The 52,506-nt window shown below is 38.4% G+C and overlaps 1 protein-coding gene across 2 annotated transcripts; it reads right to left on the bottom strand.

The window, feature by feature from the left end:
• Nucleotides 1-20,071: 20,071 nt before the first annotated feature.
• EDN3 (endothelin 3) lies at nucleotides 20,072-34,708 on the bottom strand. Of its 2 annotated transcripts, XM_050907055.1 has the most exons (5): nucleotides 34,449-34,708; nucleotides 33,772-34,012; nucleotides 21,635-21,799; nucleotides 21,013-21,109; nucleotides 20,072-20,135 (listed from the first exon to the last, which is right to left on the bottom strand). In XM_050907055.1, the coding sequence occupies exons 1-5, from the start codon at nucleotides 34,498-34,500 to the stop codon at nucleotides 20,130-20,132; spliced, it is 561 nt and encodes a 186-aa protein (XP_050763012.1). In that variant the 5' UTR covers nucleotides 34,501-34,708; the 3' UTR covers nucleotides 20,072-20,129. The 2 variants fall into 2 exon arrangements, with proteins under 2 accessions (XP_050763012.1, XP_050763011.1); XM_050907054.1 differs by lacking the exon at nucleotides 20,072-20,135 and having other exon boundaries at nucleotides 20,895-21,109.
• Nucleotides 34,709-52,506: the final 17,798 nt, after the last annotated feature.

The raw sequence follows: 52,506 nt of genomic DNA, 5'->3' as shown, positions 1-52,506 counted from the left end.
AATTAGTTTTAAATCCATTAGCTTGGTAACAGCAGTTTTAGACACAATAGTGTGTAACACCATGGAAGCTAATTCACTCTTCAAAAAAGTAGTTTTATCTGTCTGTGTGTGTATGCAAGGTAAACTGGCTGACATGAAGTTGCTGTGGCTAAACCACTTTCAGTACTTGAGCTAGTTAACTTTAAATTAATTTTAAGGTTAATTCATCCATCCTTAGGCTGAAGAGCAGACAGCATTGTAAGCAAACTGTAAGTACAGACCTTAGAGAAAACCAGAGATAAAATACTGAATAATTACATGTCTACTTGCCAAGTAAAGAGAGTCTGCCCCACTGCTGGGTATTGAAAGTGATCATTACCATACATCAGCCATCTGGGGCTGGGGTCGTCTCTGGATTTTCTTTGTGTGTTTGCTTATCTTGTTTTAGTTTCTGAAATATTTAATTTGTTTTATTTCTATAAAATTACTTGTGGTGATCCTTGGCCTTGCTCATAAATATGCTATGGTAGCTCCTTGCTGCACTTGAGCCCTCCATGGGTGCTTAGCAGATGCTATGATGTTCTCCTGGGAAATCTCTGTGGGCAGAACAAAGAGATGACATGAGGCTTTCTCAAGACCTTCACTCAGTTCCAGCTCTCTGTACTGTGGAATATTCTGTAGAGCCAGAGGTGATGAGAGTCCTTCCAGATGGATGACTGACTCAGGTTCCAGTGCAGCTAATATGTTTTTAATTTTCAATAAAACTTAGCAACAGAGAAAGACACTGCATGGTATGAGAAGAAATTGCCATCACTGTAACTGGAGTTTTTTCTTTAAACAACTATTGAAGTGCCTGTGACTTTAAGATCTTCATGTGCAGTTTCTTTTTTTTCCTCAAAAGGTACATGATGATGCTTCTGAAAATAAGCAACCTTCCAGTGGCTTTAGAGCAAAAAAAGATTTACAAATATCTCCTTCAGCAGATTATGTTTATCAGCTTTCCAATCTCTTTTCAAGATGAAAGGTGAAACAGTCTGACTTGAAACAAAGAAGTAAACCCTATCTTGTCTTTGAACTCTTTGCCAAGGAAGTAATGGGCTTATGGGGTTTACCTGTGCAATGCTGAGTTTTGCTGAGAACAGCAGCTTTTAATAAAGCATACAAAAATATTTGAAACTTAGATATATTTTGGTATGGGAGGAGGGAAAGGATTTTTGTTTGAACAAACTGTAATTCTGAAATGCTTATAAGTATTCATCTAATAATTCTGTTAGTATCCCAGAGCTGTTTTCTACATAGCCGTGTACCTTTATGTACTTCAATTTCAACTGAGCCTTGTATGCTAGAAGTCATTGCTTATATTTTGAAAACTAAAATAATTGTAATAGCCCTAAAATATGGCTTTAATTTCTTCAAAGAGGCCATACTTGCATTTTAAATTCTTCTTTCTGGGCAACTTCAATCTTTCAGCATTCATTTTCCAAATACACAGGCTGGTGCATAACTTCATATGTGAAGCTATTCCTATTGATTTCAACAGGACTATTCATATGAAGAAAGTATGTACATGGATGTTTGTAGGATCAAAGCACTATGAAAAACAAAACAGGAAGATAAATGTCATTACAACCAAGATCATCCAGCAGTTCTGTGCTGATGTATTTCTATGCATTAACATTATTAATGCATAGAAAGAAGATTTACTAAAAATATATCTTTGGAAAAGATAGGAGCTGTCCCAGAAAATTTGAAAGCGTCATATAATAGGGACTTATGCTAAGAAAGCCAGATTATTTTGGGAGCAGAAGTAGATCACAAAGATTATGAGAAGCACAAAAATCTAAGTTCTTACTGAGGAAGCTTCATAAGCAGTGAAAAATTCTGCTAGGTCTCATACTGAAGGAGAAACGTAGGGAAGTATTTGAAGTAGATTACTAATATTGGGACAGGCATTCATATAGCCAGGATCCATAAGGTGAAATTGCTTACCTAAATTATGAAGATGGAGCTTCCTTGTCCCCCCTCCCTTTTTCCTTCTCTTTTCCTATCTCTCTTCCAAAACTAGTATTTAAAAACACACAGTACTTAACTTTTAAGAAAACTTCTATACATACTATAGCAAACTGCATATGTCCATCATACAGAAAGCCCTAAATAGTTACCTTTTGGGTTCTGCTGTGCTTAAACAATCAGATGACCAAAGAGCATGCAAAATTAAAATGACACAGCCAGAAACCTATGTGTGCTCTACCACACAAGGCTCTTCTAAGGGGAAAAATGAGCCTCCACACATGGCATTTAGGATACTTAAACCATACTGAAAGCTGCTCTCTCCTGCTCTTCAGTGAGGTGCTGTTCTTTATTCTTGCAGATGTTCTGCAAACACATCATTATAATACAGAGCAGATACTGACCCGTTATTTCAGGTGTTCCATTAGGCACCCTGTTTCTCCATTGCAGTCCCCTACAGTCACACTGGGATCACCCTGCAGCTGATGTGAACCAGAAGTCCAGGCAAAGGCTTTTTCAATCCTGGCAATTCGAATTAGTTCTTCAATTTACAATCAAATCTGCTTACAACAGGTAATTTTAGTAATGTATGGCTCATTGCTAAGCCATCTTTCTTTTTGTGGAAGACTATTGAGATTTCTCAAAAATTCTAGTATTGTAAAAGTTCCTAGACTAAGCTGCTTTGTGATTAACAAACCTACTGTGATTAGCCAAAGTCTGAAATCTTTGTTCCCTTTCCATTTATGAACTTACAGGCTTCATGCAAGAGGGAAGCACAACAATATGGATTTCTTCAGTTTCCCTAATATAGTTCAGAAATCTTGTGAATGAAAAACTGTTTGTAATCTCATGGGGTGTGACAAGCATTATAACATGATGGCCACATTAGTTTTTCAGTCCCAGAAGCAACACAGCACAGAGTGAAGCTGTACCAAAAAGAGTATTTCTTAAAGCATCATCGTGATTCTGTTGTCTTCATCCTCCTAAGACTCATCTTTCTTGCTCACTTGCTTATTAGCATCCAGGTTCATGAGAGGAGAGAAGCCTTGAAATAATATTTGACATGAATAACATTTGTTGTAATTTAAGACCATTCTAGTTGCCAACATGGGAAACAATTACTACCTTTCTTTTTGCAGTAGCTTAAACATAGCTGAGGACAGTTTCCATGTGTGTCCCTCCCCTGATTTTCTATTCTTTACACTAAATTAGCTTTCCTCTGCCTGCGGACAGTTTATGAAATAATTGTGTAGCCAATATTTTTTTAAAACGGGTATGCGCATATTCATATGCATGCAAGCAAGCAAAACAGAGAGGAACAAACAGTATTAAACTTAAATTCATTAAAGGTTAGTCTAATTTTTATTTGATTGAAATTGGAGACCAGTATGGGAACATTGCACAATAAATCCAAGAAATTCTGCATAAGGATTAGCTGTGATTCTTGGACTGGAAAATGCGGAAAAGCATGGGCAGAACGCCTCCAAATTTTCACTCTGATCTCACAAGCATGTTTGCAAAGATGTTTGACTATCTTTATTGTTCTTCTGGGCTCTTCCTTTACTTGGTGAACATTCTTTTTAGACACAGTACTGCAGAAGAGGAAGGATTACTTCATGCATCTTTCAAGCAATACTATTATCCAAACCTATCAATACTATTGTTGTTTTGATGCAAGTGTGATGTTGTCTATCCCAGGTTCAGTTTGTGACCAGGTACAGTCCTAGACTCTTCTTTGTAGCAGGCCAACATGCCCAATTATTTCCCACCTTATGAGGTGGTAGCAACACAAAGAACTGTAGAAATCCCTTCTATCCCTTTTACAGTGCTTTCATGTCCCCAGGGGAAAATTCACCCCCTTTTGGGGAAGCAGGATTTGTGGTAAAGTGAAGACTGATGGTTCATTTTGACACGTTTTGATCAAAGCAGTTATAAAGTACTTTTTTGCTTTGATGCATCTTGTTCTGAGTGAAATGCATTCATGCAGATAAGCCGTAGGGCATGCAGGATTTGGCCTTAGTGAGGATTTGAATGAACGCTGGGTAAAGTCGGGAAAGATACTGTTATTTTTCGATAAGTTTTGACTTAAGTCTCAGTGGAAGCTTATATTCTAGGCATCCCTACACATCTGAATTTTAGTGCTCCTTCATTTCTGTCAATGCAGCTGAAGGCTGTTTGCATGCAGAAAGCTGCCAGACGGCCGAGGAGGTGGTTATAGCCTGAATTCACCACTTGTGAGATCACATTTAGGGGCTTGAGTGGGATCCAAGCTCAAGAAAGATAGTGATGAACTCCTACAGAGGGCCAGCTATGGCTTGGGGACCTAAAGTACTTGACATACAAGCAGAGCCTCAGAGAGCTGGGTTTGTTCAGCCTGGAGCTGAGGCTGCAGGGGCTGTCTTAATGACCTCATGGGTGGTTATGCAGAAACGATACTATGGTGGTTCTTGGAGGCACACAGATGACCAGCAACAGACACAGGTTACAGCAGGGAAAATTCTGACTAGACAGAAGGAGAAAATTCTTCCAAGTGAGGGTGTTCAGTCACTGGAATAGAGCCTGAGAGAAGTTGTGGAAGATTGGAGGTTTTCAAAATTCAACTGGCCAAGGTCCTGAACAACCTGATCTAAACTTGAAACTTTCTCTAACTTTGAAGTTAGCCATGAAATTGGACCAGATGATCTTCAGAGGTTTCCTCTAAAATATATATATTTTTTATAACTCTAACGTGAGCAATGCATGATAAAACATCTTTAGAAAGATTTTCCTTCTACTGATCTGGTTCACCATGTGGTCCCACATGGTGGGGTGTGCTTATGGCTGGATAAGCACAGCTGTAGGGGCAGTCAACTGTCACACGAAAAATCAGGTCAGGATGGAAAGGGAGAAAAGTAGTAGTCAAAGGAAGCCTCCTAGATAGGCTCTGATGCTGGACACATCAAAAGTGGGAGTGTGTCACCAGGCACTCCTGGCATTTGTCCTTGACTTTTGTTTTATGGCAAGAGCACCACCACACCACTAACAGTTCATGGATCACTTTCTTAATAGACACCATATGGGAACAAAAGATCAGACAAAGATCATCCTGTGCAGTACTAATTGCTTAAATCTGGATAGCATCTAGGGACTGAGAGCTCTACACAGAAAGTCATGAATGGTATGATAGATCAGTGCCATGTACAGAGGCCAGGTTGATCACCATCAAAAGTCCATGTCCCAGCTTTGGTACAAAAAACTCAAAATCTTAATCTTGGCTTCTGATAAATGTTTCCTTGTCATGATTCTATCAATCACATCAGTACCTACATCTTTAATTAAAAGTGCAGCAATGTGTAATCCTATAGCTCTGTATTTGAAAGACAGACAGAAAGAGAAAAAATATTGCAGTAATCACATTTGAGAAGGGAAGAAAGCACATATGGGATGCACATGTAGGTAAGTATGTGGGGAGGCTTATTGAGATTCTTGCAGAAATAAGGAAATAACTGAAAAAAACTGTTGTAACTACTAAAAGCTAGCAATTCCCAATATGAATCTTAATTATTTTTTTTTAGAAAGGTAATAAATCAAAGAGTGCATGTTCACTCTTTAGGTCATTCCTGGACTTTAATAAACTAGGGTTCAATGCAGGACATGTGGAGGAGTCTTCTAAGTGATAATAGGACTCACTAAAAAACCTATACTGACTCAAAATCATAATTTCTAAACTATTATGTTCCAGATGTCTTTACTGGTATGCCCATGAACAGTCTACAATAAACCGATGCTGGGATGTTGTCTGCCTGTGCTTTTGTCTGTTATGGTAAAAAATGTTTACATCTGGACAAAAGTCTGCTCTACTGCTGTACCTTATGGAGGAAAGCAGAATTTCTCCTAGTTTGTGTCCTTACTTGGGCAAACTTACTTGAGATGAATAAAAAAAGAAGTCACATTGATGTCAGATCCTCATAGAGATGAAATACTGAAGTGATTAAAGTTGTCGCAGCTAAATGCAGCGAGGTGAAAGCCATCTTCAGGAGTCCATTTCATAAAAAATGAGTCCATTATAAAAAAAAACAAAACCTTTTTCCTTAATTGAAACAGTTTATAGTCATTCTTAAGTGTATGATTAACACTTTTTTGGTCTTCCTTTTCTCCATTTTTCTCATCCCTCTGTCATTTTCACAGTTAAAGAAAGGCCAAAAAGAGCGAGTGACTCAGAAGAGCAGATGAAGTAGCCATTTCCTGAGGATTTTTCAAAAAAAACCCCCACAGAATACTGGCAGTGGCAGGCCTGGGAGCATTACACTTTGGAGTGGAATAGCTACTTTATTGCGCTAGAACACTGAGATAAAACTGCTGTGGACTTGGTAGCTCTTCCTATCATCTGTGATTTTGGGGCTTGATGCTGTCCCTAAAATTAGCATTATGGAGAGTGATGCTTCCAGTAACTAAGCCTTTGCAGAAGTACAGCTGAAAAATGCAACTAAATGGTTATTTATCCCCATGTGCTAGCAAAGGTAGATCATTTCTTATTCCTCCTCCAAGCCAGAATGGAAGAGAATGAGTAGGTAGAAACAGGAATGACAGAAAGTCAGAGTATGATAAGTATATATTCCTCTCTGTTACTGCTTCTGCTTATAGTCTTTTATACATGCACAGTGCAGTCATGGGGCTAATATAGTAACTGTCCACTGGCAATGAGCCTAAAGTAACTGCTACTTTTAAGAGAGGTTTTCAAAGGTACACATGAAGGTTGGTTGGCTGAAAGAGAAGGTAATGTCACTAGTAAGTTACAGGATCCAAACACAATTTTGCTTTTAGCTTTAGTAGTTTTGTTTCTGGTAGCCCATGCTGTGGACTATTTGGTTAGGCTCATCCCTCTGATGTGCATCTACATATCTTTCCTCCTAGTCTGTCTTGTTTATTAGATAGTAAACACCAAAGATTTTCTCAGAATGTGTGTTTGTGTTGGGAACAGTCTGAATGCTCTTGTAAGCATAATTATGTACAGAATGATGTGCCCTTTTCCCCTTTCACATTTCCACGTCATTAACTAAGCTATCTTTTTTTTTTTTTTTAACATAAAACTGGAATAGAAATGCTGGCTTCCTTTCATGTTCCTAAAAAAAACTTGTGAAAAAAATACTATATAAAAACATATTTTGTATTCTTCTAGCTTCCTAGATAGAGGAAGAGGAGAAAACTGAAGAATTTGGGATTTGGTAATCTATTTTTTTGGGAAACGCATAATTTCCAGATCTTGTCAGGTTATGGATTTTTTTTTTTCCCCTAATTTTATTTGGATTCCTATTATGGCTAGTAATTCCCAAGTCTGGACTGAACCTGAACATAAATTTTGGTACTCAGTGTGTAAGGGGTGTAAGCATTTCAACTACTTCATTTTAGAAGAATTCTTCCAGAAGGGTCAGTTCACTCCTACTGAATGAGAGAGATGTACTTATTTTATCAAGAGTGCTTTTAAACACAGGTCCTCGCTTCCAGTCAAGGTTGCTCAGGGAATTAGTTTATTAGTGATGTCTAAAATCTTACTATGTTCAGTGAAAACACTAGAAGGTTCTGTGTCTGGCCTTAGAAATTACGTCATTGTTATTGAAGATTTAGGGAACTACTTATGGTAGATATAGATTGATATTTCCTGTATTTGGAAAGATTATTCCATGGATCACCAACAAGGAAAAATTGCCTAAACAACATGAATACAAGGTATTGATGACACTGACTGCACTGACAGCTGTTCTCATTGTCCCTCGTGCCATCACAGCACCTTCCTTTCTCCTGTAGTCTTTAAACTCTTATTTCTTGAATGTATTCGCCCTCAGAACTTCTTGGGATGTACAAAGTTGACGTCACCAGGCTTAGACTGAAGGTTTTCAGAAGCAAAGCATATGTGCATGTTTTTCCAGTTAATACTACAGAGTTGTTTTTATATATAAATATATTTTTAATCAGTTTTCTACTATTTTTGCCAAGGTACCACAATTAACTATGTTGGTAGAATTTACAATTGTTAATCATTTAAATCAGTAACTACTTCCATCCCATTAGTGCATTGCTTTGATCACTGTGGATAAACAAATACTTATTTTATTCCTGTTTTAGCACAACATAATCGAGTACTGTATTTCAATTCAAAATCTGGACAAGGGTTATATGAAAATTGTTAAGGAGAGCTTTTAACTTCCTTACATAAGCAAAAGTTTGAATTTAACTCACTCTTGTTATTCAAGTATCACTCCATATATGGGCATTGTTTTGTTTGTTTTTTTTAATGAGAGATGGTCTTTCTGATTTACTTTTTGTTGCTTAGGAATTGTCTTATGATTTGGAAATTGATTTAAATAAGCCATCAAGAATCAACCAAAATTGCTAAAAACAATGTCTGAACAGGGATATATACCAGTACAACTTCACTAGGTAACACCAGTTCAAAAACTATCAATGTACGTAGCCTTGAATTGCATAAACAACTGGGAATCACCTGCAGAGTCTGTGGCTGAGGAGGAAAATGAATTCTAGTCTCATGAAGCACAGGTCCAGTGATTTGACCACTTCTCTTCTCTCAAGTTTCTTAAGGTAGAAATGTACCTCTTGCAGTTCATACTTACCTTTTTGTGACAGCAGCACAATGTAAGAATTATAGATAATCTGTTTGAGTTCAGTGCAATTTTGGAATTTCAGAGCCAAGCTCCAGTGACTAAAGATTATTCAGAACAAATGAGTAGTATTTAGGAAATCAGAAAAGGACTTAAACAACTGACCTTAAATCTGAATTCCAAAATCCTTAATTATTGTGTCAGGGATTTCATTGCAGCTGTGAAAATTATATTCAACTTCAGACCCCTCCAAACTACACAACAGGAATCTGTGCTACTGCAAGAGCTGAGTGGGATAAAATAATTAAGTTTTGGTTATCCTTCTCAACATCTTCTGCAATATTAATGTGAAATAGAGCTCCCTTTCTGTTTACTATTAAGTTTTCTTTCTAAAGCTTCTGTCCAAGACTGATTAGTGTTTTGCTAACGTTCGCTCTTTCTTCTGACCTCCTGTGTAATCCCAGTCCATGTGGAAGTGCTGTAGGTACAGTGCCACGCTAGTTGCATGTCTAAGAAACATGGCAGGCATAATGTTCTGCTCTGGAAGCTAACAAAACTGTTCAGGACAGCTACTTCCCTTTGTCCACTGCTTTTGCAGATGAGTAATTACATGCTATTGTTTATTCTTCTGAAAACGCACTTCTCGAGAGCAGCATTTTTGCCATGCTTTGGTAGTATTTCTGGAGTATGCCCTCTTCTAACTGCATTCAAGAGAGGCTATATAAATACAGAAGTATTTGCAAAGTGAACTTGAATTCTGCAAGATATTACATAATCAAAAAATAGAAAGATGGATCTGATCCCTAGAACGCTGGGATAGCCTCACAGATTGAGAGGTGAACAGCTTTATGGGGGAAGGGTTTTATTTCCAGTTGGTGAATTTGGGAAAGGCATTGCCCATTTTACAGCCTCAGTTTGTTGCTGGTGAAACAGAAATGATGATACTGACTTCTGTGAATTGCTTTGAGAGCTGTGGATAAATTATGGCATATAAGAATGAGAGAGTACTGTTCTCCTAGCCTGTGTGGTAGAATCTCTGCAGTCCTCAAGGAAGCTGAATAGGTTCACTTCTGGCAATGTTTCAAAAGTAAACAGCCATTTCTGCTTTCCTCTGTGTATCTTTGTCTGCTAGAAAAGATATTTAAGTACTGGAGTAGTGTCATTGTTTCCAGTATGATTAGCACTGAGTATTTTGAGGGTAAGGTGTACTACAAAAAGTAATGAACGAAGCCTTAAGGGTTGGATAGACTATACAACTGTAATTTAAGATAATTGCCCTGAATAGAAAAATGGAATACAGTCATCATCTTTGTCCTGTTCTAGAGACTAATCTCAAATGGACTGAAAACTGTATGTTGACAAAAACATTTTAATTAAATATTGAACATAAACGTAATTTTAGTATTTAACATCCCCTTCCCACTCTTCAAATTTGCATTTAAAACTTCAAGAATTACTGCAAAAGTTGGATTTTCAAAAAAAGTCACAAATTTTAAATTAATTTCCTTAGATGAGAAAGATATAGATGTGGAAGGCAGTGCAGCTTTGTTATATAAGATTTTTTTTTTTTTTGGTTATATAAAATCAAGGCTTAAAAGTACTGAGAAGCTAATGTTATCAGACAGCTACAGACCATGACCTGCCTATCTTGGGTATTATAGTCTTAAATCTAACTGAATTTATTGTCTTCAGTGCTTTTTCATCTCCCCTCACCCCCCCCACCCCCCTGCAAAAAATGTAACAGAATGTGTGAAGTGGTATACAACAATATGTGACAGTAACTCGCACAAGCATTTGGTAGTTGTTCAGATACTTTTGGACTAACCTCTAAATCAATTAAGTCCAGATCAGATCATTCATGACCACATATCATTCCCATATGAGGCCTTCTCCATGAGTACGATAAATCTCCATAATCAAAATCAGTACTGCCACTAGCCTGCAGTGGTGGTGCCAGAGGAAAGCAACAATGGAGTACAGAAATTAAACTATATTCACATGAATTGTTCTCTCAAATGAAACACTTTGGAACAGCAAAGACACCCTGCAACATTTCTGCTATTGCTGCCATGTAGAGGAATTTTTGTTGTCAATGAGGCATCTCGCACAGGAACTTCATTTAACCGTGGTGGGGGACTTTGCCTGTCTTGCAATAAGGAAAACGCCAGAGTGTAGATGCTTCACCTGTAGGAAGGTGTAGAGTGAGAATGCTAAGACGTAGATGGTCAAACAGTGAAAGTGGCATGTCATATTTATGGGCAATTACAAGAGTGAAGTCTCTGGGTAACTGCCGCTTCAATAGCGTTACAGAAAAAACATCTGTCTTGGATTTTTTTTGACAGTGTCTCTCAACCATAAACTTGCTCCTTTATGTTGACTGAGCTGCCATTTTCCATGCGTTGTGGTTTAATCCCAGGCAGCAACTAAGCACCACGCAGCCGCTCGCTTGCTCCCCCCACCCAGTGGGATGGGGGAGAGAATTGAAAAAAAAGTAAAACTCGTGGGTTGAGATAAAGACAGTTTAATAGGACAGAAAGGAAGAAAATAATAATAATAATAATAAAATGACAATAATAATAAAAGAATTAGAATATACAAAACAAGTGATGCACAGTGCAATTGCTCACCACTTGCCAACTGATGCCCAGTCAGTTCCTGAGCAGCGATCCCCCGCTCCCGGCCAACTCCCCCCCAGTTTATATACTGGGCATGACATTATATGGTATGGAATATCCCTTTGGCCAGTTTGGGTCAGCTGTCCTGGCTGTGTCCCCTGCCAGCTTCTTGTGCCCCTCCAGCCTTCTTGCTGGCTGGGCATGAGAAGCTGAGAAGTCCTTGACTTAGTATGAACACTGTTTAGCAACAACTAAAAACATCAGTGTGTTATCAGCATTATTCTCATACTAAATCCAAAACATAACACTATGCTAGCTACTAGGAAGAAAATTAACTCTATCCCAGCCGAAACCAGGACACCATGGAATTGTAACTGAAATAAAAAAATATTTGATTATAATTTTGAGATGCACTTATTATTTTTAGGTGGGAAGGACTGCGTAAAAAGATATTTAGTTAGGTAATATGTTATACTTTTAATTTGGCACTATTCTGAAATTCCAAGCATTTTAGCTTACTTCCTATAGAAAGCAAACTTTTGCCTTTTAGGTAAATGCTGTGAGTGTTTGAACCTTTCAAACTTTCTGCTGCTTACAATCACTTTTGACAGATGGCTGGATGAGTTAATAATCTTAGATATACTTAAATGCCTAGAAGTATAAGCAGGTCATCAGGCAACAGAAAGTTCATTCACAAGTTTGTCCTTAATGATCCATCCACCAATGTTTGTAATCATTCAAGGCAGCCTGCCTGTTTCTACCCAAATCCTCTGAAGAACCAGGGTTTTTTAGGGGGAAAAAGCACAGAAGCGTATAGATATGTGAGGAATTAACAGAAAAATTGTGTGCAATTCAATTTAAAAGTTTATTTTTAAAAAATGCAAATCCATAAGATGTTAGGCTTCTTTTGATCTGTTTTCATAGAATTAATGGTTTAGTGTTCCTGTTGCTGTAATACATAAACTTTGAGTGATGTCACTTAGGATCTCCTCCCCACCTTAATTATACGTAAGGCGTTTTTTTAGTGATGTTTAGCCTGTATTTGAACAAGGTCTCTCTTTGCCTGTATAGAAGTGGGCATGATGCAGCAGTGGACAGTTAGCAGAATTTTTTTGTCTGTATAGTATAGAAAAGAATGTTTTGTGTTTGAGAAACTGGAACAATAACTGGTTTGCAATACCATTCATAAGATGCTGGTAACAGAAAACATGAATAAATAATATGAATAATGTCTTTCTAATGGGTCTACGTCTGCAACAGTTGATTATTTAATAGTACATTTCAAGTGCTAACAACATATCAAGTGAGGTTCCTCAGTAAGGTAATTGTTTAATCATGAGGGATTGAGCTAATATGCATGCTGTATAAAATATGAAGCAGTGTGAGGGGGATGGTAAGGATCTTTGAGGTAGAAACAAGATTTTAAGAAGAGCCTTTGGTGGATGCACACAGATTAGTAAATATGTATGTTTGACAGAGAAATGAAAAATTTCCAGAGGAATTTTTCAAGAAAATGATGTTGTGATGTTTTTTACAACACAAAATGTTCCTGTGGCTTTTAAAGTGAAAACCAAGCTTGATAAACACGTTAAGGCTGTTTTCCATAAATGAAATCTGGCAACAGTGGAATCTGCAGTAGGAGAAACAGATGAAGCACAAAAAGTAGTGAGAGAACTATTTTGTGTACACACAGAAGAACACTTGAAAAATAAAAGTTGACTAACTTAGGGACTTTTGGATGGCTAAGGCTCCAATTTGTACTGTTACAACCCCACTATAAAAATGCTATTAAAGAGACTGTTTAAAAAAAAAAAAGTCATACTTTATTCAGGCCAGATGAGAAAAAACACACTTAGCAAAAATGTTGGCAGTTGTGCAAAAAAAAAAAAAAAAGTTGTTGAAAGATAGTACTGAACTTACTCTTGCTGTAGCAGAGGCAACAGATGCTGGAGGCCTCTCTGTTCCAGATACTGTAGCTGTGCTGTGTTCTTTCTTTACCAACATTTCTTGAAAATTAGGAAAGGGGACTTTAGAACTTCTGTTTCTTCCAATAGACAGTGTTTGTTTTGAAATTGGTATTTTTCGCACAGTGAGGCAGGCACGGTAGAATTAGTTTGGAAACAGGCACTGCCTTTTGAAAAAAAATTACTGATGGTGCTGCATATGTGGAAATAAAGGCTTTGAGAACTATTTATGAAGACAATGCATGTGACTGGCAAAACATGTTTACTCAGTTTGCTCTGTGATATTTGGGAGAATGCATTTGCAACACCAATGAAATAAATAATCATTGCAGTAAAATGCCCTCCCCTGGAATCCTTTGCTTGGGTGGCATAGTTCTGTATGTCATGACAGAGGGCCCAGTGCCCACATTGTCATCTTCTCTAGTAAACACATGGTGGAACAGCTTGCCTGATGCTACATTGCACGCTGCCCTTAAGAATATGTGCAAGATCATACACAAAGCTGTACCTCAGGGGCTGGATGCAGGCAATTAGGATGTGCATTTTAATATTACTGGTACTAGTAACAGATGTTGCAATATTGAGACATTTCTGAGCACGTTGGCATAGTGAATGCTATGTACATTAGTTTACTTTCTGGGACTGTTTTTCCCCATGATTATTGCATGGAATATACATTGCCAGTGAGTTGCTAATCAAATACCTCATGCCCCTTGCTTAGTTTTCTTTAGGTTTCTACCTAATACTACAGGTCCTCAATTTAGATAATGGTAATAACATGTCAGCTTTCCTTTAAAAATGTTTCTAACCCTTCTGGTTGAAAGCATGCAAGGGGACTGGATCCAACCAGCCAAAGCAATACTAACATTGTTTCAGGACAGCCAATATATACCTGAATGCACAGGCAGCCATAACCAAAGGAAACAGCTATTCAAACCTTCTATATGCCTTAGTTTGCTCTGAATCACCACCAGAACCAAACACTTAGTTTCATGTGTGCATGCTACTTTATGTACAGTATGGTAGTGTTTTGTAGACTCTTTTTTTTTTTTTCTGGTAAGCAACAGGTGACCAATTCCTTGAAAATATTCAAAGAGGTACAGTGACAGTTCCACCAAAAGACATTGATCCTTCACATGTTCTCTAAGACAACCAAGCACTTACAAGTAAAATTGTTACTTGGAGAGAAACATGGCTTAGAGCTGGGCCCGCAGGGACCTTAACATAGACCTTGCCTTTGGTCTTGCTCTTGTGTTAGTGTATGCAATAAGAGCCTAAGTAATTTGCCCAAGATCCCATAAGCTTTCTTTTTTCTTCTGTGCTCCTCCAAACACAGAGTTAAATTATCCGATCTCTTTGGAACTCCGCTTAAAGAAAGAATGTTAATCAAAGACAAACCTCAGGTTCTGGCACAGGTATTTTGAATGTTTTAATTCATGATCAGATTTGTTTAAAGAAAGGTTTTACATTTAAGAATTCAAATGCCTAGGTTCAATCTGGTTCTTAATTGTAGTCCCTTAACAACACTGAAAACATGACCCTTAGCTGACCCATGACTATCCAAGCTGACACCAGAAGGAGCTGTAAACTGGCTTCATTGTGAAATTAATGGAATTATCTTCTGTGACAGATACAGGGAAATAAAGTACAGGTTTAAAAAACATCTATTTGGGGAACTGCATCTTTAACGGTCTCAGAATTGCATAAATACGTGCATAGTTCCAGGAATCTTCTAAAAGAGCCTCTGCGCTTTGATTTTTACAACTGCTTTACTCTGGTAATGTAGTTCACCTAATCCACTAGCTACTCAATGTATGTTTTATATTGCTACAATAGTTTGCACATTTTTTTTTTTAAATGAAAAAAGGCTCCAGCCCTCTTCACATCTGCATTGAAAGTATCTGCATAGCTAGGGCCCTGCACTGATAAGCGAAGGCAGCTCACCTCTTGAGCAATATAGACTGCCAGGCCTGGAACACCAAAGAGAAACATAGTGAGGCACTGAAGCATTTCCAAATTGTTTAGTCAATTCTTTGGGGGGGTGAGGGGAGTAATTATAAAAATAAGACAGCTAAATCAAAATGATCTATGAAAATAAAAATGAAAATTATTTAACTGATTGCAATAGAACAAATAATTCCTGGACCAGTACGGCAAAATTACCATTCATGAAACACATAAACACTCACTAACTTAAGGGAGAGCTGGTTCACACTCTGAGAAACAGCTTTAACAGAAATGATTAGTTAATAAATGTGATTTGTTGTCTAATGGAATATCCATTATAACCACTAAAAAGGAAACTCCCGTCTTCTCTAAGATTCTTTCATTGTTTAACATACTGGCCCTTTCGTGTCTAAATGATCTTGTCTGTATAGGATTTTAAAATATTCATAGAAAAAATGGAGTTTGAATGTCAAAGACTTCTAATCAACTTATTGTTAAGGGGCTAGAACTTCAGCGCTTGCGAGGAAGTTCGAGTCAAGGAATCCATTTACTGATGACCAAATGGTAATTGGTCATGGTAAAGATGTTTAGATGCCTAAAGAAACACAGAAGTGCAGAAGGAGTTTTTAGATGGGCTTACATATATACCTAATTTCTAAAAGTGGTGCATACAGGAAATGACTAGCAACCTGGTCTGTTATAAAATGGATAAGGATTGTATTGAAATAAAAAGAGAGAACTAAGCTAGAAGACCTAGATATGGTGAGGGGTGTTCAATGTGGATATTGGTGTGACTCTAGGCTAAAACCCACTAAGAGCCCAAGAATTCAGTGAGGTGTTTCCCACAGCAGAACAGGAGCTGAGACTTGAACCTCATCCCAAACCTCTGTTGAAGCTCAGCTGTGCTACTATCAGCATGGGTCACTAAGCTACAGAGACAGACACCTTTGGAGTACAAATGAAGGCACACCTGTCTCCTAAAGCACTTCTGTAAATCTTCGAAGTCAAAATACTTTTTAAAATGTGCTTTTTAAAGAAAGTTTGGCAAGATACTACTGCAAAGTAAACAAAGTTCAATATGCGTTGTTTAACTTGCTTAATGTATTTTAAGTCTCTCAATCCTGACATTTCTTTGTAGCATAAAGCTCTCCAGATCAGGTTATATCTTTTCCATTGTAAAACTCTAGTAGTGAAAAGAGACATTGTTTCCAATCTCATCTGTTTACAATTTTGCCGATTACTATTCCAATAGATTTCAAGCTATGGATTTAAAGATTTAATGTTCATATGGCTAAAATTTGTTCCTTTTCTAACAATAACATTTAGCTACATTATTCAGTCTTACTTATGTTAGCCTGCATTTTGCTTTTATCAAGACACAATTTTGTCTTCTTAAATCACCTTGAACCAAACTGTAACGATTGTCCTCAGCAATCTTTCACATCAGAGTTATTTTTGCCTAGCTGTTCTGAAAACCAACTCCTAAAAGCAACACCTTGAGTATGCATGAAAGATGCTAGATGCCGCCAATGGAAACATCTTTCAGGCTTAAGTGCTAGGTATCTAAAAGTATTCAGGGTGGATGTGATAAGAACACATCCAAGAATTGTGGCCACCATTTCTTTTGGTCATTATAAAAAGAGTATTATAGTGCGTGTAACACTTGCATTCTTTTCTTGTAGCAAGAGAAATTCTTACAAGCTCTTTTTGCTCAGTTGCGTTTTGTGAGAGGGAAAGGCTTAGATGTCAAACTTGGGGATTTTAAAACCATCAAAAGCATTTCATTCAATCTCTGCTGACACATCATGCCAGAAGTTTGATGTTTTGTTATGCAGAAAAACAAGTCAGTTTGCTGTATTTAATAAATAGTTGGAGGATATAGTAAATACCATTCAGCACATTTTTAAAGCAGATGAGGAATTATTTCAGTCACAGTTTAGCCAAGAGAAAATTACTTCCCTGTATGACAAAACAACCCTAAAAACGTATCAACTTCTCCCACTCATGTATCTAGTAGACTTCAGTGTGTTACAAAAAACCCTTAGTAAGGGTGAGGATAATTAAATGAAAAAATCATCTATTTTAATTTGTGTAAATTTCTTTATAGAAATGAAACATCTTTCCTGGTGAAGTCAACTAAAAATCAGTTTCTTTTCCTCCTACATGCCTTATTTTGTCATCCCTATATTGACATAACAGGAGAAGGATCTACAGAAGAACTTGACTCCCAGGTTTTACAAGCATTTTATAATATGTGGGAAGAATTAGAAGCAAAAGACTGGTATCCCCAAAAGCTAGCACAGCAAGCAAGGAGCCATTTATTCTAAAGTACAGGAACCGAGACATGAGCTCTGCTCAGGGAATAGTCACCTAACTCTGTAGAAAGACATAGTCCCTTTCACACTCACAGCTTTGACGGCCCTCTTTCTTTGACATCAAAGCCCATGCCTTTCACAAGGCACAGCCAAGGAGTAAGAGGTGGAGGTGGTGATAGAAACGATTGTCTTCATGGCACTTAACTATTCTTGGTGATACCTTTACCTGAATGGCTTTGCTGTAATGTAAGCCCCCTACTTCTTGCACTTCCTTCTGGGAACACAGGGAACAAAACACCGCTTTCCCCTCTGTCACAGCCCTTTGCATTTGACAACTGCATTCACATCTCCTCTCTTCCTTCTCCTTCGTAGGCTGAAAAACTGAAATTCTTCCAAACCTCCCTTCTACATTGTTTTCTAGACTTCTGATCATTTATTGTTCTTATTGCTATTAACAACTTTTGAGGAAAAAGCACAACAATAACAGTGGTAGCCCACTACTCAAGGGCTAAATCTACCTGCATGCCAAAGAAAGAACCCAGTTTGATTTTTTTTTTTTTTCTGTGAACATTTAAAATAGAGTGAAAGCAAGTGGGACTGGGGAAGGTGTGAATCTATCTTCAAATGCAACATTGAAATTGAATTCACGTGGGGGAAGACAGTAGAAATCCAAACATAGGCTGAGCAGTTCATCTAAAAGCTGAATTGTATCAGTTGAGGAGGCACTGACAGCCTTGTCAGCATTGGGATGTGTTTGCAATTCCAGGGAAAAAAAAAATATAATGACTGAAGCTGAAGTCAGTGAACATTGTTCACAAAAAGAACTCACGGTCCAAATGACCACTACCTCCTCGTTTGTCCCAGGATACAAATTAGGCCAGATGAGGGTTACATTTACAGCAAAAGGGACACAAAATTGTAATGTAACTTTTTATGCATAATTATTATCAAAGAACTTTTTATTATGTTTTCATAATCAATCCTGAAACTGTTAGGAGAACTAGCAACCTCTTGAAGAAGGCAAGTTTTTGTATGAACTGGGCGTATGCATTCACGGGGGGAAAAAAAATTCCAGTTGATGGTTATAAATGAACATTAAGCATTCTCCATAACAAACCCTGATTATTTTTTAAAAACCCCAGAACTATACAGTGTCTTTTAAAAATTACGGGAAAATAGTATTTGAAATGTTTCTATACAATAAATAATCTATTTTCTATAAACGTACAAAATCATTTGTACAGCAAGTAAGAAACTGATACAAATGCAATAACTGAAAGATATATTTAATTTTATAACTATAATAATTTATTTATGAAATATATCCACATATATATAAAATATATCATATATATTTTGGCAAAGACCTCCCTTTCTTGTTTCAAACAAAGTCTATTACCATCATTTTAAGCCTATATAACAATTTTTACTGTTAATTTATTTTCGTTTTTCTTTTGGTCTCCATCTTTCTTCTGATAAAATATAATTTAATGTTATCAGGTTATAGTTTAACCTGTGTGCCCTGGGGAAAGTCTGCCTGAAGGTCAGTCGAACCAAAAAAAATCTGTAATGTCACAAGTAAGGGATTTCCTCTCTTTCTTTTTAAATAATATAGAACAGGATTTGCGAAGTTACTCTTTTTTTTCCTAGCTTACTCTTGCATCCTCCTATCAAAAAAAAGTCCATAATTTCTGAAGAAATCATTTACATTGAAAAATGTCCCGGGTTGGATATAATCCTTCTTATTGCCAAGTTTCCAAGTTATTCAGTAATGATGTTTCAATGAAGAGATAAAAATTTGATTTATAGTACTACCAAAGATGAATGTATGTACTGTGGATGATAACGTATGTAGAGGCTTAGAACAGCAAATGGTCTAGTACAGTAAGTTACTCTGATTGTATGAAGTTTCATTTGAAGTTCTACAGTCCTACCCTTTCATAGTTAGGAAATTCTTTGGGATGAATAATTGGAGTTCTGTTCATCAACTACAGTGCATCCTTAAATAATCACTGTAAATGTTTTTGAATGGAACTTTGAAGTGCAGGAATAATTTGTGCCTAAATTAGGTAATCTATTGAATACTCGATGTATACTCTTAACTTGCTATAGTTTATAATAATATTTATATTAGCCATTCATATTTATTCTGCATAGATACTGTCATTTAAACATCTGCCACGAAGTTACAATATGATGATTCAGGCTTGCATACATTAACAAGAGAAATATTTTGTATCTGTTTATTCTTAATGAGAACTCATGTATAGGCAATCTCTCTCTAACTCATCACATTCTCCAATTACAGTTGCCTGCATAAAGCTGTGGATGGATTCTTCGGACATATAGCAAGCAGTAAGTAAAACAGTGTGTTTCTATTGTACTTTTTAAATGACATAGAAAAATGTTTCCTGAAACTTTGTGTTGCTGAAGTTTGGATCTGCCTTTGAATTTTTCTTCAATAGTGATACATTCCCTGCCAGGTTACATGATAAAGATTATCCTTTACTGAGACTGTCGCGAGGGGAGCATGGGAGAAAGCTTCTTCATACAGGTTCACATGCCCTCAAAGTGGCATTGTTGAAATCAAAGTGTTGCATACTGCTGAATTCTCCACTGGCATCAGACTGAAGCATCAAGTTTGTCCGTCTCAAGGGAGAGTTGTAGTTTAAGTTCTTGCTTCTGAGCTTCAGCAAATAAATGTTAAAGCTTTAAAAAAAAACAAAACAAAAAACAAACAAACCAAACTGCTTAATTATTCAGAACTAACTCCCTATTACCTGATAGAACTGTGGTTCATCTCCTTGATTATGTGTACACAGAGTGAATGCTACTCAGTTGTCTAATTAGCTCTGATCAAATAATCATAGCAATAAATTCAGCTTGGAGACTTCTAATCCAAGTGCTTCCCTTCATAGCTAAACATTTTCGGTAATGGTGTGCCTTTTTTTTTTAAACTTTTTTAGTTCTAATGGCTGCTTCATTTTACCCAGAACTACAAGTATTTGCTTATCCTGACATCATTTTGCATTTTGTATGTAGCAATAGTATTAAGGGTAGATTTGGAACTTTTTGAAACTGGCTATTAGGCCACAGTAACCTTTTTATATCTGACATCTAAACTAGATTTATTTTTCCCTCCAAATACTTTTTCCACAAAGTTTGTTCTGTTTCTTTACCTTGACAATTTAAGTTTTATTGAAGCACTGCATTGGGACATGTAGCTAAGTTGCTGCAGTGCTAAATGAGCAAAAAGATGATAGACAGGAACAGCCCTTGCCCTAAAAAAAAAAAAAAAAAAAGAAAAGAAAAAGAGGGGACTGTTGCCAAAATATGTATTGGCTTATAGCCAAAGAATCCAACTTTTGAAGGAGCTGTATCAGCATGAGGAATGTTGTAGTAGTTCTGTGTATACTAAAAGTTATTTTAAAAAATAAATTAAAAAAAAAAAACAAATCATGGGCCAAATTCTGCCCTTATTTAGCAAGAAGTGATAACATTCAGTTGAAAGAATTTAGAGTCCTGCAAATACAAAGAAAATTTATGGAAAATTAGTTCTTTTCAACATTAAACATCTGTAGCATACCTGACTGTTCAGAATCTTCCGAACTCTCTGTGGTACTGTGTGTTCCTCTTCCCTGTGTTGGTCCTTCTCCTCTGTCTTTTTCATTGATCCATGATTTCTGGGGAAGAGAGATTTTCTAAGTTTGTCACTGTGTTCTCATCAACCACCCTTACAGAGCCATTCATAAAATGACAATTTCATACTCTTCATTAGACTAGATAAAACTTAAAACATTCTAAAATCATGCAATATTAAGCATGCCCCTACCTGGACAAGAGATCTGCTGTTTCAAAAATACCACATCATAAAAAGAAACAGCAAAAAGAAAATTCAAAGCAGTACTGTACTGGGTCTGGCCTCTTTCCTTCACCTGTTAAACTCTCTTGATTGTGACACATGAGTTTTCTCGCTTTTGTTCTTCCTATTTACTCCCCCATCCCACTTACAGGGGAAGTGAACAAGCGGCTACGTAAGTGCTTGGCTGCTGGCCAGGGTTAACCCACCACAACTGGAGATGAGAATCTTATTTAAAATCAATATATTTGTTAATTGATTTCATTTGATACGTGCAACTTGATTAATTTATCTCCATAAAATAGTCAAATCATGTAGACAGTTTGCAATATTAAGAAAAGATACTCACCTTCTTCTGTCTTGCATTCTTCTGCAAAACTGCATACACTGTTTGTCATGAGCATCCAAACAAGAACACCGAAATGAAGACTGGAAAGTACTTTGAATCTGGCCTGTAGACCTTTTGCCTCTGAAACTGCCTCTGTAGTTAGACAGCCCATATGGCACAGTCCTCCTGTTGTGAGAATCACAAATATTGTATATTTTAGGAGCCAATTAAAATGATATTCCATATTTTTTCTGGTTTAGAAAATAGATCTATTGATGCAAAGCAATAAATAGCGGCACAAAAATCAAACCCTATGCTTATGTAAGAAGTTCTCCCTGTAATAGATCACAACTTGTGCTCAATCAACTCAGGCTTTCACAAAGTTATAAAGTAGCAGACAATTAGCTTAACTGGCAGAATTAATTGGCAACTACACTGGCTATCTAAAAAAATTTTGATTACCTAACAGCTGATACAAATACATCCCCAGGTTATTGCTTATTTTACTGCTTATTCCTTTATAGTGTTGGTTACCCACCACAAATGCATAAAATTTGTTATGTGCCATAGCTGGTATGAAGTGACAAAGGAGCTGTGCTGATTTCCACCAGATAAGTAACATCATGTCGTTGTTGTCATCTATGATTCAGAGCCTGATTTGCCATTAATTTTATCATTGAGAAATGGAGAAAACTGTCAGCATGATTCGTTTACTGCATCGTGTTTGGAACATGACCCATGGAGTTAAAAATGTGAGAAACTAGGTAGTCTTCCTCATATGTATCTACTAGTACTTTTCTAGTACTGTAGTACGGGATGATATTCTGTACCACAGCACACCAGGAAATAGTAGGAGGTAGTTCTCTTTATTTCCCTGCAGTCTGGCATGCTTTGTTCTTTAATGGGTTATAGTCAATATTATTATCAGAAAAGGACATGCTTCATCACTGCTTGCTAACATCCCCAAAAAGCATCAGATAGTTTAGACTGATGTCATAAATTATTCTCCTACAAGTTGTTAAAGAATCTCAATCTATAGCAGATGTATACCACATGGAACTTCTGGAGACCCATAAAAGTTCCTATGTACTTGAGGGATGGGCTAAGCAACTCACGAATCCACAAACACTAAAAATCTGAAGAGAATTTCATGATCAAAAGTGAGAAAGAGGAGTGGAGGAAAAAAGAAAAGGCAGGGAAGAGGAAGTAAGAATAGCTCTAGAAGGGTTACAGAAAGATTAGAGAACAAAGCCTGAATAATCAGTCTGGAACCACTAACTTCACATAGTTGTACTTCTTTCATTTGCTTTCATAAAAACATCATTGGGCTATTAATTGGAAAGCTGTATATTTTCCATTTTCCCACACTTATGGTGGGCTGAAAGGTTCAGAAATGTTATTTTCCTAATCTCTGCAATAAGTTTTGATGTAACATCAGTACGGTTGATGCAAATCATTTATTCAAACCTCTGCACTTACAGTACATATGAGCTTGTAACAGTGCATCTCATCTTTCACAGCCTGAACCAGAGCACACCCATCATATATAGATTTATCATAAACTCATACTGAAAGATAGAAAATCACAAGCAGTATTTCTGTGTCAGAGACCATGAGGTGGTCTTTCTCCAGCAGATGCTGGTCTGCCTCAGCTATATGCAGAAACTGTTGCATATTTTCACTACTTCCTTCATTCTATGGCTACGTCTAGACACTGGGAGTAGACCAAGAATATGCGTATTAGTCTTAAAAGACTTTAGGACTTGATTTTGGCCCCCCTTCTCAAACAGTCATTTTAAAAGCTTTTTGTTGTCTTCAGGACTAGGGGTGAGTCCCATTTTATATTTAAGAGTATTAATAATTCTATACTGCCATCTACTTTAGAATAATGCATGCTAAACGGCTAATGTAGGTAACTTCGGACATAAATAATTGCTGTATGGTCATATTTTTTATACGTTCATGTTTTTTATGAAGTAATGGCTGGTATTTAGAGACAGGAACAGGAGGAAGTTCCTGTATTTTTAAGAGTGGCAAACCCTCTATGAAAACTGTCTGGTAGAATTCTGTTACTCAACTTGTTGCTCAGATTTAGGCTGAAATGAAAAGATTAATTTTGTGTAGTCCAGTCAAACGTGAAGCCCCTATTTCATGGCAGATAGCTTGCGAGGGGATAAAGAAGCTTTTTACAGCTTTTGCAGATGTCATCCCACATTGTGCTAACAAGACATAAAATACTGTAGTATGTTATTCTCATTATTTAAAGTGGTTCCTTGTTTAAAAGTCCACTTTTCCAAAATATGATACTGTGTTTTCTTACTCTGATTCTCTAAATCAGAATCTCTGTGGGACTGAGCTGTGGTTTGAACTTACAATGCTTCTAAGAATATGCTTCATATTGCTTCCATTTCAGCTTGGAAAATGTATTCAAGACGACTTCATTCTGAGTGGTCCAGAAATACATGCCAATACAATGACATTTTCAAGCGTAAGAATTTTAACTAGAACGCCCAAGCAAAAATTTTTATGTAAGCTAATGTGCATATTGCCAATCAGAGATGGAAATATAATAATTCTCCCAATATGCCTGGTTTTGATTTCTAATCCAAAAATTCAAACCCAAACCAGATAAACTTCAATAGCAACCCAGAGTCTTTCCAACAGTATTCAGAAAGAGCTAAAAAATACACCTTTTCTTGCCTGTCAGTTACTTTGATGCAACTCATAAATCAAAACATTTAAGCAAACGTTAGTGTGTGTAAGGTTATCATTCCAGCAGCTGAGAATGTTAGTATTTCAAGTTAGTTCATGCCTCTTTCTCAGCACTTCAGAAGTGAGAGGAGATGCCAAACAGATTCAGTTGAACCAGTATCAGAAGCATTTGCCCAACAGCATGCTTAATCTTAGATTGTTACATGTGATTAACAAATGCTGCTTTTTATTATTATTTATTATTTTTTATGGTGCTGCAATGCTCAGGTTCAAAATGAGGTAAGTAGAATCACAATTTCTACATGCTGAATGGGAATTATTGTCAACATGTAATTGTCACCAAGCATCTGTATTGCTAAGAAGTTTCTTTGCTTTCCGTTTCAGGTGAGGCATCTGTTTTCTTTAGTCGAAGCTTGCTGACTTTAGTATATACAGGGCAGTTTGTCTCCACAGTGAAGATGAGGAACAGCTGAACTAGGCAGAGGCAGATTTGTTGGCTAGCCATCTGCTAGGCTTCTGGGGATCCTGAACAACCAGTTCCCTTACACAGTGATCCTCGCGGTTATGACCAGGTCTCTGGCCAAAGTACTGGCTAAGAGCCACTTACTTTTTGGAAATTTCTATGCAAAATCCACAGATTTTTTATATTTTTTAACATTTACATTTCACAAGAAATTCTGAATTTCTAACCCGTAACTCCGTGTGCATCGTTTCTTCCTTTAGGAGAACAAAATTCTCAAGCAGTGAAATGGGTTTCCACATATTTAAGAGCTAATGAGTACTCTGTGTCCTTTATGCCTTTCTTCTCTACAAGCAAACCTATGCAATTCTGGATCAGCCTTTCCAAGGTGCTACTTTGAACTGGTATCTGTGTGGCAACATACAAACCTGAGATTTATGTGGAAGTGACCCTCTTTTGTAGAGTTCAGTTACCAGTATGATTACTGCAGCCAGGGAGCGGGTGCATAAAAGCCTGCATGCTCAGTTTTAAAGCTCTCTCTAAATTACAGAAGGTCTGAGTTTAAGGAAATAGTTTCTTCTTCAGTATAAGCTATTTGTTCTTTATTCTGTATGCAAAAAAAAAGAAGGTGCTAACGCAACTCTCCAGTACCTGGAATTATTCCATATGATGAAATTAGGATTAGTCAGTGCAACAGATCTGTTATCTGAAGATAATTCCATGTATAATATAGAGCAGCACAAAGCTAATCAAAGCACAGTGTGCTCTTGTCACTTGAAACATTTCTGCAATGGAAGGAACACGCAGCAATCTTTAGGTCACCCAGTGTTTCTCCTAGAATTTTAAAAGGAAAAAAGTATAGATCTGCAGATTGGATACTCAGATGCTGAAATAACCTAGATTATTTCTGTACTTTGTGTCCACAAAACACAATAAAAGTTCTCCCCCTAAAAGTCAGCTAGCTCTTGAAGCAAGTTTTTGCCATTAAATTAACAGAGATAGGCATTTGTTTGTTGAAAAAGACAAGAAGTACTGAGTAATAGTGAAACAGCCATTCTGAACCAGTGATATCAGTGAAAATTTCCCACAGAAAAAAAATGCCCATTGAATGACGACTACCTTCAAGTCTAATTGGGAAGTATGATTTGCCTAAGTCTTGCTGTCCCTCATTTATACTATAGTGAATGTTCAGAATTCAGGCAGACAAATCCAATTGGTTTATTTTAATTTTTATAACATGTGGCTGAATTTCTCATGCTATGTTATAATTGACCCATGAGCTGCTATTATTTTCTACTTTCCCAGCCACTTAAACACAGTAGATACCTCCAGGGCACTTCAGAGTTTCAGCCAAAACAAAGGGATGAGGGGGTTGAAGCAATCATCTTAGATGCTGTGATTTCAGTATTCAGCAATATATTTTCTGGCATGCATCCAGGCCAGCAAGGCTCCCAGCAGTCTCCAGTGTTTTCAGACAATCTTAAAATGTATGAAATCCCTGTAAGGACCACTGAGAACAAAGAACATGGAAAGGAAGCAAAATTTAACATCCTCGAAGTGAAACAAAATGTCTCCAGAATGAAAGATGCTTGGGAGAAATAACAGATATTTCTGTGTATACTTTCATATAAAGCTACTGCAGTAATATTGTGTAGCTCTGCAGATGAAGAGATCATTGGCTGCTCTAAAAGTTGGCTCCAACTCTTTCTGTAACAGGCATATTTTTTAACAGAGTAGTTCACAACAGGTGTACCTCCCATATTATCCCTTCCTTCTCATCCTCACCATTTAAGAAGTAAAACACCTTCTTCAAAGAAGTGCCTGACTTGTTGGTCTTCTGTCATCCTAACCACATCTTCCATTCACAGAAGCTGTACTTTTTCTGAGTAGCTTTTTGCAGTTAAAATTATTTTCAGAGGAAACAAACTTGTATCCTTTATAGCCACACCTTTATTTTCCATATCCTCAATTTAATAGTAGTGTTCCTAGACACCTAATAGGCTAGTTATCCAGAAAGATGTACCTCCATGATCTTGCTAGATTGGGTTTAACCTTCACTTTTTTTTTCAGTCTTATTCTTTAAGTAATACTTGCTAATTTGTGAGGACCCCAAATTAGTTATAGTTAATTAGTTATAGCTAACTTAGGTAATAAGCTAAGGATTGCACACATCTGCTTCATCTTCCACTTTCACTGACCACGAGTTCTTTGATTTCCTTCCTACTGGGACTTCATGGTACCCAAGTTAAGTACTGTGAGAGAATCTGAAGGCTTTTTATCACTAGTCATCCTCCTCCTGTAGCTGTCAAAAGGATGTTACATGTTTTCTGTTTCAAATATGATCAGAAAAATATCTGAGTTGTTGAGTGAAAAGCTGGGGTACATTTCTTGAGGTAAGCAATATGAAGCAAGCGGGGGGGGGGGGGAGGTATTTTTCCATTAACACCCCAAATATCCAGACAGGCTGGGTAGAGCTCACCTGACCTAATAAACTGAGCCCTTGTTCCACAGAAATACCTCTCTCAAAACAACACTGCTCATATCCTTCACTACTTCATACCAATCCTAATCTGCTCCCAGTTTGGTGGCAAGATATATGATTGTTAGCTTAAATACATAAAATCCTGTGCAGCATTTTCTGTCTGTGAGGCCCAAACTCCCATTATTCCTTTTTCTTCCTCTGACGGGCAGGGAGCATTATTAGTAAGTAGGCTGATTCTAACGCAAATACACTGAGGTAAATCCCAAAAGGCAGAGCAGCTGGAAAATATGGATGAAAGGAATCAAATTTAAGTGTCAAATGGTAGCTTTTTCAAACTAAAATTCAGAGTACTTATTGCTAGCTTCTGAAGGCACCTTACCAGTGCACACAAAGAACACACACTCTAATGCATGTTTCTACCACTCTCCACAGTGTGTATAGTTCAAAATCCACTGCTGGTTTAAAAACAAATAAAACAAAAACCTGGGGGAAAATAAACACATGGTGTTAAAATTTAAGACTGATGAAAGTGCCTGTGGTTTGACAGCCCTCGAGACTGTTTATTCTTAGAATTAGACCAATATGAGCAGCAGTAGTAAAATTTCAAGGCACTAACTACTAGTGTGTGTCATCCCTGACCCCATCTTCTGCAGGGCCAGCTCCTGCAGTGACATGAGATTTTAGTCTGCAGAGCCAAATCATTTCAAGTCTTTCTGAGAATACTGCTGTTAAAACATCAATACTGTGAGTACTGTAAATAAGCTTTACAGGAAGACTAAGAGGATATATTCTACTTTTAGACTGTGGAGGGCATGCAAGCTGTGCACATTTCAGACAGTAAGACACTGAAAGTGTGAAGTCACTACATGATTTCAATATGCAAGAAGAATAACTATATTTGAATAACAGGCCTAAAAATCAAATCAGTTTGTCCGTGATAAAACAACAGTAACAGCAGAAGCCTGTTACTGTGTTCAATAAATCCATTTAAAGTACTCTCCATTTGATGTGAAGATTTGTGCAGCTTTTTAAGACCAAAGATCCTCCAGTTTTTAGGATTAGAGATATTTACAATCTGTCATTTAAATTTTCACAAAAATTTGTAACTAAAAAAAAACGGAAAAAGTTATTGGAATTGATGGAGATAAGGAAGATCATCTGCTTTATGCCTGGTATTTTTTCTACCAGTGAGTATGACCGTAGATTCCATAGCTTTAGTTATTTCAATTGTTACTAGCTTCTTAAGATTTTTCTTTTTATCCTTCAACATTCAGGCTACATTAGGACATACAGTGCATATACATAGTCTAATCTTGGTAGCATTCACACATGTAAGACATAGATTTCAGTGAACATGCGGATAGTAAAGTCTGCAAAATGCAGGGCAAACTTCATTCAGAAAAATAAAATCCACTCAACAGAATATTCATCACTTCACTTTTGGCACTTAGTTCTGATGGTTAACCATGTGCACTGTTTAACCGACAGATCAGCTTCCTTATTTGAACTGCCTGGCTTGCAGCCACTGTTTTATCATCATGCCTTTGGCTAGCAGGTATTTTCAGTCTGATCTATTAAGATTATAAGCACATGCTTAATTGTTTTGCTGAACAAGAGATCTTTAGCTGTGTACTTTTATTTCCAGTAATATACGGGACATTATCTATACTTATATAATGCTGAAGGTAATTCTCAAAAAATGGGGTAGCTGTAATACTTTATAATGCCACTTAATATCCATAAGGATGAAAAGCATTTTAAATTACATTAGGTGGGCTTCCATTCAACAAAATTCAATCATCAATGAGATGCAGATAACAAAAAGATGTTATGAAGGAAGTTAGCCAGCAGAGCATACAGTTAGAACAAGAGTATCCAATTGATTGTCTTTAAGTCTTCTCTTTTGTAACAACATCCCAAGACATCACTTCCTCTCTATAAATGAGCAAAACTATGAGTGAAGCAATGATAGGGTACAAACTGTTTCCATCTAAGTTGACTTTCTCATAGTGACCTAAGCCAGTAATCAGCAAAGATCATTAACTCATAACTGTTAGAGAGCTGATTGTATGTGGAATCAGCTGCTGTTGTCTGTTTAGCTTCTGAGAAGTCCTGGACCCCTAACAGACTCATTTGTCAGCACTTTCAGGAAAGACCAAAAAAATGAAAGCGTATGAAGCGCCTTTCTCACCCCAGCAGGTGGTCACATTAGGTCAGGAAAACAGATTTCTACAGGGGAGCTATCTGGAGTCAACCTAGTGCTAAATTTTGATGGCCACTTAGGAATATCTGACTTGCATATGTTACAGAAACAAATTTCTTCTTTCTGAGCATCTCTAAAGCTTCACGCAACAACATTAGTGTCATTAATTGAACGACATTTTGCTGTCGGATGCACAAGCTCAGTTCATATTGAAATACAGGACCTCTTTGAAGAACTGCAGATCTAGAAGAAATCTTGCCTATATTTTCTTCTTTAACTTACAGAATTAAGCATCAAGTTGTGGCTGTATTTCATCAGTGGGTACTGTTTAAAAGACAATTCATTCTTTCTCCTTTAAAATATGTCTGTAGCTGTAGATCAAGGTAAGCATAATTAATCACTTGACAAAAAAAATACATTGCAAACTAATTCCTGAGTAATCAATCTTATCAGTGAGAACAATTTACCAGCTTTTAATTATCTTTGTTATGCAACCTTTGTCTACACCACATAATTGCATTATTCTATTCCGACTTACCTGACTTTCTTTAGGTTTTCTTCTTTTCCACTTAAAACTCTCACTGTTCCCAGCATAAAAGACTCGCTATGTCAAAATAGCATAGCACTGGTGTGCTTAGTGGTCTGGACTAACAGCAGTGGTTCATGGACAAGTATAAAGCAATACTGAAACGTGTGCAGAGATGATTTCTTATTTAATTGGCAATAGCTGCAGAGTCAGAGGCTGCATATTCTGCAATTTTGTGCTTTTCTACAACTGTCACCCTGCTAATCTAAGTAATTTCTCAGCAAGGATAGGAATAGACCCTCTATCGTCACTCTGCCTCCAAGTGTTTCAATAAAAACTTAAACCACTTTTCCAGAAAAGGAGGAGAGGCTATAACCAAGATTTGTTTTGAATATATTACAACAATGCTTAGCAGCATCTCCTGGTGGGAAAAGCAGGGGGAAGAAACCAGAGGAGGAAGTAAAGTTTGTCTTTGAAGTATGGAGGAGAGAGTAACCTGGAAACAGAAAATGTTAAGGAATTTGTGAGGGGAGTAAGAAATGATAAAGTGAAGGACATAAGTCAGAGGAAATAAGAAAGAAAATAATAATAAAAAGCAATTGTAGTGTTTGATGTAGGAAATAAAACCAAAAAAGATGCGATAAGTAAATAAGCAGGAAAAAGATCAGAATCAACGGACGTCAGGAAAACTTCTCCAATCTTTAATACCATCTTTCTGGCCTCCCATTGTGTGTATGGTCCTCAAAGTCGCATTTGAGCCAAATTTTTACTAAGTATAAAAACTTTCAACAACATGCGTACAACAGCAACATAAAAGCCCCATTTACAAACAGCCAGTCTGTACAGATCTGGTGGTTACTTCCATTTAAAAGAAGTAGCGTAACTTTCTTGGGATATTAAATTGCACATGCAGGCCTGATTTCTCTCATTCACATCCAGAAGTACCTTTTGACTTACTGCGACATTGTTCCAGGTAGGACACCAGGCCAGAATTAGTGCCTGTTCATTCAGACGTGTCACACAAAATCTTAATCCTGCTTCTGTTGCACTGAACGTGGTCCAAAATGTCTAATATCTCCATACATGCTTATTTCAGTGACTACCTCTGCCCTCATATATAGAAGCATTCCTAGGAAGAATCCTAGGATTTTTGAAAATCAAGACTGCGCTTTTTCAGCTTAGAGGGAGATTTGTACATTTACCTCACCTGTAAACAGAGCTTTTCCGTTCATTGCTCACCTTGCTGGCTCAGACCAGGCAAGTCTCAAGAAACAGCTAGAGGAGCAGGACAGCAAAGGAGCCCAGTTCAGACACTGGGCTCTTCCAGCCGAAGTGCACCGCTCTTTAGACACTGCAGCCAGCCAACTGGGAGAGGACCTCCTTTTCCGATTCTAATGAGCACTTACAGATTCCAGAAAATTCAGTTCCTACTGGACTAATTCTCCTACTTTCCACCATTATCCACTCACTATTTATCAACCCCAGAGGGCCCCCAGCATCCTGATTAATGTAGTTCCAACAGTGTTATTACGTTATACAGGTTCACGTCTTTGGAGCACAGTAGGTAAAATGTATCATTCTATGTGAATATTTAATATTCAAATTGAATATTGAAATTGAATATATTCATTCTATAGCTTGCATAGAAATGTCCAGTCACATGACATAAAAATTAAGTGTGATAAGAATGAGAATTTCCTAGACCTCACGTCGAATTGTTACAGGCTAACCTATACACTGGACAGTGGGCGTAGACTTGACATATCTGAGAGATTTGCTGTTATTTTATGTACAACTGACTTCAGTTAAGAAAGCAGAGACTTATAGCCTCAACTGTTTAATATTTGGATTATCATACGTACTTCACTGCTAATGCTATAGGTATTATGAAAATGTTATATATCTCTGTTCTCCATTTTTTGTTCTTTCTTTGGTGATTGCACAAAACTTTCAGGTAGGAAAAAAATTCTCCACATCACTGAATTAATGCACACTATTAATGCACACTAAGTACTGTTCCCACTGGAATGAAAATTCTAATTCCTGTGGACTTAAAACAGGATATCCTAAAAAAAAAGGGGTGGTGGTGGTGTTTAAAATTAGCAGAATTCTGTTTATTCAGTGTGTAGGAGAAAAGGAATGTCGTTCCCCCATTTCCACTGTTGAGCTCTGACTTAAATATACTGAGTCATAAATATTTGGCTAAAATAATTCTAAGTAATCCTGGGGTGGATTAGTGAAGGTATGGAACTCAAAGAATTGAGTGACTTGTGTGAATATGTGATACTTACAGGTTGGTAGAAGTTCAAAAGACTTGTCATCAGACATGGCCTCTGGCCAGGACACACATGTGCATTTACAAATGAAGCGCCCTAAACCCTATTTGACTTAACCTATTTTACTGCTACTTTCTATTGTTCAATTCCTTTTGTTATTTTAATCTGTTCAAAAGCTTTGCAATTGATTCAAAGGCAGATCCGAGTTAGTTCAACTGTTCCCAAACTGTAGTCAGTGGAGTACTTGATGGTGTGTGTAGAAGTTCACAGTCATACAGTCCAAAGGTCTTTAATTCTTGAAGTTCACCAAAAGAAATCTGGTTTTAGATTCATCTGATCTCCTGATTATTTTTTAATGAACTGATTGCTGTGGTTGCTACAGGAGTGAAACTTATGAGCCTATGCAAATCTTTACAAATCCTTAAGACTGTTTTAGTTACTCAGAGAGACAGGATATATACAACGGTGTAGGAAAAGGAGGCCTCTAACCTTTAGGATGTAGGCAAAGTGTCGCTCTTCCTGGATGATTTCTTTTCATTAAGTACTGTTAGTACCAGACCCTGCTTTTCTGTATACATGCTTCGCCCTCACTGACCTGCGCGAAACTCAGAATTTCCAATTCATGGGAAATGTTGTTTTCAAAAATTGTTTTTATTATGAGTTGAAACAAAAACATACGTTACTCATTCCCATAAAACGTAATTGTAGATGATGTTCTTTTGTAACGTCTTAAATCTGGTATTTTGAAGTTTTCAAAAATTCTTATTTAGTCAAAGTATTTTTCCACATGAATTTTTGTCAAAAACAGTACAGCTGCACACACACACTATTCTGCCTCTCCCACTGAGTGGTTTATTAGAAACAGGTTTCTCCTACAAAATAACTACGTTTTGCCCCTTGACTAATTTCGCTCAGGCGATACAGAGTACGCACATGCCGCGTACAGCAAGGTACGCACGTGCAGCCACGCCCCTACCTGCGCCTGGGGGTAGGCACCGGGAGTTACCGCACTGGGGCGACTGGGACTGCAGGCATTTGCCCGAGGCTCTCTTTGGGCTCATCGGCACCCCTGGGTCCCTCCGTCCGGGCCACCCAGCCACGCCCGGCAGGTGTCAAGGCGGCGACGGAGCGGCGTGCCCCGCCACGCCGCCGGGCTCGCTCCGCTCCCCGGGGGCTCGGGAGGCCCCGCCAGCAGAGCCGGCCCCAGCTGCGCTCCGCTCCGGCAGCAGAACCCGGGCGACCTGGGGAGCACGGCGGCCCCCTCTCGTCCTTCCCTGACCCCGGCGGGGGACGGCTCCGCTTTCAGCGGGGCCCGCGGCGCCGCCGCCCGGGCTCTCCCTCGGGGGTCCCCCGAGGGCGGGCAGGGAACCCCCGCCCGTTACCGCCCCGCGGCAGAGGCCAGGCCGCCACACAGCCCTCTCGCCTCCCCCTGCCCGCGAGGGTGGCACCCTTCGCAGCCCGGCCCGCCATTTCGCGTCCCGCCGCCCGCCCGCACTCACTCGGGGGTGTTGATCCAGATGATGTCGAGGTGGCAGTAGTAGACGCACTCCTTGTCCTTGTAGGTGTAGCAAGTGCAGCGCCGCGCTCGGCGCCGCAGCGCCCCGCCGTCCACCTTGGCCCTGCCGCCGCCCGGCAGCGCCGCCGCTTCGCTCTCCTCCCGCTCCTTCTGCCCCAGCGCCGCCGAGCGCGGCTCGCCGCCGGCCGGCAGCAGCAGGGAGCGAGGCCGGGGCAGCGCGGACCCTGCACCGCGGGAAGGCAAGAGCAGCGTTCAGCTCCCCCTGCGCACCCAGCGCCCTGCCCCCGCGCACCCCCCGCCCGCGGAGCACCCCTCTCCCCCAGTGCCTTGCAGCCCCTTTTGTAACAGGACCCGAACCATCACCAGTCCCTGAAAAGTTTCCGGGCTGTTAAAAGCACCGTTATGTTTATATTTACTGCAGCGGGGCAGGGTGCACCCGTAGCCCCCGCAGGCTTGGGGTGCATCGCTAGCGAGTGTTTTTGTTTTAAACCTACGTACGGCCAAACGATGTCTTTGGCGTCTAGTTATTTACCACGCATCGGAGTGGGCTATTGCTTACAGCCTTTTGGAAGAAGAAGAAAAAAAAAAAACAAAAACCAACTCAGCCTTTCTTTGTGTGCATGCGTGGAAGTGGCAAAGAAAGAAAGAAATTCATGTTACCTGCAGTCGACGTAATTGTAAGTCCAAAGAGGAACAATAAACCCAGCTCCATTAAACCCAAATTGCACGCTTGTTAACTGCAGGCAAAGGTGAACTGCAGGGGCGACTGAACCGTTCCAGGAGGAATCACTTTAGGTTGGAGGCAGGAATATCCTGGGGGTGGCGGCCCACGCTGCTCCCCGGAGTTAGGTCCCGCACGGAGGTGTGATTAGTGGTTCTCCCTTGCAGTTATTTTCCTCCAGTGCAGACTTAGTCCTGAAGGGGAGAGTCTTGTCAAAAGAAGGGAAGATCCATCGCTTGGCTTTTCCCACACACACCTCCCACCCCCAAATCTGATCAGAAACCGGAGCTGCTGTTCTCCAGCTGCAGACGCCTCCCACCCGCGGACAGCTGCCTGCCTGCCTGCCTGCCTCCCCCGGGGCGCGGGCCGGGGGCGGGCACGGCCCGCGCTCCCCGCCCCTAGCCGCCCCCCGCTTCCCACCCCGGCAGGTAATGGGCAGGGATAAAGCAGCACATCCTCCCCAGGAGCGGGGGGTACAGCCCTTGCGTTGCTGCTGATGCTGATCTTAGTTCGTCACTTTTGAATGATCGGGTCCTGTTGTTCTATGTGTAATTCCAGGAGAACGGAAGATTGCTTGTGCGATAAAAACGCAAAGTTTTGACTCAGATCTGGGCTACAGATTTGGGAATTGTTTGGGGCTTTTTTCCCAGGACTCTGCCAGTGATTTCCCAGGTGAAATTAAGTCACCAATTTATTAATACTTTCTTTTTCCCCAGCTAATTATGAACACCTCTTTGCGGACAAACCTACCTAGAGTGCAAAATTAAAGGTAAAAGAGGATTTCAAATTGTGTGAGATACCTGACACTTGTGCCTAGAAAAACACTCCTGCATATGGCCCCATTTGCTATCATAGTATCAGCTATTAAGTGATAATAGGCAAGGGTTTAAGAGCTAAGGGAATTGGCTATATCTTTTCTTATAACAGTATGTGTAATATATCCTGTTATAGGAAACATATGTCGTAGATAGCACATGGAGAAAGGTTAGCAAATTTAGTTGTGGATATTTTAAATCAAAACACAATGTTTTATTTGAGAATGTTTCAGTACTAACAGAAAGAGCCGCAGCCAAAATTGCTTTTATGTATCATGCCAGTTTGACATATTCACTAAAATATGTTTTGTGAGCAGAAAACTAGTTGCAGGATCACTCAGGTTATGTTTTCTGAAGGAGGAACGCCATTCTCTACCGCATCACATTCTTCTCCAGCCCTGCCCCCGATTCCAGCTTCTGGTGTGGACTATTCAGTAACAACACTTACAAAAAAAAACTCATTAAGATGTCATGTTTTGTCAGTTTGTCAAACCTTGCCTTTTGTCAATTTCTAAAGATTGAGAGTTTTGTCAACGTTAGTTGACCATATTCCCAGCTAATAACAAAGGCACGATGGTCATCAAAGACAGGGTAATAGCTAGAAAGTTCCTTTTTCTGACGTTTTGCTGAGACCACAGCTCTCTGTGGAAACTTAAATTGCTTCTGTTTCGCACAGTTTGTGCAAATGACAAGACTTTGCAATCTAGAATTGAAATGTCAGAAGCCCTATCTCCAAAACCCAGTTAGAAAAGACAAGGTTTCAGTAAATTTCTAAGGTTTGTACCCACTGCAGTGAGTGCAGTTCATGAGGACATAGCTGCAAGTAGTTTGCTCAGGTATTGGCAACATTCAAGTACTGAAACAGAACGGTGAGAGTACCTTGTTGATTTTAGTTCTGTTAATTTTAAATAATTTCACTGCAGTCGCTAACAATCTCATAACTAATACGGTGGGGGAAAAATAGATCCCATGTAAATTACTGAACTTAGCATTATATTGAAGTTCATGCTTGATCTAGGAAAGTTAAGTGTTTGCTTACCTTTAAGGATGAGTAACTGCAATGACCTGAGTGTTTGTATAGTTTGCTTGCTGGATTGTGGGTTTGTGTGTCATGCTCTTCAAGCATCAGCAGAGTTACAGTTAGGCTTCGCAGTTGTAGAGCTGCTGCTATTTTGAAAAATACGACAGAACATCTCTGAAAAAAGAATCTTTTTGAAGTTATTTCCATTTCTTATCTAAGTAGAAAAATTAATTGCTTCAAATCAGGAAGTTCTAGATATTGTACTCTGATACTGTTAGATACAGGATTGATTTTGACAAATGGTTATGATTGCATTTTAATTTATCTGAAAGGAAAAAAATAGAGATTTATTGTGCGGTTACTGTTTAACAGAACTCTTCACTGCAGTGAGTAGGAAGTACTGGTTATATGTTGCTGGTGTGATAAGTAACAATGACATGAGTCCAAATTCTGATCTATGAATTTCATTTTCTTCATTGCAACATATTTTTTTTTAATAATGATGTAAAATTATCATAGTAACAAAAAGTTTAAAATGAGTGATATATAACTGTATCATATGTATAGGTTTGTTATGGCACAAAAAGGTCATGTGTTGTGTTGTGAATTGATTTAACCACATTTTCCTAAAAAATATTGTTCTATTTTTTAAATGATATTTTGAAGGCCTCTTCTACATTGCTCTACTTTTTCTTCCGTGTGCTGTTTAATCTCTGAAAAGCCAGGGGAGGCCATATCAGCACTGATACTGAGTGCTGTGTAAACAAAAGAAGTAATAAAATATATTCTGAAATTAGCTATCAGGGTTCAGAAATTAAGGGCAAGGTTTTGGTCAAATGACCTCATGTAAGCTTTAAAAGAAGATAAGACATAGACTCTACCGGAAGAAGGAGACTCTCATCAAAGGAATTAATGCTTCTGGACATCGTGGGCCTGATTCTCATTTACATTGATTATCAAGTTAATTGTGTCACATATTACCTAATGACTTGAGACCTTTTTATTTAATAAATATAGCAGTCGCAAAACAAGAATGCTGGTTAAGCAAATAGCAACAAATAAGTTTTAAAAATCCAGGGTTCCTTTTGAGTTGGGGTAGTAATAAATGATGTCTGGATATCAGCGTCAGTGATATTACCATGTGATGCAAAATGGTTTTGTAAATCTATTTAAGGATTATATTTTCATTTGGTTAAAAAAAAAAAAAGAGTAGCAGCTGTTGAGGTAGCTGGCATAGATTGGAAGCCAAGAGATCCAATTCATATTATTTTACAGCTTTTCCTTTAAAATTGTTTTACCTTTGAGATTCCTTTTTCTGTTTCAATTTTAAGATCTTTAGGGTGGATGAGTACTTTGCAAAAATCTTGAGAGCCCTGGACAAAATGTATGGAGTTAATCCTTCTCTTTATACCTTGTAATCTTCCCACCTCCAACATACTCCTTCCTGCCCTTGTGCAGCAATAGCACAGCAGTGCTATAAGAGCCAGCTCTGCTCTCTACACACAATGGGAATTCCCCTGTGCTAGGACACTTCCTCATTCCTAGGGCCACCCAAGCAGCTTAAGGAAGACAATCAGCAGATCTACCCTGTTGCTGGGTGTAAATATTGTATATTTGAGAACTTCTAATTGACTGAATGGAGAATATATCTTAGAGATGAGGTTAAGGCTGAAGGAGTCCTGGAATGTGGAGCAGCTGAAACAGATGATGTTAAGAAAAGTAAGCTCAGATTCCAGATTTTATATTTGAAAACTCTGGACTGCCATTTCAATTAGGAACATAATCTTGGTTTTGTTTAGTACTTCTCTGCCCCTTGTATCCCTACTTTATAAATACACTCATGCGATTGTGAAGCAATCAGAGACGCTAGCAGTAATTCCACAGCATTTAACCTTCATCATACAGGTGGCTACACAAAATAGTTATGAGTTATAAAGAAGTTCCAGATGTGTTTAAATAAGGTTGGTTACTGAGAGAAACCACTTAAAAAGCTAACCTTTTAGGATATATTTACACTAGTAATAAAGCCTGTATTTAAAAAGTATGGTAGGGTTTTGGCAGCAGTGGAGAATTTTTTGGCACTGATATCTATTCTTACAGCTTCACAGCAGGCCAAGAGGAAAGCCTGATCAATACAGATATGATACTAAGTAAAGGCAGTCAATCTATTTATTACATTTATAAACTATTCGTATCTCTTTTCCCACTCTCTTGCTTCCTCCTTAATCACAATGTTCTTTAGTGTTACTGAAAGAAAAGATCATATTAAGCTGCAAACACTGTGTATTTAATAGCGCACACTGCATCACTCTCACAAAGCAAGCAACTTAATAGATGGTAGCTGATGTTTGAAAAAATGTGCTGAAATCAGTAGGTTCTCAAGAAAACCTTATCTTGTGATTATTATTTGTTACTTTTTGCTTGAGTTCTATAGCCAGAAAGCTGAAGTTAATCTTGTCTCCCCTCCTGTTACAGACAGCCCTATTCAGAGCCCTTTGATGTCAGTGCAAAGAATCCCATTTTTAGTGGCCTTTGAACCAGATGTAGTAAAAGGGCAGCTGAGCATTTTGTAGGGCTTGCAATTGGGTAACTTGCTTAAAGGAGGAGAGTTCTGTTACCTAGTTCTGTTTTCCCATTCTTTTTGTTATTTTTAATAATTATATACCATTAAAAGTAATGTAGATACTTGGTAAACAGTGAAGAGGACAAATGCCTCTGCTCTGACCATATTACAATTTATTTAGATAAAAGCAAAGTAAAGAAGGAACTGTATGGCTGTTTTTCAGCCTTCATAGCAGTAGAGCAATAGCACACAAATTTAATGATTCCTGCTTGTTTCAGCTATTGTGAAATTTAGGAAGGAGTTTGCATAAGATAACATATCCTGCTGTTGTAATATACTGGAGACAGGGCTCAGATCTCTGGATAAGGAATGCTGCAAAAATCCTAAGTGTTATTATCACTACACACCACTCTCCCCAGGATCTGAACCTGACCTCACTTCCTGGATCCAAACAATCTCTGTCTTTGTGAAAATAACAGGATTTTACAGGAAGGAATTTTCTATAATTATTACGTGAAACAGTTCTTTTCCTCGACATTTAGTCAGGTTTGGGCATGTTACCCAACAAAGAGAATTCCATATCAAAATATGATCAATCTGAACGCTTCTTGTGTTGGTAAAGAATGGACGGAGAGCTGCCAGCAAGTAGGAAGCTAGAGGCAGAAAACTGAGGTGGCTGTCTTGCCAGAAGAACTTAGCACATTTAAAAATGAGTAAGGCAGAGAGGCAGACCACTTGGGAGGGACAGCTTGTTTCTGGAGGTGCACTGGTAGGAGGAAGAAAACACGAGTACCCAAGCAAATCAGTTTGGGCACAAGCCAGTCTGGAGGGTGATGAGAAGAGGGAGGGAGTGGCGTGCACATATAAGGATTTGGGTTCTGGCCTGGTTTCCCTTCCTCAGTGGCCTGGTAGGAAACTTGTGGTCAGTTGTTTGTAGCATGAGTGACTGGGGAAGTCTGTAGTCCTGGGAGGAAAGGGAGGTGTAAAGATAAGCTGGAGAAAGGTGGCTAGACTCGGTATGTCCTGAAGACTATGGCTGGCGCTCAGGCTATTATACAAAAAGTGAAATTCATGTGCTTCTCTGACAGCACTTCCTTGAGAGCTCCCCTTCTTGGAGTGCACTCAGCTGAAGCCTGCCTGGATGCCTGTGAAGAGGGCATTTTTTGCATTTGTTGGAAAGCCAAAGGACCAGAAACCCTGAATCGACTGTTCTGTCTGGAGCAGAAACTGCAGGGAGGGATACACTGGACTATGGGAGAGGTGAGTGTCTGCCATTGCCATTGCTGCGCTTCTAGAGCTGGATGGAGCAACAACATGAAGTGTACTGGGGCACTGCAGTGATGCTGCTTTTTCTGGCTCCCTTTGTCCAGAGATGTAGCAGCTTGAGTGGAATAAAAGCCTAAAGCTTGTGTTGCAAATCATGTGGTTCATAGCCCTTCTGGCTATGAAGGGAGCTTTGCAACATCTGTTGGATTTTAATTAAGAGCATGGATTTTGCAGAAATGGTTGGCCTCTTTGTGTGGTGATAATTCCTGTTTGCCTCGTTAAACAGTTTTGGGGCTTTTTTCTTAGTGTGGCTTCGTGATGTGACATACAGGTGATTGCAGAAGTTTAAAAACCCCTGTGTTGGACCACTGATATGCAGGAACATCTTTTTACAAATCTGTGTATGAGATAGGTGTCTTCTAACAGCCAATCTTGTTACATAATAAGGGCAGTCTGTAACAAAGCTTAAGAAAATGTGCAGTAGCAAAAAATGTGCACATCAGTAACAAAAACCTAATTTATTTTATACGATGTGCCCAGGTGGACAAGACTGTTAATGTACATGCAGCAGTCAGTATACTGTGTGATAATAAGTTATTCACCTATATGAAAACCAGACAGGCTGGTCATAACTACCTTTATGCTGTGGCAAATCTCCTCTTCAGATTTGTACTTAACAACATTAGTAAGAGATTAATGTTTCTGGTGCTGCCTTGTAGGATAGTATAAATAAAAGTTCTGCTGCAGTTACCAGCGACTAATGAAGTTAGTGTCTCCTTATTGCAACTTCTTGGTAAATCCAATTTTAAAGACAAGTACAGGTCTGACCATTTCTTTCTCTGGAGGATCCACAGCTGAGACTCATCAGTCTAGCCACAACCTTGACACCATGTTTGAATATATAACCTTTCCTCTCCCCAAGTAACTTATCTCTCACTAAGAAAAGACTTTCAGAGAGAAATAAACAAGTGTCTGCCTGTATGAAATAGTAAAGGGAAAATAAAATGAAAAATGAACCTGTATTATTTAAACAGTGTGACATGACAAACTGTAAGTGCTGCTCACACCTAGCCCTCTGAGAGCAGCTTTCTTTGTTGATAAGCTTTGATTGAACCTGAACCTTTAGTTACTGAGCCTAGCTTTGTGAATACATTACATTTTGCAATGGCATGATATTATAATCCTCCAGATTTTCTTCAGACCATTTGTTAGGATGAAATCACGCAAATGTCTGAACACAAAGACAAAGCCAAGTTGGGCATCAATGTTGTGAGTGATCTGACTCGCAGTCCTCTGGGAGCATTCAAGTTTGGTGCACAGGCTGAGTAGGTTAAATCATTCTAGTACCTAGAAAGACTGTGGGTATGGGGATCAGAGGGCTGTAGCATGAAGTCTGGGGTAACAACTGCGGACCATCTGTGCAGGTTGTGTGGCCTAGGGCTGGTGCAGGTTTAACTAAATGAGGTTAAGGAAGCTCATGCATTGCCAAAGTGTATGCGCTGTGCTCTAACACTTTCTGCAGTGCATATAGGGTGCACAGCTATTTCTGTGCTTTCTAAAAATCCATTTAGGTGTGTGTTACGGGCCTAGCACATCTTATGACAAAGAGATAACTGCCATTCAGATCCAGATTACCAGGTCGTTTTCAGCTTGAGATGCTGTTGGTAAATAACAGATGGCACAGATATCCAAGGTAGTCATCGTTACGAAATTCACGTCTGTGGCTATGTTATGTGTAGCCTGATTTGTTGGAAGAACAAGAGTTGGCAGCATCCTTCTTGATGGTTCAAAAGGAACAGCTCTTGCCAGAAGAGGCAGAAGTCTGCAAAATAAACATACAGAGTTACGAGATCAACATAAGCCTAATGTAACATGGGAATTCTTAATCTATTTAGCTGTTCTCATTGACATGATTGTACTTATTCTGGAGGGTCTCGACCCCACATTCAGTTTAGTAACATAAGCCTGGCAATAATAGCAATGCAGTACTTTAGACATGGCAGGAGTTCTGTACATTTTGTACATTTAAGTACATATATTATCTTCTCTGTTGCTGAAACATCAGGATAGGAAGAGAGGTAGAGGAAGAGTAAGTGCACTGTACAACCTGCATGTAAGTTTTGAATGCAGCTGATGTAGCTTTTCCCTTTCTCACATTTTCCACAACTGCATTTCACCCTACCTTATCAGGGTTGGTAAAGCAAGTGCTAGTAAATCAGATTATAAGAAAAGAGTAGGTGCCAAAAGAATGTTCTCCCCTAGCTGCTAGGAAAGAATACTAGGGCATTAACCAAAATAGGACGGGGAAAGTAGCAGTGTTTCGTAGGAAAATAGGAAAGATAATAGGGAAAAACAATAGGCAAAGGAAGGGGAAAAGAAAAAGTCAATTAACTTGCTTTTCACAGAAGTATCTTTTCTATATAAAGACAACAAAAGGAAAAAGGAGGAGGAATAAACAAAAAGTAAAAAAGTACAATAGGAGACTTAATGGAGGAAGTAGAGAAAAGGAACAAAGAAACAGGGTAGAGGAAGAAAATGAGATGCTAATCTCTTGCCAAGGGTCAAGTATATCCCTCTTAACAGTTAGCATGGCTAGGATTTTGCTTCTGCTTCTTGCCTCTGAGTGCTTCTTTAGAGCAAATAGCTAACCAGGCACCAGGCTGTTTAGATTAGTTGATTGTCGTTTGAGCTTCCTAGGTATTACGCTGTTTCCCTGGCGAAAATTCTTCAGCTGCAGACCTTTTCAGGCCATGGTTGTGTTGTTAAGGGCATGGAGAAAAGAGACAATCCGAGATAATTTCTTAGTACAATGTTACTTTTCCTATATTTTAGAAGATACATTGTGGTAAGCATTGAAAAAAATATTGAGGCAAACTAGAACAAAAGGCAAGTTCAAAAACCTATTTTATTGATTGAAGGACTTGATGAGGGAGGGAATGAAGAAGGACTGGAATTTGTACAACTCTGTTAACAGTCTGACTGCATTCCTTTGTCAGTGTTTTTATTGACTTTCACTTCCAAAGAAACAATGATGCTTCAAGCTTTTCTCTGAAGCCTGGATATACCTTGCTGAACTAATGAGACGGAATGCATCACAGCTGTTAGCAAGGGTTGCATGTGTGTACACATGTTTGTACTAGCAGAACAAGAGTTGTGATCATATTTTTCTCACTCTGAAGTGCAATTGTTTCCATGCCTTTTGAGTTTTGAATAACAGTGCTTCACGTCTTAGAAGAACCATAATGAAATCTATTATCCCTGGCTCTGAAATAATTTATTGTTGTTTTGACATTTTTATCTTTTACTGTTTTATCTTTTCTCAGACTAGTAATAGAGAATTAGGAGTCAGACGTTCTGCTTTTGATATTTGCAATTTTGCAAGCAAAGGTTGACTTAGTGTCTATACTAGTTAGACTGGTAGTGACTATCTGTCGTAATGATATACAGCTGAAGAGGACGCAGGGCTCGAATTCATTTTGTGATGAAGCAGAATCTAGGGGCAAGGATTTTATATGTCCATCATTGTTGTAATAGTGATGGGCAGAAATTCACTGTCTTACTGTAAGGTAGCTGCAAAAAGGATGATGAGGATTATTATATGCTCTAGTTAAATAGCATAAAATATGAATTGAGTAATGACTGTCAGTTTTTCACTGAATAGTTTTTCACTGAATCTAATAGGTGTCTGATCAGATAGAGATTCATTCGGATAGCTTTATTTGCTTTTAATTACTTGGTGAAAAGATGCATAAGTTATTAATAAATTGTAACTAACTATTGTTTTAATGTGTTTGCTTCAAATAGTTTATATTTGCGGTTCCGAAAATGCACCGGGACCTTAAAATTTGCAGAATATAATAAAAATGCTAAAAAGAGTTGGCATCGAGAATAAGGAGATGTGAGCAAGTAAAGATAGTTATACTGCTGGAAGCTGGCCACCCAAGAAGTTCTGGCAAAGAAAGCAAAGTATTAGTAGCTTTATTAATCTACTGAGTTTTACTGCCAGTAAAATAAGTAGAGAAAGCAAGATCAAGGAGGAGAAGTTATGAGGCAGCAACACAAATAATGTAACAAATTTACAGTTGTCAGAGGTATTATGTTTGTGGTTCCTGTTACCAAACTGTGAGTATACACAGGGACAGCAGCTATGCCAAATGTCCAGATATTGCAGTTCGCAGTGGGATAAAGGGCATAACACTGTTTAAACTCAGTATGCTTCTCGTATGTAGTAAGTGCCCCATGATTATTTGTTAGAACAATCAGAAGCCATTTTTCATGGGTTTGGGGGCGAGGGGTTTCCGTGCTGCGTTAATTGAATGCATTTCTTCTGCTCTTACCCTGCAGAGTTCTGGTACCATGGCACTGTGCCATTGTTACTTCTTGTGCATTTTTCTGAAAATTAAAAGTTGTTTTCCTGATATTCTGGATAGATTTTTTTCAGACAAACAGTTCCTGTAATTTCAGAATGTCTCAACTCATTGAGACTGTCATTCATGAAAAATTTGGGTCACAGTTCAAATTGTTTCTAAGAAACTACTTCTTTCCAATCCAGCACCACTCAAGGCGATGCCACATCAGGCACTGGAAGTCTCCATTGTGCTTTCTGCATGTATTCACATCAATGCTTTGGCAGAAACATGTTAAGCTTTAATTAAGGGGTATGTTTTATTTCTAATGCATAAAGAAAATTCTGTTCTAAGTCTGTGGTTTTCTGTTAAGGTTCAGATTTACTTGCCAGTTTTCAGTGAACACTTTTCTTTTATTCACTATTTTATTTTGTTGCTCTTGCCTTCCTGACACTCACCATGACTTCACAGCTAAATAATGATCAGTATAAATTTTTCAGTACATGCTTTTCAGAGTTAAAGTACAGACTGTAAGAGCATTCAGCTACACGGGCCTCCCTGAAAATGACATGAAGCTATTTTATTTTTTATTTTATTTTAATGTTTGGTCTGTAACATCAACTTAAAGGGCCAAAACAGAAGAAGGATGTGATTGCTAGATACACTGCATGTGCATAAGAAGCAGTTCCTACCTCCTCCATTCTGGAGCTCCTAGTCAAGACAGTAGGTTTGCACAGTTGGAAAACTGAAGGCAGTGATAGGTCAGATGATTTAGAAAAGATTGGCTAAAAAAGGAAAATACTGTGAAACACCTTTGCCTGACATCAGATACAATAAATAACTGACAGTAACTTTTTTTTATACAGAACATGTTCAATATGAGCAGTCTCGAGCAGCCCCTCTTTATTACACAGAGCATGATGAAGCCAAGGGCAATTAAATCCAGAAACTGATCTACCCACTAGAAAATATAGTCTTTCCAGGATATGGCCCAGGCTATTCCACATTATGTGGTCTAAGAGAGGAGGGAGAAAAAAACTAACACATTGGTGATTTCAGATCCTACTATAGATACATTAGGGCTCCTATAGATGGGTTAAGAAAGGATGCAGATTCCAGGCAAAAGACCCAAGTAAATGCAATATCTGGGACAATAACTTCAACACAGAAGAATGTAATACAAAATCATATCTGTGGGGAAAAAAACATATATTTTTAAATAAACAGATGAGATCTATCAACAAAGTCACATGTAGCTAGAATTTCTTAGAAATATGAAAGGCAGAATAGGAAAAATTCGTTTGGAAAAATAAAATAAAAACAGATCAGCAGGAAAATTGAAACTTAGTGCATTAGCTGTCGGAGAACCATCATTCACTTTTTGATTCCTCAGAAGCAGAGGAGGACACAGTGCTTTCCTCTGTTGCTTCAACTTCTTTCCTCTTAGTAAAAATCTCTTGTTTAGTTTGAAAATTCACATCTGTTTTATACAAACTGCATGAGTATTTTAAACTTCAGCTATCAATGCTGTTAAGACATCATTTGCTGCTCACAGTATGGTTTATAATTGGGATCACGTACTCCCTTCTTGAATCAGGAACTGAAGCCAGGATTCCCTATCTCAATAATTATCTCAGAAATCAGTGGCAAACTGAGTCTCATCATCTGTGAGCTGGGCTCTGTCAAGGGTGACAGACTGCTGGTTGCTACCAGTTACTATATTAGCTCAGAAGGAAGAGGAATGTGCTGGGAATCCAAAGGTACCAGCCTCTAGAGAGGGGGGGAGCTTTGGCATAACAGATTTTTTTTTTTTTTTTTAACTTGTCTGTTTGTGAGTAATTTGTTTTCAAAATCTTCCTTACTTCCCTTTCCCCAAACTAAGTTAAACCCAAGCAAGCATCCTGTTTAAAAGTAAATAAATAAACAAAAAGCCTAGCTATGTAATCAAATCTCAAGTATGTTGCTTATGCGAGTGATCTGAACTAAGTCACCATGAAAAATCCAGAGTTCTGGTATTTTATCCCCTTAAGATCTAGGTTTTTGTTTTAAAAAGATTTTTTTTTTCTTGGTTCGTTTTAGACCCCTCTGAAAAACAGTTGCTTTACAGATATAGTGCCCTTTGAGGTTTATTTTCTAACCTTCCTCCAATACTGCAGTCTCCTTCTGTATTTGGGGTGTGTATCCAGCCATTTGCTTTCTTCTCTCTCTTTCTGTTTTTCAGGAGTACTCATGATCTCTTGGGTCTAGAAAGCATGTCCAGGTTGCTTTACCATTCAGAAACTGAAGATACAGCAATATAGGAAGCTGAACCAAACCTTTTAGGTTTAATTCTGATAAAAATTTTCTATTATGATTTAGGAAGTCACCATCTCTTGCTGGTAGTATCTTACAAGCTGGGCAAGTGGTCTTCTTCAGGCCTGTCTCTTTAGGTTATAAACTGTTTGAGACAGATTCTCCTCGTCTTTTGTGTGAATACTGCCTCGGTGTTTGCATTTTGACTCGAAGTACAACTGAAATATAAAATATGTAATGGTAAGTCCCTCTAGTAAGCTCCAGCTTTGATTCATAACTACCTCTGAAGATATGCTGATTATTCCCCATCTTAAAGAACTATATCTTAAGTAAGCCAAAAAGTTGAAAAAAGCTGCATCTTGCATAAGCTTTAGTATTCTGTTTCAGTGATATTTTGAAAGCTGAATGTTTTGTTTGAGATGGATGTTTGGAGTTAAAATTCAGTGGTCTTACAGAATAAAGGCTCTGTATTTGTGGCATTTGAAATGTGGAGTTGGTTTTATTTTCCTCTTAATTTTTGTATGCTGGCTGTATTTACATTTTATGCCCAGATGGTTTTCTTTAACATCTTAGTATAACTTACATGTAACGTCTTGCACCAGTGTTGTTTTCTTGATTTATGCCTCTGTGTTTGAACAGTTTGAAAACTTTGTTAGGGCACCTAATGGGAAAACTGCTTTTTTAACACTGTGGATGGCTGTTCTCTGTCAACAGAAAACTGGAAACTTGTGGTTTGTGTGTGAATTGTCAGACAGTATTACAGTCATGTCATGCTGGGGGTTTTTTATTTTATCCTTTAAAGAAGCCTAAAACCTTTACCCCCAATTGAAAAAGCATTCTTTCTTAGCGCATTAATAGCTCTGGAATGAAGGATTAAGTAATTTATATTTCTCATAAGGGATCATATTCTTCCCGTGTAATAAAATGCCATGGAAGATGCTAAGGCCTGTATGACTAAGATAAAGATGAAACTTATGAGCTGATACATGTGATATGAACTATTCATGGAAGGAAAATCCAGTGTTAGGTAGAACTAGAAATGCTCATTGAGTAGATAAAAAGCCTGCAAATACTACTGGCTATAACCATTCTGTACACAGCATTATCTGAAAGAAAAGGTTGTACAGTAAAGAAAATTTTAAAATTACTCTGCAACCTGATGTGCAAGTCAGATGTCCTGCATTGTAGCAGATAATTTTATTCTATGAGTAAAAGTACCTGCTTTGCAATAGCAGCCTAAAAAAATAGGATGTATAGAAATCTATAACGTGTTAAATTGAACTAGCAATTGAGGGTATTCTCAAAACAAAATAACACAGGCTTCCTTCTTTCTGCATCTGGGGAGGGCTTGAGGGCTTTTGAGATTACTTAAAAGATGAAGTATAATTGTGAATGAAATTATGCAGCTGGCGCAAGGAATTGATTTCTTATCAATTTTGACTAGGCCAGTTATAAAGTGGTTTAGCTGCAACGACTAACAAGTATTTCTGTTCCACTGGTGAACAAAATGGGCTAGTAATATTCGCAAACAATGGAGTTTACATTTTCTCTTGAAATGTGCTGTTGCCAAAGTTCCATTTCATCCCCGTTTAGGGGAAAGAAGAGTAGAAAAGCATGTCATTTTTGTATAACGTGAATGTAATAGAAATTAGGCAGAGTACATCAAATTTACTGTAAATGTGCCACCTAAACTGGTGAAGCCTCAGTTACATTGGTAAAGTGAAGGTATTAGCTAGTTACACCTTGCCAACACATTGAGATCCTTTCAGGGAGGCAGGACTTCTGTGCAATCCCAAAGAGATGAGATCTATTAAAGTAAGTATTGGTTACACAGAAAAGTACCTACTTCCTGTCTGAAAATCTTTCCATATATGTTTGTTTGCATCTCATACTCCCTTCAGACAGTGCTTAGAGGAAAATATTATGCTAAATTCACTATGTTGGCAAAACGTAATTAGAAAACTTGAAAACAGCAGTTTTCACTAAATCATGATTTGCAAGTAATGTTTAATTTTGTAAGCCTGCACTCTACATTCAAACTCACTTTCATCTAAAACATACCAGAACATATCAGCTCTACAAACAACCAGAAGCATGATCAGATCTGTAGCTTTGAGTGGAAGAACAAGTCTTATTTTCATTGACTACAACATTTGTGTTTGCCAGGGTCATACAATCCTGCAGACCATCATTGGTAAAGTAAATTTTTCTCAATTAATCTTATGACTTGATTGGTTTAGCGGAAGAATTTAAATCCTTTTAGTCTGATAAAAGTCTGATCCTAAATCTATTAGGATTTCATTGCTTTTAGGACTTCTTTATATTTCTGCTTTTTTGCAGAATAGCTGGTGTTCTCCCACAAAAAGGAAGACTTGTAGGCTTAGGAACACTTGGAGCAATTTACTGCTTTCTGTATTGTTTTTTTGGAGTTGAGTGTGTTTAATGCAGACTTGTGGTCTGTTTTAAGTTGTGCTATTCTATGAAGCCTTTGTCTCCCAAATGATGTTAATTCTCCCTGCATTGCATAATTTTGATTTCTCACTTGGTGGAGGAAGGGAAAGTACCTGTGAATACATTGCAGTTCTGTAAGGCTCCTCTTAGGTGCTGCATGCAAATGGCTACTAATATATGCCACTCAGTTCTCTGGGAGGCAGAGGAAGGTCTTACCTTGTTGGTCTGATACCGCTGTGGTGCTCTGAGTCTCCTCCTGACACTGTACTGCCACTGAGAGAGAGGCTTCATAAACCTACACTTTCCCATGTGTCTGGGCAATGCTCTTCCTAATTCATGTTCATGGCTTTCCTTTATTTGCTGCTGATCTTGCTCCCATGCCCATTTTTCAGGCTGTTATCTCTGTTGGTTTCAGCACCTGCTCATTAGCTAATCCCCTGAGCCTCTGCCATCTTTCATAGCAAGGGAAAGCACCAGAGGTCTCTTTGATGCTCTCTGCCCTAAAAATGTAGCTTTTCAGCATTGACTCCCTAAACTATATCCATGACTGAATAAGAAGTTTTTCTGTCTGAACTTTGCTCTGCAGCTACATCCAGTCTCCCTTCTGCATCCCATTGCTGTTGCATTCTTGTGCTTCATTTCCTGTCCTGAATTCCTGTACTCCAGCATGACGCTTCCTCTCTTTGGTTGCTTGAATAACAGAGTTGTCTTCTGGCAGATAGCTATTGCTATCCTTCCTCTAGTATTTTTTCCACAATGACCCGCAGCCTAGCCATTTCCCTCCTCACCCATTTGAATTTGGAAATAAAGAACCAACAAATGAATTAAAACTCTACCTGACTGGGTCCCCTTGCTGCTTTTTCTTCAATTCTCTCAAGTATGTTAACTTGGCAAGTGAAGATGGACTTGGTGAATTAGAGATTTTGTGAGTAGAATGGAAATGTACTCAGGCCTGAAATGTTGCATTGAAACCAGTCTTCAAGGATATGTTGGAAGTAGTCTGATGACACAGCTATTCATTAAATGCTTTGAAATTCCTTTTTTTATCACTTGTGGAAGTTCCAGGGCTTCTCAACAGGCCTTATTGGCTTAGGTGCAGCTCCCCATAAGCATGACTAGACTCTGAATTGGTTTACTTCAAGCCAACTCGATATGTCTGTTCTGATCTGCCACGTTTCCAGTATTAACCCGAGTTAAGAGAGTTTGGACAGAGCCAGCTTAGTTCTTCCTGAACCCAAAAGCGTGTAGGAATGTCCACCCAGCATGTAAATGGAGAAAACCAGCATGTAAATGGAGCCAAGGGAAGTGAGAACAATGGAATGAAATGGAAAGACGTGTGGTAGTGAGAAATCAACATGTTCCTGAAAAGCTCTCCCAGAAAATGCAGTACTTGCTGTGAACAGACTAGTTGAGAAAAACTTGCTACGTTTTATGTTTGGTTTTAGTAATAAATGTTTTGGCTGTCTCCAGTGAAACTACTTTATTAAAATATCAAATTGCAGATTTTAGAGTAGTAGAATGCATATAGTGAGACAAAAGAAGAGCAAGCTATAAACATGTTCTGCCACTGGTGTACATATGTTAAAAAGACTTTTTTTTTTTTAAGCAAAAGTCAGGCACTAGTTAAATAACTATTGCACGTAACTGCCTTTTTTGGTTTTCTTTTCAGAAGATGTTTGAAACAAGGCATGTAGCTTGTTACTGTGTTATCATTTATGTAGATTATGGGAAATAACTGAAAGATCCATTCATGGGTAATTTAAACATATTCTTTTTTTCAACAGAATTATCTGACACACTTAAAAAGAGGGAATTCAACATCCAAGTTAACTGCCTGTTGGAACGCTAGCCCTGAGTCTTCCCAGAAGAATGTAGAATGAATTTAACTTTTCAGGGGGCAAAGATATTTAAAGCAATACAAGCTATGTAAAGAGCTTAGGGATAGTCAACTAAATAGTTTTCTGTTGACTCAAGCACTCGTTTTCTCATTGTCACGCAGCATGGGATCAAAGGTGCTGGAAATATGCATGTGAGGAAGCGTGAAGAAATGGCTCGCTCTCTTTGTATATCTTAGTGGCTTTTTTAGACTTGGCCTTACTGCAACATAGTTACTGTTGCTACAGTCCAATCTGGAATCTTTCCATCAGAAATGCTGTTTTGAGTACTGACTTCTGAATGTTTCATTTAGAATATCTCATTGTTCTTAAATTTGTCACATCTAGAGCTTGGGAAGCAAATTAAATCCCATTTAATTTTAGATGGATTCTTTTCTATGCTAAAGACCAGATTTGGTTTTGTTACTTTTTTGGCTTAAGATTTCTATTCATTTCTGAAGCCAGAAACATTATAGAGTTGCAGAGGTGGGTAGCAGAGTCATCTGAATGGCTCAAGTAACTTGTCATGGGACGTGTGCTTTGTGTGTAGACTAAGACGTGGTTTTTTAAAATGTTTGGTATTAGTCTAACTTTTTTTCAGCTGAGCCGAATTAAAAGTACAGTGAACATGGTGCTTCTGGAATTCCTATTCATGCAATATGGATGCTCATATATAGACAGCATCGAGCTAACTTGCTACCCATTTTCTTCGTTCCACTTAAATAATAGCAGATCTACATCTTTCATGTTTGTTTTTGTAAGATGAGTAAAGCAAGTCTCTGGGGCATGTGAACCTCAGCTGTATCCTGAAGAAATTCTTGGACACACGAAGAGGGTGTTGATTGGGAATAGTCAGCATGGATTCATTGCCTTCTCTGATGACATGACTACATCTATGGATGAGGGGATTGCAGCGGATATTGTCTGCCTTAACTTCAGCAAGACTTTCGACATGATCTCCCATGGCATCCTTGTGTCCAACTTGGGATGTTAGTGTAGACAGGTGAAATACTAGGTGGATGCAAAAAATGGCTGGACTATTGGGCTCAGAGGGTACCGGTTAATAGTTGGTACTGTACCTGGAGTCCAATTACCAGTAGCGTTCCTGAGAGTCTGTTCTTGGACCTATCTGTGTAATATCCTATTTAATATCTTTATTGATGACCTGGAGAAGGAAATGTAATGCAGCTTGATAAATTTGCATGACACCAAATTGGAGGGAGCAGTCAATACACGTGAAGGTAGTGTTGCTGTTTAGAATGACCTAGATAGCTGGGAGGAATGGACCAACCACAACCTCATGAAATTCAGCAAGGACAAATTCAAAGTCCTGCACCTGGGATGGACTGACTTCATTCAGTGGATGACT

The sequence above is a fragment of the Gymnogyps californianus genome, chromosome 17 (assembly GCF_018139145.2).
Source record: "Gymnogyps californianus isolate 813 chromosome 17, ASM1813914v2, whole genome shotgun sequence".
Classification (NCBI taxonomy): domain Eukaryota; kingdom Metazoa; phylum Chordata; class Aves; order Accipitriformes; family Cathartidae; genus Gymnogyps; species Gymnogyps californianus.
This window is presented reverse-complemented; position numbering and strand designations above follow the sequence as displayed.

Bases quoted from the DNA above. Each gene is read 5' to 3' on its own strand.
- EDN3 (XM_050907054.1), bottom strand. From the start codon at position 34,500: ATGGAGCTGGGTTTATTGTTCCTCTTTGGACTTACAATTACGTCGACT. The intron at 21,800-33,771 runs GTGAGTGCGGGC...TTCTCACAACAG, and splicing joins ATCTGGATCAACACCCCCGA to GAGGACTGTGCCATATGGGC. The intron at 21,110-21,634 runs GTGAGTATCTTT...TCTCTTCCCCAG, and splicing joins AGAATGCAAGACAGAAGAAG to AAATCATGGATCAATGAAAA.